Source organism: Mytilus californianus, unplaced genomic scaffold (assembly GCF_021869535.1).
Source record: "Mytilus californianus isolate M0D057914Y unplaced genomic scaffold, xbMytCali1.0.p SCAF_11, whole genome shotgun sequence".
In the NCBI taxonomy this organism is placed as follows: domain Eukaryota; kingdom Metazoa; phylum Mollusca; class Bivalvia; order Mytilida; family Mytilidae; genus Mytilus; species Mytilus californianus.
Genome location: NW_026262593.1, coordinates 69,355,598 through 69,416,508, shown reverse-complemented (window position 1 = coordinate 69,416,508; position 60,911 = coordinate 69,355,598). Strand labels below are relative to the sequence as shown.

Genomic DNA, 60,911 nt, shown 5'->3' with positions numbered 1-60,911 from the left:
GTAGAATTAAATCAAGATGGCTGACTTGCGAATTTGTCTTGCAGATCCGCTTCAAACGAAAAATAGTTTTGAATTTTCCCTTTTAAATCGAACTTTATTCTTTTTATTTCGAACTTAAATTAAAATGCACAACTCGTACTCAAATCTAACATATTAAAAAAAAAGTAAAACAAGTGAAACTGCGAGCTACTGCTCACTGATGATACCCCAGCCCAAATATGCATTTGTTGTTGAGTGATGAATCTAAAAACGCATCACACGGTATAGCTGACTTATATAAACCCTGAAACCAAATTTCAGAAATCCTTATGATGTAGTTCCTGAGAAAGATGTGACGACAAATATTCATGGGACGGACTGATGGACGGAAGGAAGGACGGACGAACGGATGGACGGACAGACAGAAGTAAAACAGTATACCCCACCTTTTTAAAGCGCGATGTTTCCGACGACGGTGGTGTTAACAATTGTAAAAGTTTGTGATTAGGTCATTCAAGTTAGGAGGAACCATACATGACAAGTCTATGATATTTTGTAGGCAGTTGTATTTGTAATGGCACAACTCATTTTTACAGATATTTATAAAAAAAATATATTGACTGCCCATGAGACAACTATATCCACCAGAGACCTTATGCTACAGGTAAACATTGACTATCAGTAATTAAGGAGTGCAAAGTCCATGTACAGGATTCTAGAGTCTTGTTTATTTGGTGCAGGTAACAGTTCCTGTTTCAAATCGAAATTCATCTTTGTTATTTCAAGGAAGAAGAAAAAGTAGAAAAAGATCAAGAGTGTCCATGTCAACAAATTTTGATTTGTTTATTCCTTATCGTTGTTTATCGTGCACAATTATACGCACATCCGCCCGTTCATGGGTAATGTCGATGAAGTCAATGACACCTCTTGCACAGATGCGTTCTACAAATTTAGGATCTGTAAAAGCTCCAGCTAAGATGTGTTCTGTAATATCTGATATAGCGCATTTTGTTTGTTTTGGTTAAAAATCACAAGAAACTATAGCGATGCTATTTTATTTTCATTGCCAGATAAATTAAAATTCGGTCAGAGGGAAAAAATCAATTACATGGAAATTTGGAATTCCTAAAGTGCCTATGCTTGATCTTCTATCCCATTCTACCACCTTGATACACATTTAACATCATATCTTTCAAAGTAGTCGCCCTTAAAAGCAGTCAAGTATTTAATGGACTGGACGACTCATTGCGTACTTTGCACTGGAAATGTCCGTCATTTATTTTCCTTATATACAATGAGACCCTTCACTTTGGAAGAAATGATTAAAAAAATCAAAAAAGAAATAAGATGCACAAACAATCTTTGTTAATATATAAATACAAAAATAAGAAGATATAGTATGATTGCCAAATGCGACAACTACACTGTAAATATGAGTGTTAATAATAGAACACTGATTGAACTATTTTTTGTAACACTTTTTGAACGTGTAATGTTGTTCCAAATGTTAACACTAGTGTTACTCAATTGAATGTGTGGTGTTCAGTTTTTAATGCCTTTGTGTTTCATTTTTGAACACTTGATGTTAAAAGTTCATAACACTTATTATTCAACTGTTTAATCATATTGATAGTTTAATCAATATTTGATTGGTTGAGACTATCCCACGTGTCATTGAACAAATCTTCATATTCCATTCTGAGGATCATATTCCCCTCTGAAATGTCGGGATTACTTCGTGCGACGTTACGCGCGATTAATGTACATAACGTTTTGAACTTCTTATTCTTCTTAAAATAGCAAAAATCATTATCATGTTCAAATTTATTTCAGACGATAAAACAAACATGCTTTAATTAAATTAATAATTAAATTTTGATCCTTACTGTCTATCAATGGGTATGTCGTGTTTAGTTTGACTTACAAAAACAAGCGGATACGAAAAAAAATGTATGCAAAATAATATTTAATGCATTGATAGTAAACACAGCATAGGCAGTGGAATAAAACATTCATTTCCCTTTGCCTCGGGAGATATGAAGATTTGCTCACCCTCGAAAAATCATATTTCCCTCGGGCAGAGCCCTCGTGAAATATGAATATTCTTGGGTGAACAAATCTTCATATCTCCTTCCGGCACTGGAAATAAATGTATAGTGTTCAACGATTAAACGTGTCCGAATGTTCAAAATGTTAACACGTCGACGCGTTCAACAGCCCTGTAAGTGTTCAGATTAGGAACACCAGATGTTCACTTTTAGAACAGTTGACTAAAGTGTTCAAAGTGATGGTGTTAAAATGTTGAACATGTTCTGTTTTCAAGCGTACATAATTTTCCATAAGTACTCAACTTAAACTGTTATAATTAAAACTATATAATTATTCAATTCAGGCAAAATAACAATAAATACATCTTTTAACGAGTAATTCTTTATGTAATCAAATGAGCATATATGAAAGAAAAGTACATCTGACGTCTTATGATATCACAAGTAACAGAAGTTACATCAGTGAAATCACATACATAATTTTTATTTGAAAACTGTCTCACGGGTGTCATTCGGTTTATCGAGAGAAATGATCGTGAAAGAATACCTAACGGTGGTCAAGCATTGCGATCGGATTGTGAAAGATCTGGTTTCGATCGTGAATGTAATTAATTGTAATTTTACTTCAAAATCTTTTGAAAAATCTGTTGTATTTTCAAAACGCGGTACAAATCCGAAAAAAAAATTATGTCTGTCAAAATGATTCAACATTCTCAATAATACTGTGCAATAAGATCTATAAAATATGCAGAACTTTATGAGAAAACACAAAAGGCGCAATACAAGTCTATGGGATTCATTAAAAAAAGAACACGTTTTGTACCTATAATGACTACATTTCAATATATAATGATATATTTGAAACTGAATCATTGGTGTGACAGATAATACAGTAGAATAAAAGTTTTTTTCCCTTGAAACCGTTCATTTTGTTATTAAAAACACTGAATTTTGTTGATTTTTCATTAAAATTGATCGTGAAAGATCGGGCAACGCATTATCACGATTGTGAAAGACAATGCGTGACCAGACAGACGCAGGACGTTTGTGTTGTTTTTTTTACCTGTAACACAAAAGGACATTTCCGCTTTTAACTTTGATACACCTGAACTGAAATTGACAAGACATTTGCGCTTTTTACCTATAAAAGTTGTATACCTGTAATCTTTAGAAATTTTACCAAAGTCATGGAAAGATGTTCACATATTCTTTGAAAGTTCATCCGAACAAACGAGAAATTCAGAAAAAAATATTAGGGTAAACCAGACATATTATAAAGAATATATTATATACGTTTCTGGGGCGCATTAGATTTGCGCGTAATTTCGGGATTCATTTCTGTTTACGTTTGCGCGCAGCCTTTGCTTACATTTGCGAATATTTCAGAGTAAATAGCATTCTGTTTCATTTTTTCATCGAAGGGCCTTTAATGAATAATTTGATTCAGTTTGTAAAACTACACCAAGACACACACATGGAGTTTCGTCTGTCAGAAACAAATCGGGGAGAGGGGGAGGTGATTTGTGTACGATGGAACTACTTTCCGTATAGACAGAACACTTAAGTCATGGGATATTTCATAGAGATGCATAGTAAATAATTGCAAAGTTATTTCACCGGATTCCCATTTTCCTCCAAGTCTTTGGGCATCCAGCAGAATCCAAGCGTACTACGTATATTTTTGAGCATGTTACGACGTGTGAAATTAGTACTTTTAATCTTTAGATTTACTATTTTCTGCATTTTTGTCTGTATATTGTTCCAGGACTAAGTGCGTGTGCGTAATAAAACAGACTCGAAAATAATAGTTGAATAGATAAATAAGTATAATCTTCTTTATTTACCCGAGCTTACCTCTAAAATAATGCGCGCAAATGTAATCAAAAGCTGTGCGCAAACGTAATGATTTTGCGCACAAATGTAATGGTAATGCGCGCACCGGTTTCTCGGTAAACGATAGAAAAAACGAAACTTTTATGGATGGAATAATTAAATTTTGACCGAAATTCTTCAATTAGCTTCCTTATTAGTGGATTAAAATTGGAAAATATATTCCTCTTGTGGTTATTCTGTTGCATGGAAAGTTCGAGGAACTGTACCATCATAGTTTATCTAAGATTGTTTCAATTTGTGAAAACCGAAATTTTATTTTTAAACCACCTGCTGTACCTGTTGAATTTTAGAAAGAGTCATGGTTGTTATTAGGAATTTACTCATCAACTCTCTTGGAGTGTTGTCGTCTTCATCTGACACAAGCATAAAGGAGAAAGGTTGATGCTTTTAGTTGTAAATAAATGTATGAATTTTTTTGCGTTTTTTTTTCTATATTAAATGATTGTTTATGTTATGTTGAGAAAGCGCAAATGTCCTATTGAGAAAGCGCAAAGGTTCTATTTTTTAAAGTGCAAATGTCCTAAACATTTAAGCGCAAATGTCTATTTAAAAAGTGCAAATGTCCTGTCAAAAAGCGCAAACGTCCCGCGCCGGACCAGACTTAATAATCAGAAAACAATATTTCTTTTACCAATTGATATATCTGCAACTAGTATATATATATATATATATACATCTTTATTCTCATAAACCAAAGTCTGTCGTTAAGTACTTTTAGTAAAAATTTGTTATTCGAACATACCTACTCTGTTGTTATGAAAGGTATTTCACTTGACCCATATATTTCATTTTTTAGTACTGTAAATTTGTAATGTTATTATATCAACCTAGAGCCTAAATATATAAAAATAATAGAATCTGAAGCGAGATGATGTATCAAATATTTTTCTTTTGTACGTTTTCAAGACAGAATAGTCAACTCAAACACGCCTGAACATAAAAAGGTGTACTCGACTTTCTCTTTTCGATGAAATTATTGCCCATTTTGGGGATTTTTCCCCCAAAAAACTGTCGCCGGGGGCAGAGATGCAAATAAATGCTTTAAACAGATCAATCTATTATCTTTCTTAGGATTTTTTTTTCGGCGGAATTTATGCTTATGCACAAAAAAGATCCACATGTATTTGCACCTACCACAATCGACTGTTTTGTGAAAATTTGTCTATAATTAAAATGTTTACAAATATCTCGTAGCTCCATACCATAATCCAAGTACAAACACATACATAAGATGCATATAATCCTAAATTAGGCACTTTCATTAAACTTTTAAATCCCATAGAAACAGATGTAAACAATTCATATTTACCAACTTGGCCTTTTTTCCCTTCTGTAACAAAGAGTTTCATTTCTTTTGTTTAATTTCAACGGGGTTTCCGCCTGATTTAAAACCCGCAATTTGATATTAATTTCTAAAGGATATCTACAAAGTTCTCCATAGATCATGAAATCTGGCGTTGACTTCTTTACATTCAACAAAATTTTACAAAATTTAAGGTGGACGCTTTCAATAACAGAATTATTGCCGACTCCCCAAACTTCACATCTAGTGAAGCGTGTAATTATTTTGATTAGAATGGACATTAATACTTTCATTTTTTTTTTTTCACTTTTTTTTAATTCAACACTTTTCCTTCAAAGTTATTAAAATAACTAAAAACGTGTCTAGAAAAGTTGATCTACAAGATAAAAGGACCTTCAGAAGCGTAAAGTTTTGAAAAAGTAAAAGTATATATGTATCTGTAATGCATAATGCATCCGCCCTGGAAATATATGCATGTGTACGTTTTTTTGTTGTTGTTATGTTACCTTCAGTTATAAGGAGTATCGTTCATGCGTACATCGTATGACAATATTGGCTAATTAATTGTTTATTTCGTGGCTGCGCTGACATAAACTAAAAAGGTTCCAAGATAACGTTATTTATACTATAAATATCAATTTATTCTGGTATCACCTAAGTTGAACAAAGGTATACTCGATTGTTTGATCAGTTTGTTCACAATAGCTTTACGTCATTGTACCAACTTAGTGGGGAAATTACCAATCAACGTACCTCGCGTTCGAGTGTGCATGATGCCAAGCTTGAACTGTAATTTAGCCGATTAGGTTCTATTCTCAATCTTAAATTTGTATAAGAAATCAAAACTTATGAAGGATGGAAAATAGGACTGATATTGCTATAAGGCACCTAGTCGGTTTGGTATTATAAGATAATCAGATCTAATGGCATTGAACGATTATAGCCCTTTTCACGGCAACAAAAGAGAACCGGAATGAGTCATGCAAATCCGATATTTGCTATACCAATTAAAATATAAATTACCATATAATTAAATAATAAGTTGAACGTTTTCGTAGCATCAGATCTTTCACGATCCTTTTCACGATCTTCAAAAAGCGGTACACGATCTTTCACGATCCAAAAAATCAATTTTTTGTAAATATTTCCATTTTTGCAAAATTTCTGATTGTGCTAAACACAAAATAACTGTAAGAACCATTTGAATAATTAAAATGGAATGACATTTTTCAAAGAAAAGTTGTTTATAGTCATTCGAATTATGAAAAAAAATCTTGTTTGTTTACATATTCAATGTCATTGAAATGGCGAGGAGCAATCTGCCTTTTGTAGTTTTGTAAAAACGGTTTACTCTCAAACCTTGATTTTTCTCAGATACTGATCATTATGTTGAACCATTTTGACAGACAATTTTATTTTTTTGTAAATTTGTCCGCATAGTTCATTATATTAGATTTGTAATTGACCTTGCATGTCTTCTCGATAAAATTGAATTCACGATCCTATACCAGAGCTTTCACGATCTAATCGTAATACTTGACCACCGTTAGGTATTCTTTAACGATCTTTTATCTAGATAAACCGAATGACACCCGTGTGTCTTAAATATATCACGAATAATGATTATATTTTCCTACATGACTATAGTTACTACATCCTCTGTATCCTAACCAACAAAGCATGTCAATGTGATAAGTAGACAGTTTGTTTGTCACAACGAAAGTATAAAAATTGAAAATTACAACAGTTCTTGCACGACAGCTACTTCCTTGACACTGCATGGTGTCATCACATACAATGAAGGTTTCACTTTTCAGCGCATCTTTACTTTAAGCTATCAACTGGGTGGAACTGTGTGTGTTGTTATCAACTTTAATGTCAAAATCATCTACAAGGAATGTCTATAAGCCTATATATAATGCAAAATAAAATTTAAAAATAATAGTAGAGAATTTTTCATAAAACATCAAATTCAGCAATGCTTGTTATGCTTTAATGTTGATATATATGAGAGTCTGAGAAGACAAAAGAGTACAAATTCTACGGCAATGAAATGAGGGTTTTGACATTAAAAATGACAAAAGTCTATTTCTTGACCTACTCTGAACAGATAGAAATGATACACCCAGCTAAGCTATTGATATACATATATTGTCTATACCTTTTTTGACTGACATCTTTCTATTTTTCCACCACTTTGGGGCATTCAGAAATGACCTTCTTTGGATTTTTGGGTACCGTACCGGTTCCTAATTCAGACATTTTAATCTAATGATTCCTGCAAAAAAGACGAATGCATTTTCTACGTCTGTTATATGTTGACGTCAACAGTCTATAACAGACAGACCGGTTATTTTTATGAAATCATCAGAGCAAAGCTGACAGTTATTTACGTTTATATCTAAAGCCACCTCTTTAATTCGTCTTTTTATGTTGCATAGTTAAATTTTCGATATTAAGGTTATGTATATTTCACACATATATATTATGCTGTAATCGTACTAGGTTGAATTACAAAAACACAATATCACCCGTTCGCGCAAGCTAGTATTTTTTTTATTTCTTTTTTATTTATCTCGCATGAGAATATAACGAAGAAGCCATCGATCTATACATGGAGATTATTCTAAGTTACTCACTTCTCCAATTCTCTTCTTTATGTGTATCCATTCTTAGTTTAACCGCCTAAATCGCCGGCCGATATCTGTTTCCGGTTTTGGGTATCCTGGTATATTTTTTTGAACACGAGGTGTTCAAAATTTCGAGCGATTTTGAACACGGCTTGAACATTTAATGTCCAAACAATGAACGGATCATGAAATAAGATAAACATCGACATATTCTTATTGCGATATTAATATCATAACAAGCCTCATTGATATGCATAATTATGTCACTTATAAGTAAAACTTGTAATACATTCATAAACTATACATAATATGCCAGCTTGGAAGTTTTATATTTCACAATTACTAAAATATCAACAAAAAATTCACGAGATCAACATCCCACGTATAGATTCATATTTTTTTTTAAAGAATTTGCGTTTGAATTGGCCAATTGGAAGGAAAGAAAAAAAAAGAAAATCGGACTATCTACATCTTTAGAACAGAACTTGAACGCCGGTGTTCACTGAGTCTGAACACGGGTGTTAATATTTTGATCACAAACGTAACATTTTGAACACTTCTCTGAGCCTGGACATTTAATGAACATGTGGCATTAAAATATTGAACATTCGGTGTACAAGTTTTGAACGCGTCCGGACGCGTCAGGCGTCTGTTATATTTACAGTGTATCGAACAGAGTTCAAATGACTTGGATGTATGAATGCAACTATATAAAAATAAGAAAATGTGGTATAATTGCCAATGAGCCAACTCTCCACCCAAGACCAAATGACGAAGAAGTAAGCAAGCATAGGTCACCATACGTCTTTCATCAATGAGCAACACCCATACCACAAAGCAAGCTGTAAAATGCCGAAATGACAAATGTAAAACGATTCAAACGAGAAAACTAACACCCTGATTTATGTTCAAAACAATAAACGAAAAACCAGTTTGATAAACAGCCACAAACGACAACCATACAATGTCAGGCTACAGGTATAGCCAAATTTCCACACCATATTATTAAAAGTATGTCGCCTTACCCGGACACATTATTCTGACTCCGAGCCGACCAGTCTTTGGTCTTACTCCTTAATGTTGCGTGCTAAGCGGAGTCAATTTTAAAGCCCCAGCCGGGTCAAACCAAAGACTTTAAACTTGGTATTTGCTGCTTCTCCACTTAGCACGCGGCAGCAAGGAGTAAGAGCAAAGACTTAATTGGTCGGCTCGGAGTCAGAATAATGTATCCGGGTAAGGTGACATGTCTTTCTGCGGACTGTTACATTGTAAACTAGCATGTTAAATATCGAGCTCAGCGTGTTGGTTTAGCACAAAGTAGGGTAAATACTTATACTACATTAACATGTTCTCGTTCTAATCATGTATATTAATTTGCCGCAGGATGTTTAGCAGCCATCCATCATCATCATACCATAGTATTCACCGTTCGGCCTTCAACAATGAGCAAAACCAATATCGTGTTGTCAGCTACAAATTGTCGTGACATGAAAATATGTAACAGTCCAAACCCGATTTATGATAAAACAATAAATGAGAAACAAATATGATAAATAGCAACAAACGACAACATGCTCCAGGTGTGGGACAGACACATAAAGAATATGTCGGGGTTAAACATGTGAGTTACTGCTCAACCCTCCCTTAACATGGGACAGTGGTGTGACAGCACAACTTTAGAATAAACTGTAAAATTCAGTTGGGGGGGAGGGACCACAAATTCTTACGACAGAGTGAAAAATAAATAAGATATATGTATGTTTAATTTAAAACCAGTTCAAATCATTCGATAAATTGGAACATAACACATAGAATTTAGACGACGTTTTGTCCTATTTTCGTCGCCCTATACATGTATCTTCGTGTACACAGTTTATTAGTATTACCAAGGAATTAACATCGAGTCAATATAATACTTCCATACAATTAAGTGTTCACGTTGTCAAATTTTGTATAATTATGAATAGGGAAAAATAAGGAATACAAATAAAGAAAAGAGAGTAATGGTGTGCACGCGTATAAGGAATAACTGTGGAAAATAAAATAATTAGCCAATGCAATACTGATCACAGAAATGAACGATGTACAATATAAGAAATCATCATTCTACTTACAGAAAAATTTAAAGAATACAGAAATAAAAGACCCCCACTTAGACCCTGATGTATTTCCACATGAAGAGCATCAATTTATGTATTTATTAATGAAATGCACATTTATACCCCGAGGGGTTAAAGGCATATAAACAATACAATACAATATATATATACACAATGCAAAAATCATAACATATTAAACATCATATTTAGCAGTAGTAAAAAAGCATCAATGATTAATATAGAGATATATTCGAGTTTTTTTTTTATCAATTTGAATGCACAAAAAAATATATATATACATGCATATAATGCACTTGACATAAATTTATTAACTTCTATTTTATGTACAGTAAAGGTTATTAAATAACCATCAATCATTTCCATATCTTCTCCACGGCCGAATAACTCTTTCCACAACCTGTTTGCGATCGAATTAGAATAGCACACTAGTGAAAAGTAATAAATAGGCCATTGACTGATATTATATCATAAATCATTAGCCTGGTACCAGTGATGAGTTTATTTCCAGTACATGATCACCTCTGTCTATTCAGCATGGTATCTCTTTTGGCTTTTCTGCTGCTGTCTATAGTAAATGCAGGTAAGGGTTATACGATACTCTTACATATAAATGACTTAAATAACATGTTAACCTAATTGAATTAGAATTAGAATAGGCTTCTGATAAATCAGGCCTAAAATTCATCTGATATAGAAATAAACGGTCTTTTTTTTAAGTTATAAGATATAAAAGTATTACAAATGTAGCACTTGACAGAAGCGTGTCACTATTAAAAAAATAATGAGATGTAGTATGATTGCTAATGAGACAACTAGAAGGTTCAGGTATAAGGTTAGGGCTTCAGTTAAGGAGGGGCTTAAATTGCACTTTAGGTGGTGGTGCAAAAAAATTATATATGTCTGATGAAAAAATGAACCTATAGGAAATCCAAACAACCTATATATGCAAATAAGCTGTGCTGGTATTGCTAGAAGTTCTTAAATTTCCACCTTACAAATGTATTACAACAATTGATATCTCAAACGGAATGTTTTATGGGTAGCTGATATAAGTGTAAACTTTGTTGCTGTTATTTCTTCTTTTTTTAAATTTCCTGTTTAACGTGTTTGACTTTCAACAAAGATTAAAAGATAAAAAAAATAGTTTTATTATTTTTATTTTCTATCACTGCTTGAAAGCGGAGTAATCAAGTTTGACCAGATTTACTTGTCAAACGAAAAAAAAACATTTGCTGTTTATGAATATTTATGAGGTCTTATTTTGCGTTATCAACTTTACGTATGTAAATAATGTAGATCTTGTCAAGATTCAGTACTCGATCAGATATGAAGTAAATTAAAGTACATCTGACGTCTAATGGTGTTTGCTTTGAATACATTTTGTTTTCACCAATTACTGAATATTTTGTAACCCCTCACGTTTCCCCTAGGTATTGCATTATAACAACTCGGTCGAATTAAATATAATATTTAGAAGCATTTTCAAAACATAACTTTTCTGTACACTTTTGTCTTTTTTTTTCAAATTTGTGTAACTTATTCTTCAATTAGTCCGACATACACTTCACGTGAACAAACCTGAGACATTTTTTTTCCTCGAAAAATAATATTTTTTTCAAACACTTTTAGGAAGAAACAATGCCTATCTTCGTTTTGTCCCTAATTTTGATTTATGATGCGATATTATACATTTTTAATATTTAAACGAAATTCATTTATGAAAATGCTGTTACATTGAAATTTTAGTAAGAAATCTATAATACTATATGAGAGGACTTGGTTTTTTTTTCGTCGTTTCTCTAACTACCAGATTAAATGAACAACTATGATTCTGTGTCCTGATGTTAGACGATTGTAGTTATTCATTCTCACTTCCCATTATTTGGTTTGGATTAGTTCATTACATCAAAATAAAAATAAAACCCGATAGTTCACAAGTGAAATTCATCCTGCATTTTCCTGTATTTATATTTGATCTAAGACAAATAGAATTGAAACAAACTGAAAAAAGCAATCGAACATGACTGCAGTCGAGCTTTAAACATTAGTAATTACTGCATATACTTTATCAGTTGGCAATGTTATTTTGAAAATAAATATGATAACCCAACTTAATGTTCTAGTATCCTTTATTCTCATTTTATATAACTGAACTTAGTTCCGCGCTGAAACTCTTACTGGCGGCAGAATAAAGCACCTTCGCTAAAAAAGAACAATCAACCGCAATCGTGACTTAAAACAACTTTAAATGCGCTGATTGTATATGAATTTGGTAAAATATCCGAGCTGTATACAAAAGAGAACCACTATTGTAGTATGCCTTATATGGATACATTTGTCCACAACTGATGCCAATAGAGTAGCAATAGAAGTGCGGTACTTTGGGTATCCCTTTGTTATATTAAATGTGAAGACACAACAGAATGATACACGATTTGGCAACAATTAAAGTCTATTCTTTTACTGTATTTCTGTGTCATTTGGTCTCTTGTGGAGAGTTGTCTCATTGGCAATTATACCACATCTTCTTATTTTTATATTCTATATATATAATTTAATTTTGGATGTAACACGTCTTCTGTCTATCAGCTCATAGACATAATTTTATCATGTGACCGTGACGTCATCAACGTTTTTTTCATGATTTACTCCTTAAAAATGGAATTTAGAATTAAATTATAAGGAATGACTGTAATATTTTTTCTGTCTTCGAAATAACCTAAAAAATGTGTGCACACTTTTAAATAACTCGCTACGCGGAGTATTCAGTGTGTATAGATATAAGAAGATGTGGTATCAGTGCCAATGAGACAACTCTCCATCATAGTCAAAATTTATAAAAGTAAACCTTTATAGGTCACAGTACGGTCTTCAACACGGAGCCTTGGCTCACACCGAACAGTAAGCTATAAAGGGCCCCAAAAACTTACTAGTGTAAAACCATTCAAACGGGAAAACCAACGGTCTAATCTATATAAAAAACGAGAAACGAGAAACACTTATGAACCACATCAACAAGCGACAACTACTGAACATCAGATTCCTGACTTAGGACAGGTGCAAACAAATGCAGCCGGTTTAAATGTTTTAATGGTACCAAACCTTCACCCTTTTTCTGAAACAATAGTGTAACATCACAACATAGAAAGACACACTATAAAATATCAACTGAAATAGCTTAACTCAATCAAAGGACATATTAACACCATTGAACATACACTGAACAAATAAATTTGACCTATGACACAATGTAAATACAAAATAAATAAACTAAGGGAAGAATAATAAAAGTAACATATTATATCGGCAAGAAATGTTAAACAATTAAAGAAAATCAATATGCTCGAACAAAAATACCATCCATTTGCAATAACTTTAAACACAGGTAAATGAAAATATTTTTTTTGTTAGGTATACGTGTACAGTACCAATAGAGAAAGGAAATATTTTTACAAAATAAATAATTTAGAATACACCACATTTTTGATGTTATTTCGAATAGACAGAAAAAATATTATAGTCATTCCTTAAATAGATATAAACAATTGCCAAATTAGATGAATACAATTTATTGCTATGATAACGAATAGGCTGCTTACGATGTCCTTGTGAATCTTGTTATTTTATGTAATCTCACTCTTTACTTAAATGGAGATCTACAAAGCATTAAAACCCTTGGCTACGCCGCGTTCTTTAAATATTCATAAAACATGACCAAGTATTGTCTAACCTATAATTGATATTTACTAAACAATGTTGTAAAATATCTGGTGCTCGGGGCTTTATGTACAATGTGGATGTAAACATATAAATACACACATTTTTTTAATAGCAAAATGTTTTATAATGATATCAGACAGGTGTCATATATCCATTCATAATATAAAGTCTATGTACATATTTACATGTCTGTGTTATTAATGCATATCAAAACACATTCTACGGCGTTAGTTAGAATGAAGTGATTTTTAAGCGAGATTTGCATGTTTGAATACGTACAGACATATTCACTAGAACGCTTATAATGGGTGATACTTACATGTTCAGCGGCAAATATTTCGTCTATGTAAGTTGTTAATATTTAATTGAGCCTGACTCGTCTGATTTTTCATACTATAAGTCGGAAACTGACCATCTGGATGAAAACATGTTACTTTTCCTAGACACTCTGACTCCGAGCCGACTGTATTTTGACTTTTCTATTATCTGACATATGATATGTGCTTCGTGGAAAAATAGTAAAGCAAATTTCTTTATTTTTTTATTCCACTCAGTCAGGAATTGAATGTTGGACCTTCCGGATTCAAGACAGAATCGTTACACTTAAACTAAATCCAATTGGCTACATAAGTACATCTAATCTAGTGTGTACAAAGTGACCATAAGCGCCTCAGAACGTTATATCATTAGTATTCTTCTTCGTGTCTTCAGTAAGAATATGTTAGGTTTATACTATTTGGTTATTATTTACGAAATATATAATTGGTAACAAATCTTTTCTGATGGCATAGAATCTTAAATCTGGATGTACTGCTAAAATTGGCTAAATGAAAACAAAATAGAAAATTCGAATCATAAGGAAAATTTATCAGAAGTTGACTTACTACGGGAAGAGCTTCCGAGTTAAATATATATATATGTTGTGTACAAGTTATCATTTTGTACAAATTATAATTTGTATTTTGACTCTGTACAAATTGTAATTTGTACAAAAAGTGCTTGTACAAATTACAATTTGTACAAAATTTGACTAAAATTCACTTATAACTTGTACAATAATTTATCGCGTGGATTTTGTGATAAAAAAGTATTGATACACACTATGGAAACTTTTCAATACAATTTTTCAAGTCATATTGATTCGTGTATATTGCCTTGAGGTTATAAATTTAACTCCTGTTCACTGGTCTTTATATCTTTATTCTCATAAAGCCAATGCATTACATCGATACAGAGATAAACTGGTCTTTCAAATGGTCATTTACAAAATTAAAAGTTAAAGTGTTCACTAAAATGGCTAGTATTGTTGATCAGGATAAATTCTATCAAGAAGTTCAGCAATTGTGTCTGAAGGTTTGCGCTTTGTGGATCAACTAGTACAACTATTAAAGTTGTATCAGAGGAAGTCGAAAAAGGGCATTGTCTGGCCAACAAATTCAAGCGGATGTCCTAACAAGAAATACAAAACAGAAACTGAGCAAGTTATCTGTTGGAGACAATGTCCCAATTCCACAGTATGACTGAGCACCGATCGATCCGAGTAATATACAAGGTGTTGTTGTGGAAGTAGGAAATGTTGGCTATTGTGTAGGGACAATAGCTGGTAATATATCAGGAGTCTTAAGCAGAAACCAACTAGAATCAATTAATGACTCTTTTTTTGTCTGTTACACAATTTCTTGATTTACAACTTTCCCTGAGGGAAGCTGTCAAAAAAATTTCAAAAACTGGTGGGCAGGATTATCTCTCTTGCAAATTAAGGCGATTGTAACAATTCGAATTGTAAATGCAAAAAGCAGAATGTATTGTGTAATTCGAGGTGTCATGGTTCGCACTTCTGCTCCAACAAATAAGAGCATTGTTTATTATGTATACACTACAAACCAGTAAAAGTCTGAAATGGCCTATATCTGTACTCGACTGTACTGATTTTTACTCGACCAGTCTGAATTGGTCTGAATTTTACTTAATATTACTCGACCCGGCTTAACCATACTCGACTGTACTGATTTGTACTTGACCCTTATCTTTGCTATTGAAAATAGTCTAAACTATTACTCGACCAGTCTGAAACAGTCTTAACCCAGTCTGGACCAGTACTCGACCAGCTCTCGACCTATTTTTTCAGTCTGAACCATACTCGACCAAAGGTCTGAACAATACTCGACCAGTCTGAACCATACTTGACCAAATAACCTCTTCTTTATAATTTTGATTGTTGAAATAACTTTCTCTTTAACTTACATGACAACAGCCACAATTAAATAAAGATATATATAAAAACATTTTTTACATTCTTTAATAATACATGATTCTCTTAGATTTGGCAAATCGAGATAGTTAAATTATCTAATTTTAAAGTCTGAGTCTTGTTAAATAAAAGACTTTTTTACCTGAAAACCACACCTATACTGAGGGTAATAAAACCTTATTAAAAATAAGGTGCTTTTTGTTTGGCATGTGTTTTTTTTTTAAACAAAACTTGATTTTCCTAAATTCCTAAATAAAAACGAATGTAGGACAGAAAGTCACAGGACAAAAAGTCACAATTCAGTTTTGAGGTAATTTTTCTTTGAACATTTTTGTATTTTTCTTGAAACAATATCAATAATGATCAAATAATTGTTAAGAAAACAAAATGTTACAATGTCTTGGTACTTAAATGGCTTCATGGTGCCAAGAAATATATCCTTTGCATGATTAAAATTTTATAAATCTTTATTTATCAAATTAAGTCTTATGAACAATTTCCTAAACTGTAAAATGAATATGTGTCATAAAAAGTAAACATTTCAAGATCTTTCTCATAAATATTCAATCAATTGTATACAAATTATTTGTGACTTTTTGTCCTATCAAATTTGTGACTTTCTGTCCTGTGACTTTTTGTCCTGTGACTTTCTGTACTTAGGTTTCATGGTCATATACAATAGTTATATAACTATCTTTTTAATGAGGTAACAACAGCCAACAAAATCACTGACATTGTTTAACCTTATATCAGAAATATATCTATTCCTATTCATAATTTGGGATATATTTATATATATTTTAAAAGGGATAAAAAATTCAAGAAATGAATAAAATTTTTCTTCTGATTAGGGGTAAACTATAAAGTAATACATCCTGCTTGACGCACACTGATTAAAAAGATCACACCTGGTCAGAGAGTAATAAATTTTAAATAACATCCATTGAAAATTACAACATCCTGTAAAACTTAAATAACAAGGCCTTTGAATTCACTAGATAAGTAATACACGAGTTTAAGAAAAATATGGTTTTCTTTTTACCTGTAAAACACCTGTACTGAGGTAATTAAACCATTAAACCTTATTAAACTGCTTCTTGTATGCCATGTCTTTAATTTTGACAAAACGTATTTAAATTTAATTAAAATAAATTTCTACTGCAACTTTGGAATACATTTCCTTTTTTAAAAGGTTATCAAGGATAAAAAGATGAAAGTTTTATTATTATTATTATATTAAATTTTTGATTTTACAAAACAAAGGTGTCAATTCTAACATTTATTAAGTTGCTTTATATACTATTTTATATATATTTTGATAAAAAAAAAAATTGAATAACATTTAAGATATTTGAATAATGGTTCAAAGTTATAGTATTTTTGATGCATAAATCAATGTGAACATGATATCATGTATATGAAAATTCATTTAACGAACTTAATTTATTACATGATATTTTTTTAATCCAACCAGAAATTTGATCACCTTGTTTTATTTTAATTTTAAATGTGATATACATTTTATATATATATATATATATATGAATAACAGTTCCTAAATTAATGAAAAAATAATATAGATAGATACAAAAAATAGGTCTAGGTTGGTTAAGACTTGGTCGAGTATGGTTCAGACTAGGTCGAGTATGGTTCAGACTAGGTTGAGCATGGTTCAGACTTGGTCGAGAATGGTTAAGACTATGTCGAGTATGGTTCAGACTCGTATAAAATGGTAAAGTACTGGTCGAGTAAAGGTCAAGTACAAGTTCAGACTGTTTAGTATGGTTCAGACTACAGTCGAGTAATATCAAGTAAATTTCAGACCAATTCAGACTGGTCGAGTAAAAATCAGTTCAGTCGAGTACAAATATAGGCCATTTCAGACTTTTACTGGTTTGTAGTGATAGTATTGTAAATGGAGTTATCAGTGGGTTTCATATTGATTCATAATTAAAATTAAAATTATTTTTTATCATTTGATTTGAAACTTATTATATGTAAAATATTGTACAAGTTATAAGTGAAATTAAGCCTTATTTTGTACAAATTATAATGTGTACAAGCACTTTTTGTACAAATTACAATTTGTACAAAGTCAAAATACAAATTATAATTTGTACAATTTTTTTGTACAAATTATAATTTGTACAAAATGATAACTTGTACACAACATATATATATATTACATAGTCTCAAATAGTAACCATTAAAAAACTAGTGACAAAGCTATTAATTTGTCATGTTCGGCATTGAGTGTAATCTGGTGTGTTCACTAGATTTAGTAATTGTGAAGACAGCTAAGAAGACAACATTGAAACAAGTAATCATCAGTTTTGAACTCACTGTTTTAATATTTAAGGTACTGAAGACTGGCATAAAATTGCAAGAGATCTTCTTACAGAACAGTTAAAAATCGAAACCAATACCAATAAAGCTAAGAACGTAATCTTGTTTATTGGTGATGGAATGGGAATGCCTACCATAACTTCTGCCAGGATATATAAAGGTCAACAGATGCAAAAGACTGGGGAGGAAACTGTCTTCAAATTTGAAGAATTTCCAAATGTAGCTTTGTCAAAGGTAAGCAACAATCATGCATACACAGTTACACTGCCAATGTGTGATCTACAATCATACACACACAGTTACACTGCCAATATGTGATCTACAATCATACACACACAGTTACACTGTCAATGTGTGATCTACAACCATACACACATAGTTACACTGCCAATGTGTGATCTACAATCATACACACACAGTTACACTGCCAATATGTGATCTACAATCATACACACACAGTTACACTGCCGATGTGTGATCTACAATCATGCACACACAGTAACACTGCCGGTATGTGATCTACAATCAAACACACACAGTTACACTGCCAATATGTGATCTACAATCATACACACACAGTTACACTGCCAATGTGTGATCTACAATCATACACACACACTTACACTGCCAAAGTGTGATCTACAATCATACACACACAGTTAAAGTGCCAATGTGTGATCTACAATCATACACACACAGTTAAACTGTCAATATTTGATCTTCAATTATACACACACAGTTAAACTGCCAATATGTGATCTACAATCATAGACACATAGTTGCAATGCCAATATGTGATCTACAATTATGCACACACAGTTACACTGCCAATGTGTGATCTCGCAGCATGCGATGTATATTTTTTCAGGGATGCACGCAGTGTAAAAACTAATAAAAGACACCATGCTGGTAATTCAGTACGTTAATCTAGCATACAAGTTGATTAGTACATTGTAACGGGTAGACAGACGGGTAAATGAAAAATAGACTGTACTTTTTTTTGTAATCAATGTCTCATTTAGTTTTCAACATAGAGTCTTTAAACTTTACAGAATGTTTGTGCATTGCACTCATTTTGAGACTTTGTTAAGGATTCTCCTGATGGTGAAAATTGGTCAATTATCGGCAACATTTTTGATAGAGGGACCCATTTCGTGTTCCCCTTCTACAGTGATTAGAAATTTTGTATAGACACTGAAGATGTTCATATCTCTTTCTATACTCAATTTGATAAATTTTACAGATAGTGAAACTTATAAAATTATCAGCACTGCTTCCATTTGAGTATGTCCCTTCCTCGATAGCATACATGTTACATTTATCTCCTTGGACACATCAGGTTTTGTTTACCTTTGCTAACTGGAAAACAAAATCGTTTTGCATCTCGGCCAAATGATCATAGTCATTGGCCTAGTTTATTATTATTATTTTACTCATTTTATTTTTCATTTTCAAAAATTGACAAAAACTTCAAAATTGCAATTAACTATAACAAATAACAATTAAATAATTATCGTTATATTGATAAACAGTAATATGATGAACGATCCTCCAAAAGATACATTTTTCTTGTCACATTTACAAATTAATGTGCATGAATATGAAGAAATTTTGACTGAATACGTTTTTGTTTCAGACTTACGGAAGTGATAGGCAAATACCAGACTCATCTCAAACAGCAACGGCCCTAATGTGTGGAGAGAAGGTAAATTTCTATACCATTGGTGTTAACGACAAGGTGTCACAAGGAGACTGTGCATTGGAAATACCCAGTAATAAATTGACGTCTATATTGGACCATTTCATCGCAGATGGTAAGAAAGACACAAGTTATTGTTGTCTGTAAATTTTGATTAGAGATTAGAATAGCCGGTAAGCATGTGTACTCTTTAATATTTATAATACTAAATGAGAAGACCCTTTATTTTGTGTATCGCTTCTCCATTTCCACATCAAATCAATCAATATATATTTCTACCCTAATGGTAGTTTGTTATCCTCGGTAAAGATTATTTATTTTAGGCAAGTTACGAAATAATTAGGAAAACTAAATGATTTCCGAATGTCTCTTCCGTCATTACCCCATCGCCGTTTTGGAATTGTATCCCTGCATGCTTCTTTCGCTCGACTCCTAGCCTGGTATCTAGGGACAGACATTTTGCCTTGCAACAGGCCACCTACGGACCATTTAAAGAGTTGTTGCAAGGGTTCTTAACGTGCAGAGAGCGTGGCACTCCCTCTACATCAGATTTAACATCCATATTCTGACTGGACGTGGATGCGTATTTATAAATCCCGCACAGCCAACCGAACGCCCCACTTCGGCAAAGCTTTTACTGTCGGTAGTAAGAAGACAAAATCGACTTTATTTCTATTCCAAAAGTCTATACGAATGTCTAATGCTCAGTAAATGAAACTAATATGCAATGCAGATAAGATGGATCTAAATTCATGATTTTATCCTAAGCCAGACACCTAATGTTACATTTACTATTATACAATAATGCATTTGTAAAAAGTTTGTACATGTACCCTGACGATTTTACAACATATTTTACTCAAAATCGACATTTTTAAACTATACATTGTTGTCGAATTTTACATTTTTTTCATCAATATCTCTTCAAACATTATCATATTCATATTCATCATTCGCCAAGTTTTTCAATAGATATTGCCTTATCAAATCAAGTCTGATATTGTTTTTATCCACAATCCACGTCAACATTCCTTTGAATCAATTTGTTGATGAAGGGAAGGGAAATATTTCTGGGAAAGTATCGACTATACTGCACGGAGTTAACGTTGGAGACCTTTATTGATTGATTGACGTTATCTTGGTCTCTTGTCATATAGTTCCTAAAAGGTATTTAGGGAACTGAAGAGACTCATCTCTACTGTTCCCTTTTCCTTTTTCTCTGACACAGTTTGTATAAGATAAGATGCCAGCCGAAAGCAAAAGCCCTGGAAAAGACATTTTAACAGTACTCGTGACGGTAACCTATACAGAAACTTTATTTCATTTTATAATTTACCTACGGTCAAGGATTTTGCTGGTATTTGGAAGTTCCAATGTCTTTTTAAACATGTAAACAGATATTTAAACATGTCTTATTACTGCAGTCTATAATACTTTTCTCTTAGGACGATCTGGAGGGTTCGTTACAACAGCAAGACTGACGCACGCAACACCAGGCTCGTCTTATGCACATACAGCTAATCGTGCATGGGAATCCAACGAGAAAATGACAGATGTTCCCCAGAAATGTAAAGACATCGCTTACCAGTTTGTATACGATAATACAAAAATCCAGGTAAATTGTTTGTTTATTACAATATTACGTTCAACATGTTAACGACTGCTACTGATCTCCAATGGTTGGTGTAATATACATGTAGTATTTTAACTTATTACTCCGATAAAAATAGTGAAAAAAAATGAATATTTTCTTGTATGTTTCGGAGATTTTTTGCTTTAAGTGATTTTGATAATTTTGACAAACAATCCTTTGGAGAATGATAAATATGAATGCATTTTTTGTTGCAAATACTATGCAAACTATAAACAAAGGTTACACCTTCCGAATGCACCATTGTTTGACAGATTCGTTCAGAGCTTCTGGTGTAATAATGTTCCACATCAAATGATTTATAAAAATAGAAAAAAAACCCGCTGAGTGTTTTGGACTTGGAAGAAAAAAACAATAGAAGCAAGAGGTAGCGGGCGGGTGAACGGGGCTGGCTCCCGTTAGCCGCGACTCTCTTGTCACGTCTGGTGTTTTGGACTTGAGGAAAAAAGAAAGTGTTTTTCTTCTAGAAATTTATTATTTTATTCATACATTTTAAACTTGCTGATTTTTACTTCATTACTTTGATATATTGTGCTTAAAATGCTCGGTAGAATGTCATATTGGATACTGAACAAATATTTGAGAAAACATAGACACAATAATAAGGGTATATTTACGTATACTTTAAAAATCAATATATATTGTGACCACCTGTTGCGTCCTCGCACTGTTCTACATCTACTTGGCATGCATCGAATTGAATTTAAAAATCAAATTGTAACAGATTTCACGATTTCTACTGTATTTATACTTTACACATACATCGGAGCTTCATACACCTACAAATGTAAAAAAAAAATCATCATAACAATTTGGCGTTATTTAACATTAAAGTTATTGTAAAGGGGGTTAAAAGGCCTTGAACCATTACATTACAGTTTTTACAAGATTGTTTATAATGATATCACGTTGACGGGTCATTTTACCATGTTTACAGTAGATTTCTATCAGGTTTCCATTCATCAACAATGTTAAATATTGACTGTTTTTTTTTTTAAATTTATAAAATCGTCACAGATCGCACTCTACGTCCTCATACCCAGATGCATTTAAATGGGTTTCCTTTCTAACTGGGTGATTTGATTATACCGATTATGTGCTATAAAGGTGTATTTCAAATGGCCTGATAAAGAACATAATAATAAAGAAATTTGACCAGGGGCATCATCTTTAGTAATATAAGCTATCAATGATTACACGAAATGTAATAAAATTGACATCATGTGTGTTAAACTGACGTATAGCAGCTAGATATGAGACTTATTCATCATGACAGGACTGTATTAAAGTAAGCTTCTTGCAATTGTAGTCTTTATCGTTTGATATGACCAGAATATTAGGAACCGTATATCAAGTTCATGAATACAAATCAGCCACTACGTTTTATCCTCCCGAATAAGAGTCTCCAATCACAAATTGTTAGTCCGCTATGGATACTTAGTTTGTCTTACAATTGACCGTCGTTCTTTATATGATACTGTACGTTACGTGTTAATAAATATTGACCAATAATTTACAGTTGAACGAGTGAATGATTAAATAATTGATTGATTGGCTGGTTGGTTGGTTGCTACTTAACGACTATGCTGAGCCTGACTCAGCTAGTTTAACCAAGGGTTAATCGCAATCTCGGCAAATTATAAAAAATAACAACTTGTGTGTGAATATTGCAGATTATAATTCCACCAGAAGGGATACAGCAGTATTACAGAGTGTGTATTGTTTGATAAACTGAAGAAATAAAAATACAATATTTTACAATATGTACGAATGAAATATATGAACGTTAAATGCAATATTAATAAAAGAGTCAAAAACGAAAGTAGAATTTGCAGTTCAATTCAAAGAAATAAACAATTACAGTTCGTATTTGTTGAATAAACGTGTAGTTCATGTTAACGGAATTAAAAGAATATATATTTAACAGTTTATAATCGATTTGGAACGTACTTGACGGTGATTGTCACAATATCCACAGGATCAAATTTGTCGTGACATCCATTTGCAATTGAAAGGCGAGGAAGAGAAAGTAAACGGCAGTACACATACGGAGAAGTCCAGATTCATTTCCGGAAAATATGAATGTCTGAAAATACAATCCAATAAATGTTATAATTAATATAATTGCGAACTTGACTTAGCATACTCCCCGTCTGAAATCTATCTGATATCACTATTCCATAAAATATAACACATGTGAATGTCACTATATAGATCCAAAATATGTACATATAATTATACAGGGTTGTTCTCTACGAGAAGAATCATGTCCACGATAGGTCGTGTGTAGGTTTTGGCTTTCCCATTTACGATTACTCGTACTTCTGCTTTCCGTACATGTTCATCGGAACTTTTAAACGAGTTCACTATAATTCCAACGGGCCACTGGGTACGGCAAAGGTTTTTGTCCTTTAGAAGAATGACGTCTCCTTCGATGAGATCACGGCGATCTTTGGTCCATTTTCGTCGTTGTTGTAGTAACGGCAGGTACTCTTTCTTCCAACGGGACTAGAAAACACTGGCCAGAGCCTGTACTCGTCTCCATTCGGCAAGATATAAATCACGTTTGTCGAATTCTCCAAGATGATTCGAAGTGAAGATGTAATCGGTCTTCTGTGTCAATAACATAGCAGGAGTTAATATTAACGGATTCTCTGGATCTGTCGATACCGGTACCAGAGGTCTAGAGTTTACTATTGCTGAAACATCTGCCATTAGAGTGTTGAGCACGTCATGCGTTAGGCTTCTTCCGGCTGCATTTAAAAGCATAGAATCAAAAATTCTCCTGTTGATACCAATCATTCTCTCCCAGGCTCCACCCATGTGGGACGAATGCGGCGGATTGAAGATCCAAGTTGTACCAGAATTGTACAGAAAGTTCTTGAAGGGTCCATCCTCAACGTTGATCGAGTCAATCCTCAAGTCGTCGATTGCGCCAATAAAGTTTCTTACACGGTCAGATCGGAAAATCTTAACTTGGCCTCTTATAGCGGCGAATCTCCTGACGGCGTTTATGAAGGCTGAAGAGCTCATTTCCTCGATTAGTTCGATGTGAACAGCTCTTGTCACTAAGCATGTGAATATAATTGCCCAACGTTTTGAGTTAGCGTATCCACCACGTGTTTTACGTGAAGCAATTGTCCAGGGTCCAAAGGTGTCTATTCCAACGTTGGTAAACGGAGGTGACGGTTCAAATAAAGGCAACAGTAGTATACCGTGTTCATAATTCATAAATCGATTGAGAAAAAAACAAATCCGGGTTACAAACTAAAACTGAGGGAAACACATCAAATATAAGAGGAGAACTACGACACAACAGAAACACAACATTAAAATGTAACACACACAGAAACGAACTATAATATAACTATGGCCATTTTCCTGACTTGGTACAGGACATTTTAAGAAAAAAAATGATGGGTTGAACCTGGTTTTGTGGCTAGCCAAACCTCCCGCTTTTATGGCAATGTTAAATATAACATTAAAATTTCAAGACGGTCCTCTGGCAAATCAGACATGATTTGACACTCGGTTTTTCCTCTTAGTTTGCGGCATGTCACACATTTGTGAATAATAGAAGAGATCAAGCGTTTTGCTCCGACGATCCAGAATCCTGCGGATCGAATCGCTCCATCTGTGAAGTGGCGACCTTGATGTTTTATCTTGTCATGGTAGTGTCGGACTAATAATGTCGCTACATGATGGCGTCCAGGAACGATCAATGGTTGCTTTTCTCAAATGTTCAAGTCAGATTTGACAATACGGCCTCCTATTCTTAGTAGTCCTTGGTCGTCCAAAAACGGATTGAGGTTGGCTATCGGGCTTCGTTTATGAATTTTTTCCTTACGTCGAATGCTATCTATTTCTTCTCCGTAAACTTCGTGTTGTGCAGACATTAAAATGAAGTTTTCGGCATTCGAAAAGCTTTCTGCAAAAGTCACTGATTGTGGCTGTCATGTCCCGTGTAAACAGGAGAAACGTTCCAAACGGGCTATTGCTCGCACAAGTGATGTCCAGTTGGAGAATTGGTTGAATCTATCAGTTCCGATACCTTTACGCTCAGGTGTGGCAAATGTTTTTGCAACATTAACAGTTGCACGGATTTCTCTATCTTCCTCTGGATCTATTAATTGATATATGTCCTCGGAATTCTCCTCCTGTTCTGAGAAAAGAAGTGGTCTCGGTCCCAATAACCACTCACCACTATGAATTTTGTTGGCTTGTACTTGTTCCCGAATCTGCGGGATTACGGTTAGTTGGTACATAATTCCATTGACTTGGAGAGCTAAATTTTCTTATTTTCTCTACTCTATTGGCGACGTAGATAAAGAACCGTCTTGCCTCGTTACTGATGTAACCTAAGACCACTTTACTGTCTGTGTAGAATTTCACGGTGTCTATGTGTAAATCTAAATTATCCACGATGGTTTGTGTGATCTCAACTGCTAATACGGCAGCAGATAGTTCAAGTCGTAGAATAGTGTGACCACTTGTTGGTGCAACTTTGGCTTTCCCTAGAATGAACCCAATGTTTAGATATGCAACAGCTGCTATGTCTTTTTCTGACGCATCATAGAAGACATGTAACTCCTATGTGGTGGTTTTGCTGAGATACGGCACGTAGGTACGTGGAATGCGCAATGTTTCAATAGCTATTAGAGTATATCTCCAAGATTTCCATTCAGCTGCTGTCTCATCAGAGAGAGGTTGGTCCCAGTCGACGGTTTCTGATACTATTTTCCTTAGTAGGAGTTTTCCTTGTATAATAACAGGCGCTAAAAATCCAAGAGGATCGTAGATGCTGTTAATTGTTGATAAAATTCCTCTCCGAGTGATCGGTTTGTTTTCTGATGACAATTGAAATAAGAAGTTGTCAGTGTTTACGTGCCAGCCGAGTCCAAGACTACGTTGCAGGGGTTTGCTGTCGACATATCTAAGTCTAGATCCTTGAGATTTGAAGCCAAGTCACTGGCATGAAATGCAGACATAACTTCCGCACAATTAGAGGCGAACTTGTGAAGCCGTAAGTTTCCATATTTTGCTTATGCTTGCTGTGTGTCCTTAATGAGCTTAACAGCTTCCTCTTTTGTAGGACATGACGTAAGACCGTCGTCGACATAGAAGTCTCTTGTAACAAAGCTAGTCACGTGACTGCCGAACTCTTGTTCTGATGCCTGAGCTGCTTTTCTGAGTCCAAGCGTAGCAACAGCAGGTGACGGACTATTTCCGAAAACATGAACCCTCATGCGGTATTCGACAAGGTCGTTGTCTTTATGCCATAAAAATCTCAAATAATTTCGGTGGTCTTTTTTCTGACTACAAAACAGTGAAACATGTGTTGAACGTCTGCAGTTACTGTGACCATTTCTTTCCTGAAACGCATCAGTACTCCCAAGAGATCATTGGTCAAGTCTGGACCTGTTAGCAGGACGCTGTTAAGTGAGACTCCGTTACATTTGGCGGAAGAATCAAACACACCCCTTATCTGATCGGGTTTCTTCGGGTGATAAACACCAAACAATGGTAAAAACCAGCACTCTTCAAGGTCGTCCAACGGTGGAGCGAGCTCTGCATGATTATTGTCTAGAATCTTACTCATGAATGTAAGAAAGTGTTACCGTTTTACTGGGTTTCTATTTAGACTGGCGTCTAACATATTAGCACGATGAAGAGCTTGTGGTCTGTTGCTTGGCAATGGCTGTCTTCGCACTCGGAACGGTAACGGTGCAACCCAACTTCCTTCCGAGTCCCTCGCAAATTCGTTGTCCATCTGCTTCATGAATATTTTGTCTTCATATGACATTCCAGGCTTATCATCGTCCATAGTTTTTTCAAAGAGTGGCGATTGTAAATCTTTCTTAACGGGGTCTGTGTAATTTTCCCGAATGTCAAACTTGCTCGTGCATGGTTGAAACGTTGACGGTTGTCCTGTAGGTAAAATGTTGGTAATTTTGACGTTTAATTCAAAAGGCACGTGCTGCTTGTTAATGCAAGTCTCCCCTATCACTACCCAACCCAGCTTCAACTGTTGTGCATATGGAGTTCCGGGTGGTCCTATGCGCTGGTCAAGGACGTGATGTGCCTCTATAAGGTCTCTGCCAATTAAGAGAAGAATTTGGTAATGTTCCTCTATTGGTGGAATGCTTCCTCTGAGTTCTTTTAAATGAGGGTGATGCATTGTGACTTCAGGAGTAGGAATTTCGTCCCTATTATTAGGAATATGATCACATTCTATAAGTACAGGGAGGTCAAATTTGTCATTACCATTTATTGATTCCATGACGAAACCTCTTCCTCTTTTCCCGGAAGTGACTACTCTGCCGGAACATGTTGATAAGGTATAGTTCTCTGGTTTATCTTTTACGTCGAAAAGATGGAAGAATTCGGGCGATGCTAGTGACCGGTTGCTTTGGTCATCAATGATGGCGTACATCCAGATAACTTTGTCCTGGTTATCCTTGTGATAAACATTCACAGGTAGTATTTTAGCACAAGATTTCCCGCTATATGTATCCTTGTAGATCTCAGTGCAGGTAGAGTAAACTGAGGTTGACTTAGTTTCAGCCGATTCTGTTGGCTCCCCGCCGTATGCTTGTCCGGGCGAGCTAGACTGAGAACTTGCAGGTTGCTGTGGTCTAGTGATGTGAAGTGCGGTAGTGTGTTGTTTACTTCCACATACTTTACAACTTATGCGTGCATTGCATTCCCGGCTTTTGTGTGTGGTGGAATCGCAACACTTGTAACAAATATTGTTTTGTTTCAAAAGACCTTTGCGTTCCTCCATTGACTTGGCTCGGAACGCTCGACACTCATTTAAGGAATGCTTTGTGTTGTGCAGAATACAAAGACCTTGTTTGCTGGCGTCTCCAGATTGCTGCTCAACCGCTGTTTTATGGGCACCTACTTTAGTCTCAGGGTGAGACGTGAACCTTGGCGCAGCACCTTTTGTATTTGGTGTGACTTTTGACCCAAAGATGAATCCAGGATCGTTTTTAATTTTGCTAATTTCACTAATGAATGCAGATAACTCTGTCAAAGGCGGAAAGCAAACGTCGTGGTTCAATTTATATCTAGATGCCCTTGTAATCCACTTTTCCTGAAGTCCATAGGGTAGTTTTTCAATGATAGGGTATATTCCAGATGGTGAGTCAAAATAACCCAGTTTGGGATTTTCCTTGTGATATTCTATTTCTGATAGAATATCAGACAGTTCATAGAGACGTGCGTTGTCCTTGTTCGTTAAGGTTGGAAAGTTGACAAGTTTACTCGTGAGAGAGGCCTCTAACATTTCCGGAGCACCATACCGCTCGTCAAGCCTCTTCCATAATCTTTGTATGCCTTTTGTAGGGTTATTGGCGTTTGACGCTCTCATGCTAATGGCATGTTTAGCAGACTCTGGCCCGAGCCACTTGATCAGTAGGTCAATCTGTTCAGAGTCAGAAACTTGTAATTCGTCTGTGACGTTTTTAAAGCTAGCTTTCCATGTATGGAAGGATTCTGCCCGGTCGTTAAAGCTTGTTAATCGAGGGAACAGCAGGTCCTTACGTAGGAGAAATCTTGTTATCTCCGATGTAGGATTGATTTGTTGCTGGTGTGCAACAGGGATCTCCTCTGAAACGCCCCGTTTTTGGTGTACAGCAAGGATCTCCTCTGAAACGTCTTGTTTTTGTATGTCAGTTACTTTTCCCAGATCCGGGATCAAAGTAACTTCTGGTGACTTAGTATCTGTAGGCAAGACAGCAGGTGTCTGTGACTGCAAGTTCAATGCCACGGATGGCACGAAGTCTGGTGCTTCATGACTTAGCTCAGCCTTAACAGGAGTTTGTTTTTTCCTTTGAGGGCCTGTCACTTCATGTACGGCAGTTGGTACAGGGTACTTATTTACGAAATCTTGCACACGTTGGTGCGGGTCTTCTGTCTCGTCAGGTAAATCGTCTAGCGCTTGGCTGTCGTCGTACTATAGGATACGAGCCTCGGCTTCAGCGGCTGCAGCTTCTCTCTGTGCTTCGAGAAGGTTCAAATTGGCCTTAAGTTCAGCTTTTTCCCGGCTTACACGCGCAACCTCTTGTTCCAATTGAGCTTTCCTGCGTATTACCTCCTGTTTTGTTTGAGCTTTTCTTTGAGCGGCTTCCTGTTCTGATTGAGCTTTTCTTTGAGCGGCTTCCTGTTCTGATTGAGCTTTTCTTTGAGCGGCTTCCTATTCTGATCGGAAGGCGTGTTGCTCCATTTCGGCTTTGACTTCCGTTTGTCTGAACAGAGCTTGTTTCTCTAATAAGGCCTCCTGTTTAAGGATCAGGGCATGTTTTCCGGCAAAGGCTATTTTAGACTTAGCAGCCTCTGCTTTGGCACGCTTCCTGCATGCTAAACTTGACATATCAGAGACGTTGGAGCTTCCGCTGTGTGAGGTTTACTTACTTTTAGATGTCTTCGTTTTCGTAGATTTAGCCTTTGTCAGGGCGAGGCGATGTTCGTGTAATATTCCATGGCAAGTTCCACTTTGGACAGAAGAATATCTGTTGAAAGATTACATGTGTCAATGTCTTTAAGGCTGTCCAACGTTCTGGTATTCTTCAAAAATGTCAGGTACTCATCTATGAGCCTATGATAATTGGTACAAGCTTGTACAATTTTGTCCTGTGCTGTTAGCAGATGCTGGAGCTCGCTAGGAGGCGTGGCCACTTCCAATAACTGGAATTCAATACTTGACCAGAGGGCCTCTAGTTCTTTATATAACTTGTCACGTTTTTCTGTGTATGCTCCTTTACCTTTATCCGTGAGTTCACGTACTTGCCTAGTCTCTTTTTTTTTTCTTGACGCTCAGGGTCGTCTTGGCGTTCTGCGTGTTCAGGATCCATGTTTCCTAATCAACTAATGGATAGTAAGATTAAACATAAACTGTTGCAAACGTTGGCGGTTTGCTGCCTGGTATACACAAGCTGTGTTGCAGTATGTCGTTGTAACAGTTGCGAACGATGCTACGTTGTAGTTCCTTGTCTGGATACGTATAGACAGGTTGTCGTCAATTTACTATGCTCAGCCTGACTCAGCTAGTTTAACCAAGGGCTAATCGCAATCTCGGCAAATTATAAGAATAACAACTTGTGTGTGAATATTGTAGATTATAATTCCACCAGAAGGGATACAGCAGTATTACAGAGTGTGTATTGTTTGGTAAACTGAAAGAAATAAAAATACAATATTTTACAATATGTACGAATGAAATATATGAACGTTAAATGCAATATTAATAAAAGAGTAAAAAACGAAAGTAGAATTTGCAGTTCAATTCAAAGAAATAAACAGTTACAGTTCGTATTTGTTGAATAAACGTGTAGTTCATGTTAACGGAATTAAAAGAATATATATTTAACAGTTTATAATCGATTTGGAACGTACTTGACGGTGATTGTCACAATATCCACAGGATCAAATTTGCCGTGACATCCATTTGCAATTGAAAGGCGAGGAAGAGAAAGTAAACGGCAGTACACATACTGATAAGTCCAGATTCATTTCCGGAGAATATAAATGTCTGAAAATACAATCCAATTAATGTTATAATTAATATAATTGCGAACGTGATCCAGCATAACGACCAGCATCAAATATCATATGCACATTTAAATCATTAACATGTAACATGAAATACCCTGATGTGTATGCATGCTACATTGTAGCTCATAAGGTGACGGTCCACAGGATGAGGTGATGTACTGATTACCGACCAAGCTTGCTGTAACGCGTCCATTTTTTGATAAACAGAAAACACAGATTTGAAAGTTTTAAACTTCAGGAAATTCGGATATAACAGGTTCATGACATTTTTTTGAAAGTACAACAATTCATTAAGGATAATTCACGGTATGAATTAAGTGAATATTGATACACGAAAATCAATATGGCATCATATACATTGATTTATTGTACCAGCATACTATTATCAGCCATAACATTAATGTAAATTAAGAAAATGTTGGTGGGGAAAAAGTTATTTTGATGGTATTGCTTCATAATCAAGATTTGCAACAGTAGATTTCATACACGACTCTCTTCTGTAACTGTTTGATGATTGCACAGACATTTTTGTCAGGAAAACAGCGTTCATGGCAGGAACTAAACTGTCTAAAGTGCTAAGTGCTAAGTTTAAAACTGAAATCACTACATAAGGGAAACGTTTTTAGTATAACAATTTTATGGTCCTAAAATGTTGGTTCTTATGTTAAAACTTGAACCTTGTACTTGTTACATTTTTCTGTTTGAATAGGTAGCAATGGGTGGAGGAAGAAGACATTTTCTACCTAACACCACAAAAGACCCGGAGTATAACACCAAGTATGGACTAAGAGTAGACGGGCAAGATCTTACAACAGTAGGTGCAACTGACTATAGATTGTGTGAAGTTGAGTCACATCACGTGAAATTATAGACATGCAAAGGTCAAGCACAATGGTTGATCGTCTCTCCTAATTTATTTATTTATTTTTTTTGTCATTTTTTTTTTTTGTTTCATTTACAAAGCGAAAACTTGATCTCATGTCTATTGTTATCTATAACTTTCGACCCCTTTAAACGGACACGTTCCTTTTTTTTTTTTTATTTCCCCTTCTGTTTTTTTTTTTTTTTTTGTTCTCTGCATTAATTCGAAAGAACAAGGAAAACCCATATTTGGTACAATAAGCCAAAAAAAAAAAAAAAAACAATCCTATGACGTTTTACACGCGCTATGAAATTTGAAGAAAATGTGTATTATTTATATCATCAAATTGTTTCAAACATGAATTAGAATAGGAGGTTCATGACCCTGAAAAAGATCAACCTTGAGATTGGAGAAAAATGTCTAGCAAACACATTTTCATGATAAAACTAAATAAAATTTACGTTACACCGAAAGTGACTATACAGATATTGGAAGTACTTAACTATCTCCTTTATCTCATATAGAAAAGTCCCTAGCAACCATACATTTTAAGATTCAATGTAAAGCAAGCTATATTCAAATGAAGTATAACTTAAACGAACGTACCAACCTTTATTATGGTTACAGATACCACAGACTTTTGATTACTTCATTCTTTACACCTGGTAACAGCATCTAATCTTATAATATAATTTTCTAGTAAAACGGTATTTATCACCATACATTTAAATGCAATGTTGAATAAAGAACTGCAAATGATATCTTTAATCTTTGGACATTTTCTTTACCCTTTTACATGTAACAACAAGGGCTACAGACGTGACAGACTCACTAATTCAATGAAAATAGTCCTTTCGTCCGATGGTCAGAAAATTGTAAATACTTACTCGACTCTCACAAATATTGACGATTTCAATTACATTTTATGATGAGACTTCATAATACCTGATAGGAGTGTTGTGTCTGGTTTTTTTCTTCAGCGGCTATATCCAACCAACAGCTGTATCTACCTTAGCTAGTTTCTTGTAGTACCAATAATATTTTGACCCTACCTTTAGAACTATGTACCGTATTTTATTTTCTTATCAAGGTAGCAATCAACCTGTTGGTAGCTGCACTGTGCATATGTTATATAGTGTGTTGTAGGTTTTAAAAATACAAAAAATTGGTCTAGATAGCCAAAGGGGTGGTTTGTGCGGATCTCACTACATTCTGTGCATAATTTGAGCCGTCTGGACCATGTGATGTTCATTGATGTTTTTTTGAAGAACGTTTTTGGTTGGTATGGTCTGTTTTACTGGCGATTCCTGCTATCCCTATTTATGTATTATGTCATATGTCACTACGATCTATTTACCTGGAATTAACTATTATCCTCTCTTAATCATAGAAAGAAATTTACAACTATAGGATCTAATGTAAAGAAAGTTTTACTATTACACGAAAATAAAAAGACAAACTTTTTGTAATCGAGAAATAACTTATAACCACCGTTATGTAATAAAAAGGCACCGTATGAACCTATTTGTTTTGAATTAGTATTGAGTAAGCTATCTTTTGACATTGGAAATGACTTTGAGCAAATAGAACATGCCATTTACAATGCAACTCTCTTATCTAATAAAAACATAAAAGAAAAAACTATATATTTTTAGGTCAGTAATTATAATCCTCCTTCGAGACATATTATGTGACTTTTTAATGCCGATTTGTTTCTCTCTCTCGCGTTTATTGAACACTTATAAGCAGGTAACAAATTTTGAATTTAGTACAACCTCTTCATATTTCAGTTGAAGTTTACATGTATCAGTTTAACTTGATATGAATTTGAAGGTGGAAAGACCTGAAATTTACACAAAGAGAAGATGTTTAATACCTAAGATTGAAATTGTTTTTTTTTAGGAATGGCAAAACAAGCAAAGTGCTAAAGGACGGAATTTCAGATACGTTTGGAATAAAGGACAGTTTGATTCTGTAGATCCTCAGACAACAGATTATTTACTTGGTTTGTGAAATTATGAAAACTGAAATTCTTCAAATATTATACAAACCCAAAATAATAACGGACTATTCTAAATATGTTCTTTTGAGGGTCAAACTTTATTTGCAAAGTCAGGTGTAAAAACGATTTAAAAGCCACAGGTATATGACATAAAGACATATATTTGCAGAAGCATGTCTTCTTTGCCAATAATCCAACCTCCGAAATACATGATAATACATTGAAAATGATAGGGAATGTAAGAGAGTATAGTAAATGTAGAATTTGTTGCTATTTTTTAATGCGAAAAGTGCAATTGAACTCGCATATTTAAGTCAGATTGCAAGACGTGTGAGCAGTATTTCTAATATTGAAGTTCCATATTTTTCGGATGATCAACAATGGCAATTATATATTGCACACAATAGTTTTTAAGGTTATTATAATAATTGTTTCTTTTTGCATTTTAGGTCTTTTTGAATACAGCCATATGCAGTATGAAGTTGATCGTAACACGACAAGTAATGGAGAACCTAGTATTACTGAAATGGTTGAAAAGGCTATCAGAATACTTAAAAAGAATTCTAACGGATTTTTCCTTTTGGTTGAAGGTCAGTTTGCAATTAGTTATATGGATGATTTTTACATTGATTTTACTATGTAATATTACCAGTTTTCAATATTTGGTTGTATCTTATACAACCTCCTTGGTTTTACCAAAAATTTGATGCGACAGTAATTTACCGATGTTCTAATCTCTCACATTGATAAAGAAAAGACAAATCATGGGAACACACAATAGGCGAGGGAATCGCATGAACTCATTAAGGAAAGAGACCGGGTGCGTCGACAGAATAAGCATAAACTGCTATGTATGCATCATATGCCATGCTTATCCCCACTAATTACTGCTGTTATACACTGATTTAATGTTAGAGTCTTCCCTTTACTGTGCTCGGTCAACTAATCATACCTGATTATTCAATCTTGCAAGGTTCGTCACACTAAAACAATACAAATAAAATTGAGAATGGAAATGGGGAATGTGTCAAAGAGACAACAACCCGACCAAAGAGCAGAAAACAGCCGAAGGCCACCAATGGGTCTTCAACACAGTGAGAAAATCCCGCACCCTGAGGTGGGCTTCAGCTGGCCCCTAAACAAAAATGTGTACTAGTTCAATGAAAATGGACGTCACACTAAACTCCACAACATATAAAAGAACTAAAATTAAAAAACATATAAGACTAAAAAAAGATATTATCTTACATCTGGGACATATCAGAACAATAAAGCATTGACAAAATTTAAGAAAGATATGTAATTTTTAGTCTATTTTGCCACTTTCCTTATTTTCAAGTAATTTTCATGAACATTGAAGGATTTCATCTGTTTTAGCAGAATACGATTTCGACATAACAACATACAAATTTTCTAAATAGGTATAATTAAGTTCTCTTCAATAGGTGTAAATGCAAGAGCTTAATAGTAATTAAAAGATTTCTGTATTGCCTGAAAATCATTCTCGGTTCCACCAAAGCTCGAGTTTAAAATGTTTCCTTCTTGTATGTTAATACATAAAATAGCGGGGTGTCCTTTGGCTATGCAGGATTCTACGTCCAGCCTAAAAAGGAACGTTCAATACTATGATTCGTGCAGGGATAGTGCCTCGTTCTCTGCAAGTTAAATAGCATTTGCAAGTTATTTCAGGTGTTCATAAGTGACATATTGCCAGGTAAAATATTTCTGGATATTGAACAGGCACATTATTATTTTGAAAGAAATTATTTTTGTCTGTAAAGTAAAACGTTATTTTAAAACTGTTTGAAAAATATATAAAATAAACAACAAATAATTTCACTAATTAACCACTAGTTTTTTTGAGACTTAAATTTTAAAGACAATAGTTAGAAAGAAAGTTTTTTAAAGATTTTTAATGAAATCCCGGAATACAAAATATTTAGAAATAATGAAATCCATAGCAATGAAAATCCATAAACGGAATTTCGTACTTTCAGGGAGTAACATCGATATTGCCCACCATGATACGCTCGCAGCTAAAGCCTTAACAGAAACAGTGTCATTGGATCAAGCCGTCACCAAAGCACTAGAATTGACCAATGAAGAGGAAACCTTGGTTATAGTGACAGCTGATCATTCTCACGTGTTCAGTATGGGCGGATATAACTACAGGGGAAACGACATTCTAGGTATGTATTTTTTTATACTACAAATAGACCTTCATTAAGTCCCAGGAAACAACATATTTAAATTTGAAAAAAATTTGTTAAAGCGTTTTCATGTTATTGTGCTGACACTGTTTGGCAGCCGCCCGTAGGCTAGCCCAGCCGCCCGCCGTACATCACCATTTTAATAACCGATATTTCCTTCGAAAATCCGGTAAAAAAACTGAAAACAAATCTGAGCATTACATAACCAGCTGATAATTCTTTTACACAAACGTGATGATGTATCTGATAAGAATCACTCCAATCCTTTTAAATATACATGTAAAGCAGTGGTCAAGCTTGTGCCATCTCAGGATTTGCAGAATTTTCAATGAATATACATTTATCGACTAATTGAATATATTGGGTAATGGGATATTTTTTGCTGACATAATTTTTGGGTATCCGATATGCGAAGTCTACTGTCCAACGGATGAAAATTGTTAAGTTTATAGAATTCATTGTATTATATATATACAGCAAACTCTGAATTTGTAAGGCATACTCGGGCTAGCAGGTCAGTTTTGATGGGCTAGCAGTTCTTCCAACAGGGCTAGTTAAATCCTGCTACCAATTAGCCCTGGGCTAGTGTGATGTAACAAAATGTTTTAACCCCTGAATAAAATAAGATTTGAAATATACAGTACATGTATGACCAATTATATATCCCTGAAAAAGACATCTTTTTTGTTGTTCTCAAATTAATGTCCCAATATTATTGGCTTCTCTAATTGATGTCTTTTTTACAGACTAGCCACAATGAAATCAAAGTTTTATAAAATGATAGGTTGAACTCATACTAAAAGGTTGTGAAAGATATATTTCAAATCTTGCAAATACATGTAATAATACATTTCAGCAATTGGCTGTACATGTACTTTTAGTTTTTTATTTTGTCTATTGTTTGAGATTGTGTATTGACCTCTAGACGTCTTTCAATTATCTTTGGCAGTGGGTTGTTTTCTTATTGTTGTACATGTATATTAATAATAATCCTCGTGGCATTTACTTAAATGAATATGAAAGAAATATGACAAAAGTAGATCGAGAGGATGAACTTCTTACACCAAAATATTAATATGCATAAGGTGATGTTGATGGTGGTCTTATTGTAATTGTCTGAGGTTTGACCTTTTAATTTTAAGCTGTAACATGCCCAAGATTTAATGTCAATAGACCAGGACAACCATGACTAAGGGGATTGACCAGCTAATCCCCATGGATGAGATGTTGTAATTCTGATACATGTACAACAACACACCAAATATTATTGACTTAAATGTACCAGTACTGGTTCCCAACAAACTGAACTAATCAGATTCAGCATATAACAGAGCTCCACATAAGAATTCACAAATTGGGGTTGTTACCCATTATTTTTTATGTAATTGAGTGAAATAGTTTTTCAATTGCATTATTAACTCCATTTCACCCTTCAAGCAAATATCAAATTGGTTTTTTCACCACCAAGCTCTATAATGTATTGGGTTTTTTCATCATCAAGATATTGAATTTAGGCATGTTATAATGAAGGTATATCAAACCAAGATGTTCATCCATGATTTGAATATATTTCTTTCATTATATATGTGATGGCTGTTTTATTTGAATTATACCTTGATAAGCAATTGTTCGTTTAATTTCAGTCTGGTTTGTTTCAACTGTTCAGCCAGTTTTGTATTTTCTCTCAAATTTATATAAACTGGTGTCACTAGTGGGGCATGCAATAACTTATTACCTTTCTAGCACATTGGATCACCCTTCAGTTTATTTGGGGTACATTATAGGTACACGTGTGGCTAAGTTTTAGATTTTTATGCAGTACTTGTGAACATTGGATCCTGTAAGACAGTTTTGCCAGTCCTATCAACTGTTCTCCAGACTTACTTTAAAAAATAATAAATGTGGATAGTGTCCACATGTGGACACAGATGATGCCCCCGCTTGCATATCATATAGATATAAATGGACATAACTGAAGAACGGTAAAAGTGACGCTACCCAAATTTGAACTTGATCTGAGTTTTGTGGTAATAAGCATTGCATTGTGTGTAAGTCTCATAACATTTTGTTGGGGCTAACTTAAGTAGAGAACAGAAACTAAAAATTCAGCAATTTTCTATTTGTAAACACGCATAACTCTAGAACGGTTGTGTATAAGTTTTATAACATTTGGTTGAGACAAACTAAAGTTAGAGAACGGAAACGAAAAATTCAGCAATTTTTATGTTTATAAAAGGACATAACTCAAGAATGGTAAAAGTGTCGCCACCAAATTTCGTACTTAATCTGTATTATGTAGTAGTAAGCATTGTGTATAAGTTTCATAACATTTGGTTGAGGCAAACTAAAGTTAGAGAACGGAAACAAATTTTGGGACGTACGTACAAACGGAAACAAAAAAATTGTACTTGATCTTAGTTTTATGGTAATGAATATTGTGTATAGGTTTCATAATGTTTGGTTGGGGCAAACTGAAGTTACAGAATGGAAACCAAAAATTTTGCAATCTTTCGATTTATAAAGGGGCATAACTCAATAATGGTTAAAGTGACACTTCCCAAATTCAACTTGATCTGTGTTTTATCAGTGGAAGTCAAAATTAAACATTGCATTGTATAAAGCATTGATTGTAGTTGATTCAACTATAATCATGGACAAGGGAAGATAACTCCAATTTTAAAAATTACTTGATATTTAGAAGAAAATAAAAATTTTGCAATTTTTCCATTTATAAAGGAGCATAACTCTAGAACGGTTAAAGTGACGCCACCAAAATTAAAACTTGATCTGTGTTTTGTGGTAATAAGCATTGTGTATAAGTTTCATAACATTTGGTTGAGGCAAACTAAAATAAGAGAATGGAAACGAAAAATGCAGCAGTTTTTCCATTTGTAAAGGGGCATAACTCTAGAAGGGTAAAAGTGACGCCACCAAAATTCAAACTTGATCTGTATTTTGTGGTAATAAGCGTTGTGTACAAGTTTCATAACATTTGGCTGAGGCAAACTAAAGTTAGAGAACGGAAACCAATTTTGGGATGTACGTACGTACGTACAGACGGACAAGGGTAAAACTTTATGCCCCCTCCGCTACGGCGGGGTCATAAAAAAATAGTTGGATTTAGATATACCTTAAACCTTGACTGGAACGACCAGGTAATATAGTCACCCTGGTCGCATGGTTTTCTGTCTGGATGAGCTATGCATGAACCCATGCGTCCGAGGAACGCTTCTTAATAACACTAGCTGAGTTTTGTTATCATAACTATCCCTCAGCTATCAAAAAGAAGCTAAAATAATAAAATTGAGAATGGAAATGGGGAATATGTCAAAGAGACAACAACCCGACCAAAGAGCAAATAACAGCCAAAGGTCACCAATGGGTCTTCAATGTAGCGAGAAAATCCCACATCCGGGGGTGGGCCTCAGCTGGCCCCTAATGGGGCTGAATAGTGAAATTTGTGTTTTAAATAAATATTTCTCAAGTAATGAACATAGAGATGTTCTCGCTCGGACACGCACTCCATGAAAACATGCTTCTATTTAATATTTTTACTGGAAATTTACTTTCGTTTTAATTCATTCATAACTTCATTGTCATAAATCCCGAGCAATACCAAAATAATTATGATCACTTACACTACAGTAAGTTGATAAACACAGAGAAGGTCGAAATCTATTTACATCAGCACGTTTACCTTTTTGAGCAACAGACAATTTCAACAGAGACCCAGATCAACCATTTTATGTAACGCTCTATTTTAAGATCGCAAGGAAATTTCCAGTTACATGTATCAATATTACAAAAATAGATTTACGGGATGATAATGTATAGATAAGGGTAAATAATGCACAGGAAAAGGACTAGAAAGGTTGAGAACCCATGGTTTTCATATATAATTGGGTTTTTGAACGCTGCTTTGGTTAATTGCGTTGGGTTTTCAATTGTGTTTATTGCGTGATCACGCAAATACGCAGCTTATCTGGAGCTCTGTAATAAATATAAACTAATAATATTTGGGGGCAGCCTCCTTAATATCAAAAGAATGAGATATTCAAATGCTCCTTCAACTGCATTATAGTACACGTACATACCATGTTTCAATGACTTCCCTTAAGTGTTTCCAGATAAACTAACCTACATGTACATGTAAACAAACAGTAATGTGGTCTAGATCTTATTTCATCGGTGGAGGAAGCCGGAGAGAACGGCCAACCATTGGTTGCATGACTGACAATCATAGTCAATAAAGATTATATTTGAGTCAAAAATTGTAACTATAATCTTTAACAAAATAGTTAACGCCATTGGCTATGCCAAAAACAGCACACATTCTTTTTGTACCTTAGTTAAGCTTTGAAGACTTTGTTGCAGCAAGACAAAAGAATAAGACAACTTTCGAGTTAATTGTATCCCTCAAAAACTTTGGTTTAAGTGAACATCATTCCTGCGTTTAGGGGCGTCGTCACTTCGATTCCTATGTTGAGCGATTGGTTGAAAAAAAAATAATGCTTTATTGCACGATTCATTTTCGCAAATTAAATTCTTATAATTGAAATCAGCACATCTGTCATTAGAAAAATGTTCTTATGTACCTGTTGGAACAAACATTATTTCTAGTTCATCTTGACGATTACGAAGGCACTTGATGAACTTTAATAGTGCAGGGATACAGGCAGTCCCCTCTATCTAGTAAATGACGTCATAAAGGTGTGTATAATTGACGAAATTTTCCAGCAAACATAACATTAACTCTAAAGTGGTCTATTGGGAAAGGGTTCCTCACCTACAATTGCAGCTGTCAGTGTTAATGTGTAATGGTGTCTGTCAAAAAAATAAGTCCATCTATTAGTGATTAGTTTACAAAGTATTGAACATGTTTGTTGAAATAATACACCTTATCGCTATTTGTCTGCCATTACTGGACATCACAAAGGTTCCTGTAAAATGTTGACGTTATAATACAAAATATCTGACGCCACAATCGAAAAGTGATTGTTGTACGACGTCAATAGTTCAAACGGGGCAGATTCTCGCGTCAACCGGGACAGATTTCCAAATAGCGATAAGGTGTATATTTTCAATGTGTTGCTTCATGCAGACTATAGCTATATACACTGTACATACATGTATATATGGATGATGATGTTGTCTTGAAAAAATTTCATGGACATATTAGTTCGAGACAAAAATTTGGAAAGACAAATAGGTGAAAATCCTGTAGTTTTTGCAAAATCTTTAAAAATAATCCAAAATTTGGAATGATATGGAAAGTACCGACACGTGTTCGTTTCGACTTTTGTTTACAAAAAAAAATGTCACGTGATTATTCAATGATGTCAGATTCATTATCCGCCATCTTTATGTGTACCGTACAAATTCCTCATCATAGCCATTTACCCTGTATAAACTTGAACAAATTGAAGATATGTTCATGGTTACATTTTATATACAAAGATATTGCAAATACAGATAATTCAGAAATTATTAAATGGTTAGATATTAAAATCAGAGAAAAATGTCAGTGACCCGTATCGTCAAGGTTCACATTTTTGTCCATTGTCTACATTTCTAAGAAATGGGAATGTTACTTACCGCTCTCAATGACAAAGGTCAACAGCACCCATACAAATGAATTGTCAATAATGCTCAACATGCTCAACAGAATTTCTGAAAACAAACGTCGAAGAAGTCTCATTCATGGGATTTTTTTGGCGGGATAGATCCTTACTCACTATCGGATTTTATGTAACAACATTATATAGACGTTCATTTAACAATCTGTCAGTGTTTTCTCTTCTTCTGATATATAGTTTCAGCTTCATTTAAAATTGAAGATTACATTAGGATTAATATATAACCTTTAGAGTAGCTGCACTGAGGAATTACATTTTAGCGGAGGAACTGTATTTACAGATATGTTGTGTGAATCTTAGGGATCACCTCAGTAATTCCACCAATCAGCGGAATTTTAACTTTGGGAATATCTATTTTTAATGCAATTTTTTGCACACTTAAATAGGAATGATTAAAAAACGGAATGTTGTTAGTAGATACAAAACAGAAAATGATGAACACTTTAAGCAAAAGATGAATTGGATCGGGGTTCTGTGTACTCACATTATTTGTACAACTCTCCTTACTCTTGGTAATTTTTGGAATTTCCGTGACCTAAATGGTTCGCGAAAATTAATATTTTTATATATAGTATAGTAACTATGCTATTAACGCAGTCAACATGCATATTGACCGTATAAATATTTGAGATATACACTCACTGATCGTATATATAACGTCTTGGTTTTGACGTTGATAATGTGTTTCTTAGAGTTTTATTTATCTCAATAAAGAATACAGGTTCGCGGAATTGCTATGTCGTTCGCTTCAAATGTAGAATGGTTGGTTTTTATCCGAAATATTTCATTTTAAACAGTTGTAAGAGTTGTATTTTAAAGAGAACAACCATATATTGACTCGAAACGTCAATTTTTATTTATACTGCGCTCGGTAGAGCCTCGCATTCTACATGTTTCTAAATCTTGCAGAGACAAATTTTATATTTTGAGACAAGATATGGTTATCCTATATGTATTAAACGGAGTGTTCATATAGTTGGAAATAAGATATGAGAACGGTGTGCATGAGACCGCATGAATTCTTTAGAAGTAGTAATGAGTCTTTTGTAGAAAAAACGCGCGTCTGGCTTACACAATTTTAATCCTGGTATCTATGATGAGTTTATTTACATGTTTCGACAAATTGATTCAAAGGCAGTTGTAAAAAGAGGTCATCTAAATCTAAACTGTGTCAATTCCTACAGAAAATTGAATAATAAAGAGTGAAGATATATGTAACATACTGAAATATATTTTAAAAATTTCACATATTTCCATAAACTCAAAATACTCTTCATCGCGCTATATAATGATGGTGAAGGAATTTGGATACACAATTGCCAATATTACTTGTTTTTGTAAAATTTTACGAGGAACGTCATTAGCCAAATTGATTTAATTTATATCCGAAACAAAAATCATAGTTTTACTTTCAATATAATGAAGGTTTTGGTTTACGGTGTCCATCTTATACATTTTTGGGATGAATACTCAAATTCTGCTTTTTGTTTTATATAAAATATGATTTTTTTCACCCAATTTTCTTTTCAGTTAATTCTTTAATGCTACAAAATTACTGGTCTGTTTCGCATTTTTGTTCTATCTATATAGTTTTTTAACATCATTATAAGGTTTCTTATGTTTTTTTTTCTGTTTTCTCTAAGATCCCAAAAATAAACTACATAATTTCTATGCTAAGTAGAAGTTCAATGTGCACTTTTGTACATGTCCATCTATTTAAAAAGATATTCCCATACGTCAAATACTTTTGGTCAATTCGAGAAAATTTGTTCCATGGTTTCTTTTGAGTCCACACAGAAAGTATTTTTGTTGCTTTGTATAACTTCATTTGCGCCTCTCCTTTTATTCATATTCATGAAATACTATCTATGTAGTAACAACCCAAGATAAGAGAATGTATTACACATACTTTTGCCCTTTCTAAGTACTCAGATTCGAAAATCGAGTGAAGAAAGGTCATCATAAAAATAAGGGTGTGTGGTAAATTGCAAAAAGACAAATATGAGCAATTACCGTCTATTATATTACTATTAGATGTCTTGCCTAATTGGTGCGCGACTCTACGCATATGGAATAAAAGTCATTTGTAACTATTTAATCAACTATTATTTACCTCTGGAGTAAATGTAATGAAGCTCCTATATGGTAATTGTCAATGGGTTTACAGCATATATACTATTATAAAATAAAGTTGTTACAATTCAGTATGAAAAGAGGAATATCAAAGAGAAAATTAAAATAATTGTGTTTACTTACACACCCATACAATGTTACGCTGCGTTTAGTATTCCATAAAAACTGCCGTAACCAGTTAAATATTAAACTACATCTTACTGTTGCCTCTCGACTGAACAAGAATCCGATTGGTCAACGTTAAAGAGAATTTGTCAACGTATATTTGTTCAGCATAACAGAAGTTTCCTTGTACAATTTGTTATAAATAATAATATTTATATTTGTTCCTGTTATATTTGTTCCAGGGAAAAAAATATTCCTGAATATTGCTTCGATTAGGAACATATGATGATAAAAGAACTTCTATTTCATGACAAAGCATCTGTTCAATATTTTATTTTCAAAATACGATCTCGTCTAGAAAAACATACTTTCGATCTCTAATCAGATTGACTAGAACTTCATTTCTATAAATACAACAAACCGAGCTTAGTAAAATGAAAATCAAAGAGTTTGTTTTAAAAAAAAGCATTTTTTTTCATATTGATGTAATGAATTTGATTTGTGTAGTCCCATATTTTATCATCAAACAGTCAGTTTGCAAATCTGTCAATCGTTTCTATTGTATCATGCATCTGTTGACCTTACCTATCAACAGAGAGTTTACAAAAATCAAAAGAAACTATAATTGAATATTGTAAGTATAAAGATGTATTTGATTGATTGATTGATTGATTGGTGATTGCTTTAAATCGTATCAGCACAAAAATCTATATCGCGGCGAAAGATGTATTTCCAACAAATATGTTGTTGAAATTTTTTTATGCTTGCCGACATTTTTTTCCGGAAGCATAAACATGCAGGTGTCGCTTTGTCCATCCGCCATTTTCCCGTTCTCCCGTTCGTCCTTCCTATCGTTCCTATTGTTACATGCATCTGTTGACATATTCACCTTAACAAAGAGAGTTTATAAAATTTAAAAGACCGAAAATGAATTAAATATTTTAAACTAAAGTATAAATATGCTTTTACAAACAATGATGATGTTAAAAAGATATATCTTTTTATCCTCTCGGAAAAAAAATTCAGGAGCATATATATGGTCGTCGTTTTGCCCATCAGATTGTGTTTTCGTTCGTCGTTTCTTCCGCCTGATCTTCCATTTTTCTTTCTGTCCGTCCTCCCTTTTTGCAAATGAGACAACTGCCATTAATCAAAGAACAAAGATGTGAGTAGTCCGCCCGCCCATGTGTTCGAAATAAATGCTTTCCGGACGGTGGCTCGAGTTTCCCTTGCTTGATTTGAACTAAACGTTTATAGGTGGAAACATAGATGGGGAACAGAATCCTATTGGTTTCCTATTGGGATCAATTTTTCAAAGTTCAAGGTCACTATTACTAAGTTAAAATTTGTTTAGAAAAAAATGCTTTCCGGATTATAACTTGAGTTTCACTTGCATAATTGGAACGAACCTTAAATTTATGTTAGATATAGCAAAGGGAAAGTATCATATTTTGATTTGGGGTCCAGTAATGTCAAATTCAAGATCACTTTTAAAAATAGATCTGTTCGAGAGAAAATCTGGTTCAAAGCTGTTTAGATAGACTTAGAATATAGAATATAAAAGTAGAAATTGCTATTGGTTGTTTCTGTTTGATTTATTGATGTACACTTGTTGGCGTTCATAAACTTTAACAATACACTCATCAATGATACCAGGATTAAAATTTTGTACGCCATGTGGTTATAAGTAGGAAAGGTAAGAAGCCAATCTAGCCCAGTATTTAGGTTCACATACCAGATTAAAATGTATTGCAATTTCACCGTAATCTTGGTCTCTTATCACAAGAATTTTGGTTTCTTTTCTTCAGAATCTTAGTTCTTTATGAATAAACTCATCATAGATAGATACTAGGCTGAAAACAAAATATTTATTTGCCAGACGCGTGTTTCGTCTTCAAAAGACTCGTCAGTGACGCTCGAATCAAAAATATCTGAAATACTTTTATTTTATAATTTTAAGCAATGTTTTGGCATGTACCCCCAGACCATATGTACATTGTATATATTTTTCAAAGAAGTGCACCAAAATGGTGATGACCAGCAATGATTTTTTTTATGGGAGCCTCGGTTTTTATCTTTGCTGAAACACGAACCTTTAACTGCTGCGTTCTAAAACATCTCATAAATTGCCATTTTAACGATATATGCATTTTGAAAGTCTTTGGAAAATATTACCAGTGAATTTAAGGTCAATTTTAATGCACAGAACATATATGTCTGATTTCTTGTAGGACTAGCGAACCCAACTGACTATGAGCCACCATTAGATGGAATGCCATATACAACTCTTTCATATGGTAACGGACCTGGTGTTAATTTTACAAGTGGGAAAAGGCCTAATCTGACAAACGTTGATACAAGTAAGTTTATTTTTATAGTTGATAGTTGAATATTTTGAATCTGATATATAACTGATGTAATTTGTCAAAGTATAAATAAATGGATGCTTAAGACAATGCAAATAAGGAGAGAAAAGAGGCAAAGACCGAAGGATAACATGAAAACAATTACAAATATTTGCCTATTCATTCCCCGATCTGTAGGTCTATTGATGATTTAAATCATAGTCTACAAAGTGAAAAACATTGTTTAATAATGTGTTTAAAAAATGTCGACATCAATGCTTTAGCGATAATGAGGACCAATTTGCAAAGGAAAGCTACATATTATAACAAAATAATGTCCACTTTAAACAGTGAATAAAAACTTGCCAGTCAAAATGTGAAGTCAAAACTAAATATACGTTGCTGTGCTTATTGATAAGGCTGAAATTTGACTTTTGTTTTGCTTCCGATTGTGATTGTGCTAGTTCCTGACAAAGCAAATGAAAACAAAACACTTATTAAATTTGGTGCATCCGTAGCAATTTTCTGGAACGCTCAATTCTAACATTGAGAAGGAAATCATATATCAATACTTGAATACTTAAGGAGCTTAAAGAATAGTCACAATCCAATATTGGTAATATTTGAATGAGAAAGCTGGAACTTTATTTCTTGATAATATCTACATTAATCAACAGAAAATTGAACTAAGTATGTTATAAATCATGTCAGTACCAAAACACTGATTTCTGAACTGTTGATATCCTCCGGGACTAGCAGTCCATCAGCATCCCCAGTGCAAGAAAATGAAAATGATACTTGATGAATTGGGTACGTCCGATACGATTTTATACTACATTTTACTTGAAAATGTAAATAAGTTCATAATCCGCCCAGTAAATAATAAGTGCACTCATACCACATCTTCTTATATCTATTTAACCCAATAAGGACGTATCAATTGCCATATCATCAGATGCATAACAATAAATAGTAAATTAGATTTAGAGGATACAGTAACCGAGCGCAAACGACGAAATTAAAATCGAAATACAGATGATAAGAACAGGGATTAGACAAATCTATGACACTTAGCAATGACAGATGTATGCGGATCCGAAAAAGGAAACACGTATCAGTAGAGAGTACATAAAACGAAAAGATTTCGCAAATTGATCTCCAAACATAACTTGAAATGATAACATTGTTCCTATTACCTGCTATATTCTTTTTCAAATATCTTTTCCATTGTACATTTTGTTGAGTATTTATATGATGTAATTGTTTAACTTAATTTAATTATTAACTAAGGACAATAAAAAGACGGACAATCTTTTTTTTCCAAAAATACAAGTAAACGTCCTGCTTTCTGAATATTTACCTTTGAAACATTGTAGCTACCTTCGATTACATACCTCAAGCTGCAGTCCCAGTAGAATATGAAACACATGGAGGTGAGGATGTCCCTATATTTTCCAAAGGACCAATGGCACACTTGCTTAACGGTGTAAAGGAACAACATTATGTTGCCCACGTGATGCAATATGCAGCTTGTGTTGGGGACTTTAAAGATGACAGCCATTGTAAAAATACGGAACCTAAACCAACATGTTCTGCTTGTTTGATTACATGGGATCGAGTCACATTTTTCCTGAGTTTAATAGGGATTTACCTTCAACAGTTTTATTTTGTGTGATTGTTTTTAATGTTGTGTAATCTTATAACAAGCATTCATTGAATTGTCCATTTGGCACAACCGCTGGTGACAACAAGTATGTTAATTATTTGTATTTTTGTATTTTGTATTTAAATTGTGAAAACTGTCCTATCATCTCAAACCAAAACCAACACATGTATAAATCAGAGGTTTAAATCATTTCTCCTTTTTTTAATCTTGATTTTATGTTTTCATTATTTCACCAGGTAAGTCATTATTATTATCTCTTATGTGTCTGGTTTCCCGTCCTGCTGATCAAGTGTAGGAAAAAACCTACAAATCTGTTCAATTATCTCATTAGTAAAATCATCGCCATCAGTTTTAATTTTCTCAGTTGTAACTAAGCATCCACTCACTTTCTATTCTTTGTCTCTCTTAAATTTGTCAATGCTTTAGTGTTTTGGCTTCTAGTTAATTATGTTTTTTTTTTTATTTTCAAATCGCAACCCGAATTTAAGTTCTACATATTTTTTTGTTATTCTTTTTTACTATCTTCGAAATCGTTAAAAAGTCATAAATTGACGACTCGATGTAGTCGATGAGTGACGATTTCATGTCAAATATGGGTTTTAAGCATTGCCAGTTTATGGTTTCTTTTTCTTATTTCCTTTGTAATATGTGATGATCCAACGTGTGGTAAAAATCAAATGGCCAACATTAAAAAAGACTAGCCGTACTGTGTCAATACTTTACAAAAGAAAATGATATTTTGCAAAAATTGCTTATCACAGCCTAGCCTTTATTGAAGAGAAATAAAAACCTTACCCGTCCGATACGTATTTATTTTAAAGTTGGAAAAAATACTTTACTTTTGGCTATAGTTCGTATTGTATTGCAATATAATTCATCATCAAAACTGTAGAGAATCCGACCGTAGAGAACAGGTACAATATTTAACTTAAGGATAAGAAAAATGTTTTAAAATATATTGTTAATATCAGCTTCAGTACAGATGTCAAGCTTTTAACTGGGATATTTGAATGGCCCAACAATAAAGAAATGCGTGATAGCAAGTTAGAACATTAACGGCATTTGAAGGCACTACTGGTGTTATATGATAGCTAAATTACACTGATTACAAAAATATATAGTTTCTTTAGTGTTTTTGCTTGAAATGAGGAATTCAATTTGCTACTTCCGGTTTATACAATGTCACTCCGGTGTCGTATGCGTGGTTACTTTCTGTTGATTCCAAAAATTTATGGTATCTATGTACTTTTGCATGAAATTAGTACAAAAATGGCTACTTCCGGTTAACCGTTGTCCAGGTTATTCGTCTCTTGGCCGACAGCAAAAGACCCCATGGATTTATCATTTACTAGTATAAAACTTTCACCTCTTAATTATATAATAGAGTCTAAAAAGGGAAATAACTTCTATGAACGTCATCGGATTGGTTTAAACTAAGGTATCAAATATTTGCTATAATGTCCCAATTGTTTTGCTGCAATTTGTTCTTTGTTTCACTCCTTCAATTTAAGTGCAATAACATGACATGCCAAAGATAAAATCAAAAGACCCCATGTTTCTAATATGTATGTATTTAAAAACAAAAATCTTTAATTAGATATTTAACGGTAAAAAAAAGTACAAAAGTATCCAGAGGGCTCCACCTAAATTTATTGTCGTTGCGTCAAGTTAAAACTTTCAATTTGACAAAAATCATTTGTCAATAATTTTTCTAGTCATGACCTTGACCATGACCTCAATTTCTCCTTATGGACCATATGCTACCAAAGAGCTCATATCAAAATATTTTAGGCCACTATGACTTACAGTTTATGAGTAACATCGATGTCTTTTATATAGAATAAAAACTGGAAGTAAATTTTTTTCGAAATACTAAGGATTTTCTACCACAGGAATAGATTACTTCAACTTTATTTGGCAAAACCTTTCGGAATATTTGGTCCTCAATGCCCTTCAAATTCGTTCTGTGATTCGAGCGTCACTGATGACTCTTTTGTAGACGAAATGCGCATCTGGCGTACAAAATTTTAATCCTGGTATTTATGATGATTAGATATAAGAAGATGTGGTATGAGTGCCAATGAGACAACTCTCCATCCAAGTCAAAATTTATAAAAGTAAACCATTATAGGTCACAGTACGGTCTTCAACACGGAGCATTGGCTCACACCGAACGGTAAGCTATAAAGGGCCCCAGAAAATTACTAGTGTAAAACCATTCAAACGGGTAAACCAACGGTCTAATCTATATAAAAAACGAGAAACGAGAAACACTTATGAACCACATCAACAAACGACAACTACTGAACATCAGATTCCTGACTTAGGACAGGTGCATGATGAGTTTATTTATATACATCTACCAGTTGATACGATAATCCAGAGCTTGCATTTCCTATCATTATTTTCTTGATTGAGGGTTGCTACTCCCAAGGAAGCTATTGCATCAGAGTTCCAAGTGGGAAAGTTGAAATCATTCCTTCGAAAATTTTACGAACGCCATTACGAGTTGGTTGACCATTATGGAATATATGTTTCACAAATGACGACGAATATGTTCCAGTTGTCGTATCAACAATCCCGCTCTCTTTTCCTCGAAAATGACCTAACGAATAAGACTCATAACCGGGTTTGTGCTTACATAAGTAACACGACGGGTGCTACATGTGGAGCAGGATCTACTTACCCTTATTAGTACTTATTAATTTATTTCGTTTATTGTCTTAGTGATGTAAGGACTTATAATTTGGGAAGTTAAACGAATAACTAAGCAACCGGTCTATTTGTGACGAAAATTATAAAGTTACCTTAAGTATGCTACGAAGTTCTAAGTTTGTCTGTTAGGAAGTCGGCAAATGATTAAATCCATTAAATGTTCACATAACAAATTCTACTTTCACTTTCGTTTGTTAAAGAAGTACGCTAATTACGGTTGTAATACGGAAAACGATTTCCGATGTTTTGGTACTGGTTCCGATCCTTTCTAGTTAAAAATTAAGTGCTTGATATTAAAGTACTATAGGCGTTACATTAAAACATAATAGTAATGCGGAATATGTTTATTTCTGTTTAGAGATTATATGCATTTTGGTTAGAGATTATCCTAGTATATAAGTAGAGTTTCTCACAGCGTTAGGAAGTTCGGTCGTCAAAGCTCGCAAAGTAAAGACTAAAGAAAAGGTAATTATAACTATTTCTGAATAAGAAGTAGCTTACCAAGGACCTTTGGTTAAGCTTTCATAAGCAAGAGCCAATTGTACTATCTGAATAAGGTGGTGACATATTGTCCTGTGGTATATAGTTAAGGTGACAACGTAATACTGTCCCTTTGGACCAGTGACACCTTGGCCCTGAACAAGGACCAGGGACGCACTGGAAATCATATTTTCATATTACCTTTGAATCAAAGAACTAAAGTACTGTAAGGCAAATAGGTTAACAGTCATATATCTAATTTTGAAGTAAGGTTAAGTCACAGTTCCAATAAAGCGTCCCTTGTGTTGTACTCCATTGTTAGGTTAAGGGTTCCATTTAGTATACTTACCGGAAGTAATCTTTTTATTCTCGCTAGGCTTTTATATCTAAAGTTAATTTAAGTATAGGAAACACGTTACCATTTGTAAGGGTTAGCCAACGATACACAACAAATCCAGGGAAGTAACCCTGGTACGGATCTACGGGTACATAAAGTACCATCTGGCGTGTAGGACCCCCTGCACGTTACAGAATTTGGTGGCAGCGGTGGGATTTGTTCGCTGTATTGTTGGTTATTTAGATATATCAGTCAGTATATAGTCAGACCTCAGTTTTCTTTATAGATATAGATAAAGCCGCAAATTTGTCTGCCCAATTGTCTAGGCTTGAGAAAAATCTTCAGGACACCTTGTCAAGGAGTCGTCATTCACATTCTACACCCATTCCCGGGTTTGCAAGTGACTCAGGGATTATTACTACACAGCGTAATGACCAAACGTCTGTTGACAAAACAACTCCGATTCAAAGTACCCCAGTTGGTCCACATTATATAGGTATTGGCGCAAGACCGAATGTCTTCCAAGATGTAGGAGCCTAAAATCAGTTGAAACCTCATGATATTCAAATTGTTAAGGAAAACCCCGTCAACTTGTCCGATAAGAAGTCACCAGCGAAGGCCCCAGGGAAAAGCATGAGTAAGCGTAGAGATATTAAGGTTGCAACGTACGATGGGTCAGGTGATTGGAATGACTACCGGTCACATTTTGAGGCATGTTCCTCTATTAACGGTTGGGATAACCTAGAGAAAGGGTTATACTTAGCGGCTTCCCTAAGGGGTCAGGCTCAAGGTGTTCTTGGGGACTTGTCAGATGACAAGAAAATTCATTTTGACCAGTTGGTTCGATCTCTAGAAGAGAGGTTTGCTCCCCCAAATCAGTCCGAGTTGTACAGGGTACAATTGAAAGAAAGGAAGCAGAGGGCTTCAGAGTCGCTTCCTGAGTTAGGACAAACGATACGCCGGCTGGTGAATAAGGCGTACCCCACTGCCCCAGGGGAAGTCAGAGAAACATTGGCTAAAGAACACTTCTTGGATGCATTGATTAATACCGAAATGCGTATAAAAATCAAACAATCACGGCCCCTTGACCTTAATTCCGCTATTTGTTTAGCTATAGAGTTAGAAACGTTTTACAAGGCAGAAAAGCAATTTGAAGTAGGGAAATCCCATTTAAGAGTTGTAGAAAATAATGAACAGGTGGTAAGAGAGTCGGAGTCTCATGATAGGTTGTCAGATAAATTTGAGGGCATGTTAGCAGCTCTCAATGATGAATTGGCAAGTATGCGTAAAGAGTTAGATGAATTTAAGAATAAAGCCAACATGCCTGGGCCAGCTGATAGGTCGAAGTTTCTTTGCTTTAATTGTGGTAAACCCGGCCACATGGCTAGAAATTGTAATGCTCCTATAAATAGGAGACAGAACAACCAAGGATCGCCAGGACCTTCGGTTAGGCGTACGAACAAACGTAGTGGTAAACGGAAATATAAAACTTTGTACCTCGGCTCAAATATACATAACAATGAGGCAGGGCTCTATGTAGAGTTATTTATAAATGGAATCCCTGCCAAGTTTCTTATTGATACAGGAGCTACAGTTAGTTTGGTATCGGATACTCTTTTTGAGAAATTTAAGTCCCATGATAGGCCAAGTGTACGACAGGTCACTCAAGAAATTACAGTAGCCAATGGCGAGTCTTTAAAAATCATTGGTAAGGCACTGTTTTCTGTTAAGTTGGGAAGCTTTCACACGGTCATTGAAGGTGTTATAGCAGGTTTGTCAGTGGAAGGTATTCTTGGACTAGATTTTCTGCAAACAAACGGTTGTAAAGTTGATTTAGGCAATAATGTAATGGAAAGGGATAATCAACAGATACCTTTATTACTACAGGGAAAGTTAGGCGTTTATCGGGTGGCAGTCAAAGATAAAGTTAGCATAGCCCAAGGTCCGAGGTATTAATCCAGGGCGAAGTACTGAACTATGATTCAGCTGTTAAGGTTACTGGCATTTTTGAACCAAATGAAGAATTTCTTGAACGAGGAAAGGCTCTTGTAGGGAAGTCTGTTGTAACGTCTGATAAGACAGTTCATGTTAGGCTGTTGAATAAAAGTGACAGTGTCCAAGTTTTAAATGTCGGTACTGTGGTCGGAAATCTCAGCGGAGCTGAAGTGGTTAGTCAGGTAGACAATGACAAGGATTATGCTCTTAAGAATGAATTGGAAAAGTGATTAGATAGGTCTAGTGAGAATCTTGGACATAGACAAAAGGACAAGGTCACAGAGTTGTTATTGGAATTTAAGCATCTTTTTGCCGCTTCGGATTCGGATCTTGGACAAACAAATATTGTGAAACACAGGATTGACACTGGTGCTGCAAGGCCAATAAAGCAGCCACCACGGCGCACCCCAATAGGTCTTAGGGAAGAGGTAGATCGACATATTAACGATATGTTGGAAAGAAACATTATTGAGCCTTCGGAAGGACCATGGTCCTCCGGGATAGTTTTGGTTAGAAAGAAAGATGGGACCACTAGGTTTTGCGTAGACTATAGACAGTTAAACGCGTGTACTATCAAAGACGCGTATCCTTTGCCCCGAATTGATGATTCGCTGGAGCAGTTGTCAGGAAACAAGTGGTTTGGATTTATGTTCTGGATATTGGCAGGTAGAAGTAGAGCCATCAGATCGCCCTAAAACAGCCTTTGCCACACGGAAGGGTCTCTATCAGTTTCGCTGTATGCCATTTGGTCTGGTTAACGCCCTTGCCACCTTTGAGCGGCTAATGGAGAATGTTATGGCAGGGCTCCAATGGGACATTTGTCTCATATATCTAGATGATATCATAGTTATGGCTTAGACTTTGGACGAAATGATACATAATTTACGCAAGGTTTTTGTAAAGTTACAAGGCGCAAGGCTTAAACTCAAACCCAAAAAGTGTCATTTGTTTGCTAAAAAGGTTACTTTTCTCGGACATGTTGTTTCAGAATCGGGTGTTGCTACCGACCCCGATAAAATTAAGTGTATAAAGGAATGGCCAGTTCCCCAGAACGTGACAGAGCTCAGATCCTTCTTGGGTTTGTGTGGTTATTATCGCCGGTACATAATAAATTTTTCAGATACGGCTAAGAGCTTACACCAAATGACCGAAAAGGGTCGCGAATTTCTGTGGACAAATGATAGTCAGGAGGCTTTTGAAAAGCTGAAAGGCAAATTAGTCAGTGCCCCAGTCCTCAGTCATCCTGACTTCTCCAAAACATTTATTCTTGATACGGATGCAAGTAACAGAGCGAAAGGTGGTGTTTTATCACAGGTTATTGATGGTGAGGAACATGTTATTGCATATGGGAGTCGGACCCTTTCAATAACAGAGCGCCGGTATTGTGTTACTAGGCAGGAACTGCTAGCCGTGGTCCATTTTGTTAAACATTTTCGGCATTTCTTGAACGGTAGGCGGTTTATTATAAGGACAGATCACAGCTCATTACAATGGCTCATTAGATTCAAAAACCCAGAGGGTCAACTAGCCCGTTGGCTTGAAGTTATAAGTTCATACGATATGGTTATTAAGCATAGACCAGGTATCCAACATCGCAATGCCGATGCTTTGAGTCGTATCCCTTGTAAGCAGTGTGGCTTTGTCGAGAACTGGGAAGCAGTTGGCTCAGTCGAAACGGTAAAATTTCAGGGGGCAAGGATGATGATCTTGAGCTAGATATAGGACAATTGCAAGAAACTGACAAGGACTTGCAGACTGTCATAGGATGGTTGACTACTGGCTCAAAACCTTCATACTCACAAACCGGCAAACACAGTTATGTTGTTAAGTCCCTTTGATCCCAGTGGAATGTTATGAAGGTTCAAGATGGTATATTGTTTAGGGAAGACCCGGAAACAAATTTGAAACAAGTTGTCATACCAATGAAGGAAAGACGTAAAATTCTCGAGTTTGCTCATGATAATAGGACAGCCGCTCATTTGGGCATTAAGAAAACTTTGGCTAGGATTAAGGAAAACTTTTATTGGCCAGGTGTTAGATTATTATTATTATTATTATTACAAGGCATTTTCAAAGCGCATTATATAATACTACAATTACTCTAAGCGCTTTACATGTTAAAACAAATATACACAAGTTCGTACAAACGCGAAACTACAAAGTTAAAAATAGACCAAAATATGTTTAAAAGCATACAACATCAAATCAACTATCAAAAGTTAAGACTCTAAAACTTCATCAACTTGGTTAAAAATTAAATAAAAGAATTATCAATGAATAAGTAAAAATTTCAATACTTGTTATCTATCAAATATTTCTAAAATTGGTGAATGCTACTACTATTCTGTATTTAAAAATAAGTTACTAAAAGACATAGGCTTATTATAAAATGTTATATCAAAATATACAGAAACACATCAAATCAGACTAAAATGTACTAAATATTACTTTAGCAAATCAACATCAGTCAAATACATTCAATCACGGTTCCAGGTCTTAACTATAAGAGATCCACAAATGCAACTTTGAATAAATGCGTCTTTAGTCCTTTCTTGAATAGTTCTAGCGATTGTTCATTTCTAAGATTTGTTGGAAGGCTTTTCCACAGAGTCCCGGCCGCCACATCAAACCTCCGTTCACATACATTTTTGTCCGTGCATTTTTTGCATTTTTTGGCATCTTGATTAAAGCAGCATTTTCAGATCGCAACGATCGTGCTGGTTTGTAAACATGTATGAGTTCACTCAGATACGCAGGTGCAAGTCCATGCAAGGCTTTGAATGCGTAAAGCAACAGTTTATACTGGCATCGGAATTTAAATGGTAGCCAATGAAGAGTCATAAGTGTTGGAGTTATATGTTCAAACTTCTTTTTGCGGGTTACTAGCCTGGCAGCGGTGTTCTGAACACGCTGAAGTTTGGATAGACTCGAGGCATTCACACCATACATAAAAGCATTACCATAATCAAGTCGCGACGTGACAAGAGAGGATACAAGCGTCCTCCGTTATATATGATCGAATCCGTCCTATGTTACGAATCTGATGGAAACAGGATTTGGTAATTGCATTGGTCTGTTGCTGCATGCTGAGGGTTTGATCGAGAAAAACTCCTAGATTTCAAACACAGCTAGATTCACTTAGTATAGTTCCATCAAAATTCAGTCGCAACTTACTTAGACTTTTGACTTTGTGTTTTGGAGCAAACACAATCAATTCGGTCTTGTCCTGGTTTAACTTTAACATATTTGTACACATCCAAGTTTTAATATCTTCCAAACAAGCTTCTAGGCGCTCGGTAATGTCATCCCAATTATCTAATGGTTTGATGACTTGATAAATTTGTGTATCATCCGCATAACAGTGGTATGCCATGCCATGCGTCTTACAGATTTCACTAACCGGGTACGAAAACATGGAATAAAGTCTTTGTCCAAGCACGGAACCCTGTGGGACACCATATTTCAGAACCATATTGTCGGAGTGAACAGATCCAATGGAGACACATTGCGACCTATTAGTCAAGTAGGAACGAAGCCACGACAAGGCTGTTCCAGATATACCAAAAGTATACTGAAGACGATTGAAAAGAATGTCGTGATCGATCACGTCGAACGCTGCTGAGAGATCCAACATCAGCAATATTACACAAGAGTTGTTGTCGAATGCGTGTGTAATGTCATGATGAACGCGGATCAGTGCTGTTTCAGTTGAATGTCCGGTGCGATATGCTGACTGCATATCGTCATGTAAAGAGTTCAACATGATATGAGATCCAAATCTCGTATCAACAACTCTCTCGACAACTTTGGATACAAATGGCAAGTTTGACACAGGGCGGTAATTTTTTAGAACTTCTTTGTCTAGGTTTGCTTTCTTTAGTGAAGGCCGCACAACTGTCTCTTTGAAAGTTGAAGGTACTATCGATTCAGCCAACGACATGTTCACTATGTTCGTAATAACAGGCGCTAAATTGTCTATGCACTCTTTGAGAAGGTGTGTTGGCAAAGGGTCCAGTTCACAAGATTTGGATGGCGCTTTCAGAATAATTTTCTTGACATCTTCGAGTGTTGCAGGAGGTAGAACATGTAAATGCACGCCCTTGAATTTCTGATCAGCTGATAGCTAATTACGAATTCCCGACATTTCGCCGATCGATGCACATAATCCATTTCGAATGGTATCAATTTTTCCAAGAAAAAATTCACAAAACCTATTTGCTAAATCCTTTTCAGGAGGTGATACTTGGAGTTACATTGCTGGTTGTTCAATATGTAATAAGAGAAAGAAACCAATTCCTAAAAGAAAGGCCCCAATGCAAGTTAAAGAGTCAGGTTATCCCATGGAGAGAATTGCTATGGATATCCTTGGGGAACTCCCCGAAAGTGACAAAGGCAATAAATATATATTAGTTTTAAGTGACTATTATACTAAGTGGACAGAGAGTCACCCCATGCCCAACATGGAGGCAACTACAGTTGCAAACATTCTTATGACCGAGGTTATTTCTAGGTTTGGGGTACCAACTATTATCCATTCCGATCATGGTAGTCAATTCGAGAGTCACTTGTTTAAGGAAATGTGCAAGTTGATTCAGATAGAAAAGACCCGTACGACCCCTTATCACCCGAAATCTGACGGGATGGTAGAACAATTCAATAAAACTCTCGCTACAATGCTTACGGGGTATATAAATGAATATCACTCCAATTGGGACATATTACTTCCTTATGTCATGGTGGCCTATAGGTCCTCTCAACATGAGACCACTGGTTACACCCCCAATAGATTAATGTTGGAAAGGGAAGTGTCTACACCCCTAGACTTAATATATAAGTTACCATCCCAAGTAAAGGCAATACCTCAGAATCAATGGGCATGGTAATTACAAGAACACATGGAAGAGGCACATCAGATTGTTCAGAGACATGTCTCTGGACAAATGTTAAGGCAAAAGAAAAACCATGACAAAAATGTCAGTTGGGCTAAATTTGAACCTGGCAACATGGTTTATGTATATTTTCCCCTTAGGACCCCGGGTTTGTCACCAAAGTTCACTAATCAGTGGCGTGGTCCATATAAGGTGATTAAGATAAACTCAAATGTCACATACACCGTCAATTGTGGGCGTAAGGGAGCGGGTCAAGTCATACATGTAGATAGGATGCGCCCTTGTCCCCAACAAATACTAAGGGGGGAAAACCTTGTCGACGAACAAAGCCCTGAGAAAACAGGCGAGTTAGAATCAGAGATTCAAGAAGAAGTTATCATTGACTCTTTGCCCTTATTGGATCTAGATGATCATGAGGATGTAGATAATGATAGGCCAAGGAGGTTTAGAAAACCTCCATCGTGGATGAAAGACTACGAACGCTAAATTGTGTGTTTTGAGTTGTAAAGAGACAGTGTAAATATATATTTTTAATATTAAGTATTAGTTTTATAATTGTAGATCTAAATATGGTAAATACAAAGACAACGCCAGCAAAGTCCTCGCAGGAGATTTACAGATGTCCTGTCTGTGGGGATAGGTTTTCCACAGCAAAAGAGTGGGGTGACCATATAGTCAAATGTTACGAGGAGAAGCGGGTGTCCACCTCTTTCGTTTGCAAAGAACCGGCATGCACTTATGCAGCCCTTCTTGAAAGAGATCTCAGAAGGCACAACAAGAGGAAACACCAGAAATCAGCAGTATCTGTGCCAGAAAGTGATACTGATTCAGATGAAATTCAGTTTAGTCAGAGACCGACTGCGTCATCCTGCATTGATGTCACGTCGGCCACTCCGGAGATAGCACCAGTGAGAAAGCCAACCAAACCTCTGCCAGTGTTTGGCTCGGCCAAGAAGAGGCAGTTGATGGACCGCCTGGCAGATAGTGTGGTACCGGTTAAAGTACCGAGGACTACTGCCACCGCAGTAAGAAGTAATTTATTAGTGGCTTCCTCTATAACGTCTCCAGTATTGTTCACAAGTCCAGTGGCACATACACATGTAACTTCGTCGCTTGGAGGTGGCATCTTTCGTCAGCCGACTTGTGGTTTGGTTGTTCCTGCCAAGAGGACGATTAAAACACAAACCCCTGGGGCGATTGCTCATCACCATCTTAAAAGAACTGTTAGAACCTGGTATGAAGAAGGTGTAAAGGTGGAGGAGGCCAAAGAAGAAACTTGGGACGACTGATTAAACATTACACACCGTGTGTACATAAATTCTACATGAATGCCAAGGAGGCTGCATGTCAGTACTTCGTGTCAGAATATGTGGACGAAGTTAGTTATCAGTTTAGGACGATTGAATACTTCCCAGCAAACACAAAAACATCTTTAAAATGTTTTTAAAATGTTGTGTCTAATGTCATGAAAATATCACAAAAAAACGTGAGAAAAACATTAAATGTATGGTAGAATATATATCGCTAAAACGTTTTCTAAAATATTTTCTAAAATATTTGCATAATATAATTAAAATGTTGTAAAGAAATATCATGATAATGTGAAAAACAATGGCGTATAAAACATTTTGATAATCTTTTAAAAAACATTTTCTAGAAATATTTTCTGAACGTTTGAAAAACATCATGAACATCAAATAATGTTATAAAAATGTTTTTTGGATGATTTCTTGCAAGTGAGACTGTGCCTAAAAAATGTTTTCAAAATGTTTTAAGAAGATGTTTTTGGTTGATATTTAGATCATATCAATATAAAAATTTCTGTACTTTTGATTGAGTTTCCTGCTTTTTTAAATAACAAATCATTAGTTAAATTAATTTATACACAGTGAATAATTCTATATACAAACAAGAATAAATCAGTTGTTTTGCTAAGCATATGAAATTCACAATTCAAAGTCTCTAAAAACAAGAAGTATCTACAAATTTTGACACATCCAAAATGGCAGACACAACTCATCATGGTCAAGCCACTTACCAAATATGAAGTCATTCTGTTCATCAGCATTACTAATTAAAGTAATAAAAAATTTGAGAACATTCAACATTTTGAAATACAATGTATAAGCAAACAGGAAACAGGTGCCAGATACAAAAAATGTTCACACATCACAGTTCATCACTATCAGGCAGCTCATTAAATATGAACTCATCTTTATCAGCAGTTTTGGGAAAAACAGTGATGAAAATATTTGTTGGACAAAATCCGACAAATATAGGTGAACAGACGACAGACAGTAAAAGAAAGCCCACATTCCAACCACAATGGTATAATGTTTAG

General features: G+C 34.8%; 1 protein-coding gene and 1 long non-coding RNA gene across 2 annotated transcripts; one reads left to right on the top strand and one right to left on the bottom strand.

The window, feature by feature from the left end:
* Positions 1-10,353: 10,353 nt before the first annotated feature.
* Positions 10,354-49,197, top strand: LOC127720595 (alkaline phosphatase-like). Its single transcript, XM_052227262.1, has 10 exons — positions 10,354-10,553; positions 18,304-18,524; positions 19,927-20,104; positions 21,435-21,604; positions 31,905-32,009; positions 33,960-34,062; positions 34,509-34,649; positions 36,057-36,248; positions 46,375-46,503; positions 47,865-49,197. Exons 1-10 carry the CDS (start codon positions 10,466-10,468, stop codon positions 48,161-48,163), a joined length of 1,626 nt encoding a protein of 541 aa, XP_052083222.1. The 5' UTR covers positions 10,354-10,465; the 3' UTR covers positions 48,164-49,197.
* On the bottom strand, positions 22,096-31,234 carry LOC127720599 (uncharacterized). The gene is made up of 2 exons (XR_007990890.1): positions 31,037-31,234; positions 22,096-23,371 (listed from the first exon to the last, which is right to left on the bottom strand). It is a non-coding gene; the product is annotated as an uncharacterized LOC127720599 (long non-coding RNA).
* Positions 49,198-60,911: the final 11,714 nt, after the last annotated feature.

Bases quoted from the DNA above. Each gene is read 5' to 3' on its own strand.
- LOC127720595 (XM_052227262.1), top strand. From the start codon at position 10,466: ATGAGTTTATTTCCAGTACATGATCACCTCTGTCTATTCAGCATGGTA. The intron at 10,554-18,303 runs GTAAGGGTTATA...TTAATATTTAAG, and splicing joins GCTGTCTATAGTAAATGCAG to GTACTGAAGACTGGCATAAA. The intron at 34,650-36,056 runs GTCAGTTTGCAA...TCGTACTTTCAG, and splicing joins ATTTTTCCTTTTGGTTGAAG to GGAGTAACATCGATATTGCC.